The sequence below is a fragment of the Mytilus californianus genome, unplaced genomic scaffold (genome assembly GCF_021869535.1).
Source record: "Mytilus californianus isolate M0D057914Y unplaced genomic scaffold, xbMytCali1.0.p SCAF_2, whole genome shotgun sequence".
Classification (NCBI taxonomy): domain Eukaryota; kingdom Metazoa; phylum Mollusca; class Bivalvia; order Mytilida; family Mytilidae; genus Mytilus; species Mytilus californianus.
In genome coordinates this window covers 37,535,361-37,607,449 of record NW_026262668.1, presented here as the reverse complement: position 1 = coordinate 37,607,449, position 72,089 = coordinate 37,535,361, and the positions used below count along the sequence as shown (strand labels likewise).

The 72,089-nt window shown below is 32.6% G+C and overlaps 3 protein-coding genes and 1 long non-coding RNA gene across 6 annotated transcripts; 2 read left to right on the top strand and 2 right to left on the bottom strand.

Annotated features, from left to right (window-relative positions):
* Window positions 1–3,115: 3,115 nt before the first annotated feature.
* LOC127729812 (monocarboxylate transporter 4-like) lies at window positions 3,116–24,356 on the bottom strand. 3 transcript variants are annotated; one of them, XM_052237724.1, is made up of 8 exons: window positions 19,932–20,158; window positions 18,830–19,198; window positions 17,161–17,277; window positions 11,800–11,943; window positions 10,612–10,876; window positions 5,029–5,684; window positions 4,156–4,231; window positions 3,116–3,270 (listed from the first exon to the last, which is right to left on the bottom strand). In XM_052237724.1, exons 2-7 carry the CDS (start codon window positions 19,140–19,142, stop codon window positions 4,188–4,190), a joined length of 1,539 nt encoding a protein of 512 aa, XP_052093684.1. In that variant the 5' UTR covers window positions 19,143–19,198; window positions 19,932–20,158; the 3' UTR covers window positions 3,116–3,270; window positions 4,156–4,187. The 3 variants fall into 3 exon arrangements, with proteins under 3 accessions (XP_052093684.1, XP_052093683.1, XP_052093682.1); XM_052237723.1 differs by lacking the exons at window positions 4,156–4,231; window positions 19,932–20,158 and adding an exon at window positions 24,275–24,356; XM_052237722.1 differs by lacking the exon at window positions 4,156–4,231 and having other exon boundaries at window positions 19,932–20,157.
* A 5,388-nt stretch (window positions 24,357–29,744) lies between these two features.
* Window positions 29,745–33,949, top strand: LOC127729803 (uncharacterized). The gene is made up of 2 exons (XM_052237709.1): window positions 29,745–29,815; window positions 31,268–33,949. The coding sequence occupies exon 2, from the start codon at window positions 31,283–31,285 to the stop codon at window positions 33,518–33,520; it is 2,238 nt and encodes a 745-aa protein (XP_052093669.1). The 5' UTR covers window positions 29,745–29,815; window positions 31,268–31,282; the 3' UTR covers window positions 33,521–33,949.
* A 3,855-nt stretch (window positions 33,950–37,804) lies between these two features.
* On the bottom strand, window positions 37,805–63,644 carry LOC127729813 (RNA-binding protein RO60-like). Its single transcript, XM_052237725.1, has 8 exons — window positions 62,849–63,644; window positions 56,036–56,555; window positions 53,641–53,852; window positions 51,261–51,412; window positions 48,842–48,983; window positions 45,729–46,007; window positions 43,769–43,941; window positions 37,805–42,863 (listed from the first exon to the last, which is right to left on the bottom strand). Exons 2-8 carry the CDS (start codon window positions 56,553–56,555, stop codon window positions 42,731–42,733), a joined length of 1,611 nt encoding a protein of 536 aa, XP_052093685.1. The 5' UTR covers window positions 62,849–63,644; the 3' UTR covers window positions 37,805–42,730.
* On the top strand, window positions 43,874–58,124 carry LOC127729838 (uncharacterized). Its single transcript, XR_007994843.1, has 3 exons — window positions 43,874–43,957; window positions 45,801–45,980; window positions 57,663–58,124. It is a non-coding gene; the product is annotated as an uncharacterized LOC127729838 (long non-coding RNA).
* Window positions 63,645–72,089: the final 8,445 nt, after the last annotated feature.

Sequence of the window (72,089 nt, the reverse complement as noted above, 5' to 3'; positions counted from 1 at the left end):
TAACGTAAATATTGGCAGGAAAATACGGATATTATTTTATTGAAGTTTGCCGTTATAAAGCTTTGAAACCCATCTTAAATTAAAGAATATATCTCCCTTTTGCACAGCTCTGATTCTTTGTCCGGGTATTGATTGACTTTTGAATATTTTTTTGTTTTTATGTTTTCACAGCTCTCCAACTTTTGGACCTCGAGCATCACTGTAGAGACATGTATTGTCGAAATGTTCATCTGATGTAATACATTTGGTACCTTTAATGTTATCAATAAACATTGTTACTTATAATGGAAACACGGCGGGAAAAAACGAGCGACATAACAATTGTCTATTATTTCCCTTTTTCACGTTAGTGGTCATTCTAGCGGTAGCATGATTGTGCAGTTTTGTTCTGTGTGGTTTACTTTAAAAATAACGATATATGGATAGTCAACGTGGGAGGTGTGCGTGCTTGTGAAACTCACTTCTTTTTGTGTCTGTACAAATATAAAATTTGGAGATGTGGTATGTAAATTTTCAAAGAGAGTCCACTTATGCAACTTTAAGTTACAGTACAGCCTTCAAGAAAAAAAAAACAAAATTGATACCGTATAATGAGCTATAAAAGGTCGCGACATGACAAAATGGGAAATTTAAAAACCAAAAATAAAAAATAAAAATTTATGACAAAACAAAACTAACAGATAGCAACCAACGACAACCACTAAATTAGGAGGCTCATGACTTGGGATATCAACATATAGAATGTGGCGGGATTAAACATGTGTGTGGGCGCTCAACCGTCCTCGCTAACATGGAATAGTGGTATAAAAGCACAAAATATAAATAATTGTAAAAATCAGTTGAAATGGCTGTGGATGTGAAGTTAGCGGCGGGTTCGTTTTTCGTTATTCGATATTCAATATTCAACTGGCTGCTAGCAGTCGGTTCGATATTCAAATTTCTTAGTTGAAAATAATAAAAAAAAATAATATTCGATAACATTAAAAGCATGATAGTCATAGTTAAAAGGAGTAAAAAGATATGTAGGATATCGTTTTAAGACCACTTCAAGCTGTCGTAAATTCTCGTTGTTCTCAAATATAAACCCTTATGTAAATCGCACATTTGTCTTATGAAATATAGAATTGATGTTTATCAATAAAATGCTATCAGAGATGTACTTTTATACATGATATTTCTAGAAACAAGATCAAACGATCACTCTAGTAATATTAAAAAATACAAATAGAAATAATTATGGAAAGCCAAAAAAGAAAAAGATATTGTCACTTCTCAGCTAAAAATCGTCGAAAATTCAGGTAAAGGCCACAGGGCGATGGCTAGACCTCTCTGATCTCTCAATCGTCATAATATTAGTGTCATTTGTATCTTATATTAACTAACTATATGCATAATATTATGAAGATTGAGTATTCCGGAAGATCTAGCAATTGCCCTGGGCCCTTATACCTTAATTTTCGACGATTTTTAATTGAAAAGTGACACTTTATGCCCTCCATACATATCGGAAATGACATTTTTCTGGGAATTCCTTTTTAAAGGATCTGTATATATAAGTTGTCTAAAAGATCATCAAATTTTATGGACATTGAAAGACTAGGGGGTATCACTGTATTTTCAGCGGTCTCCGGAAGGTTTTCACTATATATTTTGAATATCAAAAACCGGCACTTTGGGCCCTCCGTAAACATAGAAGACGAAAACTTTACCTAATTTTCTTTTGATGCCATTTGTATCTATATATTAAGTTAATAACTAACTATATGCATAATATTATGAAGATTGAGATATCAGGAAGATCTAGCCAACGCCCTTGGCCCTTACATGTATATCTGTATATATTTTGAATATGAAGTCAATCGAAAGTATATTTTTTTGGCTTTCCATATGTGTTTTGTATATTTTCAAATCTTACTAAAGTGGCCGTTTGTTTTTGTTTTTTTGAAAAATCATCTTTTAAATGTACATCTTTGATTGCATTTTATTGATAAGAATCTATAGTTTGTTGATGTGGTTTATAAGTGTTTCTCGTTTCTCGTTTTTTATATAGATTAGACCGTTGGTTTTCCTGTTTGAATTGTTTAAAACTAGTCATTTTGGGGCCCTTTATAGCTTGCTATTCGGTGTGAGCCAAGGCTCCGTGTTGAAGGCCGTACTTTGACCTATAATTGTTTACTTTTTACACATTGTGACTTGGATGGAGAGTTGTCTCATTGGCACTCATACCACATCTTTTTTCTATTCATACAAAGAAATTCGATTCACAGAAGGGTTTATATATGAGGACAACGAGAATTTACGGTCTCAAAAAGATTCCCTACATCTCTGTATACTCACTTTAACTATTACTATCAACTTGTAATGTTATCGAATGTTTGAATTTTTATTACTTTCATATAAGAAAATTTGAATATCGAACCGACTGCTAGCAGCCAGTTGGATATTGAATATCGAATAACGAATAACGGACCAGCCGCTAACTTCACATACATGAAATGGCTCGACTCATATATATATTTCAGTCAAGCTATCTTAACATGTGTTGTTCAATGTTGTTTGTCTTTGTGTGTACCTCTTTTAATGGTGTGGGGGGAGGTGGGAGTCGTGCGGGTGGTTGGGGTGGTCTGTTGTACTGTCCACTATCTTTGGTAAATCTTGTTATAATTTTTATGTGCTTATGCTTTCAAAAGGTCTCAAAATATAATAAACTATATTAAAAGCTAATTTTTAGGATTTCATATTTGCATTAATCTTTGTAAACGTTCAAGTTTAAGATACCTATAAGTTTCTTGTAGAATATTTCGGACTGAGTAACCGACATTTCTCTGCATACTATTTAGAAATACCGAAGTACAAGCGAAAAAGACTGTATGGTTGTCACTCAATGAAAATTATCAAACATCTGACAGAAAATCTTGAAGATAAACTAACTTAAAAAAATGCAGATACGAAACATGAAAAATTTCTACAACGAAAACATCAACACAGACTCATATGGTCTGGAACATATCCTCATTACAATAATTATACACACATATAATCACCGTAATTGTTACCTATGTACATAATAAAGTAGTTCAAATATTTCCATTTTATGGTTCAGAAGAATATAAAGTATGTTAAAACTCGTTTATTTGATAGAGAATTCTGGTTTACATTTGTTACATTTTACAGTGTTGCTAAGCAATAAAATAAAAGCACCAATGAATGTCGTTGATCCAATAAAGAAAAATCCGTCAGCATAGGAATTATATTCATCTTTAAATACACCTGAAAAGATAAATTGTATAGTGACAGAAAAAAAAATATCTGGTTAAACTATATAGCTTGTAATGACAGTGGGCTTCTTGACTACTTGAGGTCATGTTCGTTTTTGGAGTTTGAGAGAACCGGTGTATTCATGTTACTGAGGAACTGCAAATTTTATAATGCAATATCTTTGACATTATTTACTTGTATAAACTGACCATAGTTGCATTTTCTCTAAATGGTTTACTATAAGTTATAAAAAAAATCTTATTGTCTTAATACTTTTACTGTGTTCCAAGTGACTGTTTTACATTGAAGTCTTCTGTATGATTTAATTTCAACATTTGTATTACATAAAAATGCCTATTGTACACCACAAGAAACCCGATGTATGTAACTAAGTCGTCTGTGCAATATTAGCTGACAAATAATACCCTTTTCTGTGCGATTTCCAATTTGAAAGAAATATTTTTTTTACAGGAAATGATTAATCATGTTTTTTTAATTGAGCATGTCTGCATATCAATATGATACATTATAATTTAGCAAAAAATAATTCAAGGCTGATTGAAATTATCATCATTAAGAAAGCTATGTTGTTTCTATATCATGTTACAAGAGGGGGTCCATTAACAGGTTGACAATTTTTGATTTTGCTCGAAACAGATAACAGTAAATTTAAAATACTGATAATTGATAACAGCAATTTAAATGATCTTTCAAAGATTAAAACAAAACAGTTTACATGGGTATTTTGTTTCATAATAACAGTTAACAACAATGTCAATTTTAAGAAAATAGATAACAGCTAATAATTCAATAACAGTTAACAGCACATATATTTTCAAAATAACAGTTAACAAAAGTTTAAAAATGCCTAAAACACCTAAACAGAAAAGATCTTGCCTTACAATACTGCTTGATGGGTGTATGCCTAATCAGGCGCTTGTCCTCTCATCTTGGTCTTCGCGTGATGAATGTTCTTGAAAGGTTTCATAACAAGAAATTGAATTCATTATCTTTAGTTTATTAATTGCTCGCCAAGTTTGGTTCATAAATATGTTATGGATATTTATTAATTCAAATGAGTTCCTGATTTCATAAACATGATAAAGAAGTCCATGAGTTACATAATGTACTTAATATTGAGTCCATGAAGTTCATTATTATAAAATCAAAAGTTCCTAAAATGTTTTAGCTCCATATTACACAAACTATTATTACAGACACCACTCCTGTCACCTACCCTTTCCAAATACAATCAACAACTAAATTGTAACATTTTTATTTTTTCAATTCTATAAACGTGTTTCGTGTTTCAACAGCATTAGCTAAAGCTAACTTTAACAGACCAGGAATGATCATTAATTGAAGGATTATACGTCAATTTATGTATAATCCTTTTTCTTATGTTTTCTTCAAATAATTCTATAAATGAAGTTTCAACGGGGGTTTTTTTTATGGCACACATTACCCAGTTCATCATTCTATTTTAATTGTCTTGTAATATTTGTTTTCTTCATTCATTGTATATGTATTATAAAAAAATCAAGCTTTGAAATATTTCACATTTTCTCATGTCGGAACTTTTTATAAATGACTATACGGTATGGGTTTTGCTCATTGTTGAAGGCCATATGATAACCCAATAAATTGCTTGCATCCACGTAATTTGGACTCTGGCTGATAGTTGTCTCATTTACAATCATACCATATCTCCTTATTTTTGATGATCCATAAATAAATCTGACATACTTTTAATAAACTATGTCATCTTACCTGTTATTGGTGGACCTATTAGAGTTCCAACTCCTTGAAAGAAAATCAGTATTCCGAACGAACTATTTAGAGCTTCAGAACCGACAATATCCACTAATATCACGGACTTCTGAGAAGTGTATGTTCCTATAAGCAATCCAAATATGGCGGCAACAACACAAAATTCAACAAACGTCACTGTAAATGGAAGGGAAAAAATCACAAGCGCTAACATGAACATAACAGTATTGTATAATAGTTTTCGGAAATTTCTCAGACGTTTCATTTCTAATATAAAACCGGAAGCTATTCGTCCAATAGTATCGAAAATACCAGCAACTGACATAACATATGCCCCTTCTATACCAGTCAGACCTCTGGATTTTACAAGAGGTGGAATGAATACTAACATAGAGTTAAACGATAAAGCTAGAAAACTTATTCCAACACAGAACATTAGAAAATCCGGTCTTTTGAGAAGTGAAAAATCTAACTTTTTACTGGAAGATTCTTTGTCTTTAACAGTATTACAAGATCTTAGACACCTTCCTATCCATAGTTTGTGATATTTGTTTGGCGCTTTTTTACTTTGTTCTTCTGTTTCCGTTATTTGGCACTCTGTTGAATCACTGCTATTCAAGAGTCTGCTGTCGTGAAAACGTTCACATGAATGTGATCTGCAATGAAAGAAATTGATATGATCAAAATGCACTGGTTGGTATACAATAGTCATTTTATTAAAGTCAACCTTTTGACTTTATCGTGGGGATGCAGGAGGATTTTGAAAAAAAAGGAATAACTTGGCCGGGTAAGAACTGAAAATAAATGACTTTGCACAAGACAGGAGGATAATGAATATGCAACATGAAATGTAGGATAGTTGAGGATACAAATATGTACAAAATAGAAAATAAATTTTCCTGCAGCAATGCCGCGGAAAAAAAATAAGTATGCGTAGCAACAAATGGAAATACATGATTCATTTGGATGCCCTTTTATCCCCAGAATACCAAATGGTCGTTCCTTTATGTCAACGAAAAACTTGATAAAAATTATTATTGTAATATTACTGCAAATATGTGATAATGGGCATTTAGAAGATTAATGTTACGCAAAATTTATTCTCGGTTTTCATGCAAATTTCAAATATTATTCTATGGATCTTAGATTTATTTTTTAAGTAATTCTACAGATACTGTGGATTCATTTATTTTCGTGGGTACCAATTTTCGTTGATAGAGAGAAACTTGCATTTTCGGGGATAATTGATTTTGTGGATTTGCCAAAGTCAGCATACAACCTTATAGAAAATGTGTAATTCGTTGAACATTTAAATTCGTGGTTTACCTGTACCCACGAAATCCACGAAAAATTGGTACCCAACGAATAATAATGAATCCACAGTAATCTGCATTTTGGGTCTGTATAGGAATACGTAGTGAAAACGCTGGCAATGGGCATGATCGGGTATAACGTAAAGACAAATATCCGGTAGCATTGTTCGCTTGTCAACCTCAATCATGAAATTTGTCAAACATGAGAACGTATTTTTTTTTTAATAAATACACGTATGCCACTTTGCATTTTGAAAACCCTCGAGTAATAAACGGTATGGGACAACGAATTTCTCCAAACCAAATTATAATGATAAATCATTAAAATGAGTCAAAGGAGATTTTGGGGTATACGTCCATGAGAGGACATAAATAACCAAAAGAAAACTATAGAGTGCGATGTCATCTTTAACAGTAAACGGGTGTCTACTCAATAATTCAAGCACTAAGTCGTTGCGAGTATCAAAAGAAAATGTGAATGATTTTAACCATTTTTCTAACATAAAAAACAATTAAAAATATGCCATTTTTATTAGTCCTACACCTTCGAGTTCACCGGAAAATTTAAACTTATTCGCCTAAGTTATAAATCTACTCAGAAATGGAGCATCCATAATCGGTATCCTACTTTTATCATTGTACACTCATCATTTTTGTCGTATTTATGCTCAATCTGTCCTATGGGGGCAACTACATGTATAATGTTTTTGACTATTTGGCTAGTTGTCTATTGGAATTGGAATAATTTATCAGTCCTAATAACACCCTCGGATTTTGGTGCGGTTCGTAGACTTATAACTTAGAATCATGTGCAAAACAGTGTAGCCGAGACCATTGATTGGCGCTCTAAAATATCCCATTGACTGGGTCATATTAGGTGAACGTTCGTCTGTAACGCCCACAACTCACGACGTATTTATTATAAACATTTAAACTGTGGGGTTGCCAAAGGGTCTCAGTATATATACGAACTACAGTGCACAGTTTATTATATACATATTTTATTTGCGATCATTTGCAAACTATACATTGTATACTGAACTGCGGCCAAGCTTAGCGAAAGGTCGTGCAACATAATCAGTCAAACAAACTTTATTAGATTAACTCGTTAAGGAACGATCGTTTTCATTGGTCAATTCAAACCTTCGACCTCACACCTGCGAAAATAGAACACGCGTACTATAAAGCTGAATGGACTGATCAGTATTCACGTAGCCGGTCAAGGTCGTTAAAAACTTCCATCGTCGTATTCACGTACATGATTGTGTTCTTGATTATCCCATGGCAATTCTAGCTTTTATACATGTTCATGTAAAATTTTAAACTTTAATCTTAACAGTCACGTCGAAATATTTAATTCAACTGTCTCCTCTCAATTGGTTCTGGATTAAGGGAGCTACCATTTTATTTTGATTGGGGGTGGGGGACTTGGATGAAACATTTTGTCCTGCATTTTTTTTAGTTGTTTTCTCTGTCCTGTCTTTCTATTTTTCAGTCTGTTAGGTCCTGACTATATTTATTAGTTTATCCTGATTTTTTTTACATAAATCGTCATCCTGCCTTTTTTTTCTCAAGTTGCTCACCCTGCTTTATCTTTTATTCAATGGACTTGATGAATTAACGTTGTACTTGAAATGAAACCGTACTTAACTACAAAAATAACCAAATTACATACTAAAGATATTGCTCGATTTTTATAGTAAATGGGTTTGTGTTATAAACTGTCATGTTCATTATTCATATTCTTTCATAAGTTTTAGGATAGTGTGATTTTTTTCTGATTTAGTTTACTTGATTTTGAAAAATAAATCCCGAAATTCTAAGTAAATTCAGAACATGTAACCAGCCATGCTTTGTTTAGAGAAAAAATGGAGATGGCAAACCATGGCACAGTGGAAGGAAATGTACTTTATAAACTCCAGCGATATACTTTCTTAATTTATAATTAACTGTTTTGCTATCCTCGGTTGAAAATTATATATTGTAAATATTTAAATAGTTGCATAGAAAACAATCAGTTTTAAACAGTGTGGTTATTCACTAAATGTATTGATAAAAGGTGACTCCATTTTTGTACATACTTTTACAGTAGTCATCCTTAATTTCTTAATATTTCGTTTATAAGTTTATCATACATGTATGATTTTGTATTTCATTTTAATACGCACGCATGCCACACGTTACTTTGGCGGATAGTTCAACAATATTATGCAAAGCTCTATTCTTACGGTATGAAATTAAAGGATAAATTTTCAACCAATTAAAATCGAAAACAGTACATTTATATAGTTCCTTATAAACTACGACATTTCTCACAAGTATTTATTTATATTTTAGTTCCACACATGCAAAAATAAAATCTTCGCCGATGAAACATTTCAAACCTTTTTACACCAACATGCCTTCACTGAATTCATTTGAATTTCGTGGTGACCATGATAGTACATTGTAAAGTACATCTATATTCACGTGCACACATGATACGATCTTTCGGGGACAATTTGCTCGTTTATGACACGTCATTTCTGAATGACCAAACGCTTAGCTACTTTATTTTCGTTTTATAGCATGAAAACAATAAAAGAGGAATGTGCAACCCATCATAAATTTGAAATGGATCAGTATTATGAGATCCTTATTATAAGTAACTACGACATTGTCAGGATAATAACCTAGCGTCAATATGAAAGAAATTAAAGTGGTTCATACATTCATCCGTATAAAAGCGGCACATGCATTTTATTTAATCCTTAAATTTTTCATAGTGCGATACAAGTGCTGCATGCATAAAGAATATTACTTAACACAAATTATTAGTATAATATTTCGACCCCACTATTTGAAATTCACAAAATACTTATTTAATTATTTTGACCAAAAATCATTGTTTTTTTACGTTCGTAGTAACGTAGTACATTCCATTGTCGGTCACCTGTGTCAATTCACGTGCACACTACAATTGTTGTTGTATTTAAATCTTTCGGCCAATGAAATGAGACGTTACAAGTTGTTTGTTTGTGATACGCCAGAATGTTATCAATGAATTATCAATCGCTAAACTTGACTGTACCTATTCAAAAACGTAAATGCAAATTTCATAAGGCTTGATCCAAATAGCCTTTTTACTGTCAATTGCAATTACGAAAAAGACAGGAAAGAAGTATATTTTGTCTATATGTTTTGTGTTTGCACACTTTTTAAAGTTGATCATGCATTCGTTCTAAAATAAAATTTTGACCAGATAAAAGTTAAAAGATGACATAATTGGACAACCGCAATTGTTAAATCGCTTTGACGTCCGAAAAAAAGATGATAATCAACACATCCATTGTAACTTTTAAAGCCAGTTAAATCCTTCCGATATCATAAAAATTCATTATCAAAACATAACAAAAACACAAGTAAAGAACGTTTAAGTATTCAATATAAATCAAAACACAAAGGTTATTCCTGATTAGTTTTTCGAATTATTTTATTTAGGCGTTGAGACCCTTTGGTGACCCCACAGTTTAAATGTCTATAATAAATACGTCGTGAGTTGTGGGCGTTACAGACGAACGTTCACCTAATCTGACCCAGTCAATGGGATATTTTAGAGCGCCAATCAATGGTCTCGGCTACACTGTTTTGCAAATGATTCTATAACTTATTACTTATAACTTTCTGAGTAGACTTATAACGAATAAATTTAAATTTTCTGGTGAACTCAAAGGTGTAGGACTAATAAAAATGGCATAGTTTTAATTGTGTTTTATGTTAGAAAAAAGGTTAAAATCATTCACATTTTTTTAATACTCGCAACGACTTAGTGCTTGAATTATTGAGTAGTTGCTCAGTCTTTAGTTTTTTATGTAGTATTTTGTAAACTGTGTTTTTGTCGTTTTTCTCTTTTATCCCATTATTTTGTTGGTCTCTCTTCGATTTCTGAGTTTGATTCTCCCTTTGGTATCTTCCGACTCTTTTTTCTATCTATAAAGTACATATGCAATTCACAAAAAGAATGTGTCCATAGTACACGGATGCCCCACTCGCACTAACATTTTCTATGTTCAGTGGACCGTGAAATTGGGGTCAAAACTCTAATTTGGCATTAAAATTAGAAAGATCATATCATAGGGAACATGTGTACTAAGTTTCAAGTCGATTGGACTTCAACTTCATCAAAAACTACCTTGACCAAAAACTTTAACCTGAAGCGGAACAGACGGACGAACGAACGGACGTACAGACCGAAAAACATAATGCCCCTAGGTAGGGCATAAAAACTTACATAAGTGACTGTCTATGTAGCTTTCTCCTTGTTGGTGATTTATATAACATTCCACTGATGCACATATGTAATGCAATGGCAGAAATTATCATGAGTCCACCAGAAAACCCATAGTGATTCATCATTGTCTCAAACAACGGTGGTAAGACCAATGTGCCGATCCCGCCACCAGCTGTTGCCAAACCGACAGCTGCTCCTCTTCTCTTTTTAAAATACTGGCCAACCACCACTAGACCTGGCTGGTAAGCAAGTGATTTGCCAATACCTACAACACATTGTAGTATAAACATACTAGTATTAGGATCGAAGAGGATGTACTGTTCAACTCTTATATTACTAAATCTGATTTTTCGAGTGCGTTCAGATAAAGGTCCTTGGAGCGGCGCTCAGTAACTCTAAGAATTGATGAAAATACGCTTCATACTTGTTTTTAATATTTTTATATATATACTTTATGTCAGAAATATTGAAATAAGTGTTCCATTCTTACTGATTGTACCTCTCGTAGTTACTTTGCTTGATAAAAAAGGGTATACGGACAGCAACCCAACAAAACGATACATGCATGTAATCCAAATAAAACATCTTATGGTCAATATAAGATTTTCAATAACAGACATCATTCCATGACAATTTAATTTTTGTTTTTGTTTATTGTTAGATTGCTCTATTGTTTGTCCTACAACTTTTTTTTTCTTATTAATGGATAGTAAGTAGTTCATCTATTATGTATAATAGTTAATATCACTAGCCTTTCAACACTGAAGTTGTAAGTTCGAACTCCGCTCTCACACTGAGGTTGTGAGTTCGAACCCCGCTCGTGCGGGTGCACTCGACTCCAATCTTAATTGACTAGGATTGTCAGTTTTCCTATCGAAGGTCGGTGGTTTTCTCCGGGCACTCCGGATTCCTCCACCTATAAAAACTGACCGCCATGAAATAGCCGAAATGTGTCGCTTAAAAGTGGCGTTAAAACACCAACAATCAATCAATCATCGAACTCCGCACGTGGCAAGGTGAGTTCGACTTCACTCTCATTTGACTAAAATTGCCAGTTTTTTTTTTAAGACGAAGTTTGATGGTTCTATCCAGGTACTCCAGCTTCCTCCGACAATATGAGATTTCAAGCATGCAGCCATGTGTTCTTACAGTGTCAATCATTTTTTTATACTTAGAGTACTAAATTACCTGTAATAACTCCGAAGGTGATGTACAAAATTACAAAATGGGGAACAAATGCTGAAATCAGTAAACCAATCCCAAACAAAATAGCACCACTCACAACAACACATCTCGGAGTAAACTTCGTACAAAGAATACTGGCTACTGGACCTATCAAAAAGGTTAATGATGTAAATACGATTCATAGGAATAATTTGTTTCTTAGAGAGTACTAAAACGTATAATGTCAAGTACTTCTTTGATAACTACCATTGTTTTGTTTTGCAATGTATGACATGGCATAGCATGCCATTGCGTTAGGTTTATAACATTCTAGTTAATTGTTTTCATAATGACGCACTTAAAAAATAATGACATTGTAATTAAATGTAATATTTTCATACATTAGAATAAAGGTAGTCCTATAACATATGACCTCGGGGGCATTATTTTCTATTTCTATTTATTTCTGATATTTTCTTTTTCATTGCTATTCATTTTTTTATTTTTACTATTTATTTTTCTCTTTCAATGTGCCACGTTAAAAAAAAAATGAAAATATCGGTATAAAAACGTTTAAGAATTGAATAAGAAAGTGAAGTCATATTTTATAGGACTGGAACAAAGGAAGCAGCAAGGTAGCTTACAACAAAACACTGTTATAATCAAATTTCTAACCACGAATATATTACATTAGCTGTATTTGGCAAAAACTTTCGGAATTTTGGGTCTTCAATGCTCTTCAACTTCGTACTTTATTTGGCCGTTTTAACTTTTTTGATTCGAGCCTAACAGATGAGTCTTTTGTAGACGAAACGCTCGTACATGGCGTACCAAATTTTAATCTTTGTAACTATGATGAGTTTATTTACCTACTTTGAATTAAGTCGTGTATTGGTTGTCATTAAAAAGTAAAATAACAAAAATACCGAACTCCAAGGAAAATTCAAAACGGAAAGTCCTGTATCAAATGGCAATATCAAAAGCTCAAAAACATCAAACGAATGGAAAACGAAATGAACTCGAACGTGGTGGTTAAAAGTAATACGGAAAAAAGGGGAAAACAGAATGTGTGTGTCCCTCTTTTCGATGAGTTGTTTCTTTACTGTAATGAATCTCAGTTAATGATCAAACTCCATAAAGACATAAAAGATATTAATACAAAAATACCTGCAAATGTTTGGACGACATATTCTTTCTTAACTAATCTAGAGTTTCTAAATTTAAATTTTTTTCCGCCTGAATTTACTCTTCCTAAATCTTCCGTTGGTAAGAAAAAGTTGCCATTTTGATCCCTTATATTTCCAGAATTGCTCATGGTAAACTTGATGACAAACGGGACATTTTTTTTAATTCTTATTGTTAACTTTCTATTCCTTAATGATAATGTTGCTTTGGATCTTTCTCAAGTAGAATACATTTTGCAGTTCGTTCGATATGCGCATGTATGCAGCGACGTCTCGTGCTTCAATGAATATATATGTTCATCACAGAAAAACAGGAATACAGATCATAATTTGGTACGAACATTTTCCAAAATTTTGACACAAATAAAAGAGTTTGTTAGCTATGATTCCACATACGTAACTTTTATTACGTAACATTGGTATCTTATATCCGGCTTTCTATAGTATAATAAAGATAATTATAAAGCAAAAACGTTTTAGAAATTGTCCTTCAAAAATTTTTTTTTGTAGACCTTGCCTTGCTGGTAATTTTTTCTTTATTTTAGTGTCTCTTTATCTTTAATGGTTTTCAAGATAATACTGTAAGCAAAAACGCAAAAAATTGTAATAAACGTCATTTAAAATCTAATCTTGCTGATCATTTTTGTAAATTAAAGTATTTATCTATCTAGTATTGTTTTCCAAAATAAGTGGTAATAAGCATTGTGTATAAGTTTCGCATATTTGGTTGAGGCAATTTTGGGACGTTCGTACGGACGGAAGGACGGATGAACGTAAGGACAGACAAGGGTAACACGTAAAGCCCCTCCAGTAAAGGCGAGGGAAAAAAATGCAAAAACATGGGTAAAAATCATCATTAATGGGCATTAACTCCTGTAAGGAGTTTCTGACAATTTCAGTAATGTTGATCTATTTGCAGGTGATGTCTTGCTTATTACTTTTGCTGTTTACCGTTTATCTATTATAGTTTTCGTTAAATATGCCCAAAAATATGGTACAAATCGTCAGTTAGGAGCAATAACCCCTAAAGGAAGTCGACCAAAGATTTCAGACATATTAACAATTTTATAAAACTTGTCCTCCTGGTCATTTTCTTTTTTTATAGTGTCTCCTTATCTATTATGGATTGCAAGAGAATAAGCAAAAACGCGAAAAATGGTAATAATCGCCATTGAGGGCAATAACTCATTTAAGAAGTCTACCAACGATTTCCGCCATGTCTAATCATTTGAAGACCTTGTCTTGTTGTTCATTTTTGTCTTTTTAAGTTTCTATTTATCTATCTATTACACTTTTCAAGATGATAAGCAAAAACGCAAAAGAAAAAATATTGGTAAATTCGTCAATTAAGAGCAATTACTCATATAAGGAGTTGCCTGGCAATTTCGGCCTTGTAGGGCTTGTCTTTCTGATCATTTATGAAAATTGAAGTTTCTCTCTATCTATTATAGTTTTCAAGAAATAAGGCAAATATTCAAAAATGGGGAAAATCGTCATTCAAAGGCAATAACTCCGATAAAAAGTCGTCTGAAGCTTTGGTGTACAAAGACAGTAGGTAGATCTCAACATACTGAACATTTCTGTCCGTCGTCAACAAATCGGACAATAACTCAAAAACACTTTCAATTATTTTCATAAAACTTTGGTGAATTGTTAATATCTATTCACGTAAGCTCCTTTTCGATTTTTGTAAATTTTAGATTTTACGTTTCAGAGTTATGGGATTTTATTCATAAAAAAAGAGGTGATTTTCCAGTTTTCTGACTATAACTCAAATATGCTTTGAACAATTTTCATGAAACTTTGGTGAATTGTTTATATATATTGACATAATTTCCCTTTCGAATTTTAAAACTTACTTATTTCCAGCTTTTTATTAGCCATGCCGGCCATGTTGGTTGGAAGGCAGGATTATCGTACAATTAAGGTTTTAAAATAGATACCGCAATGATGGTGGAAAAGTTTTCTTAAATTTTGCCCAGTAGTTTCAGAGGAGAAGATGTTTGTAAAAGTAACGGACGACAGACGACGGACGCTAAGTGGTGATAATAGCTCACGTGGCCTTTTGGATCAGGTGAGCTAGAAAGGGGGGTTCATGACCAAAGGGCCTGTAAACATATTTAAAAGACTGTCACACTTTCTTCGTCTTAATTTGTTGAAGATAGTATGTGTTAACCTCAAAAGATTTTTTTTTTAGGTTTCGTTGGTTTTCACCGCAATATCCTTTTATTAATATTTTTGTGGTTTTAAAATAACTATAAATCTATAGTTACTGAAGTTAACAATCTATTGACTTAATATCTGAAACACAAGGAGATTTTACTTTGTTTTGCTATCAAATTTCCGGTTTCTTCGACCGTTAGTACAAAATAATATAATATAAAATGTCAAAACAAAAGTTTCAGAGTCATTCCGTACATAAACATTTATTATCTTGTTGCATAATTCACTGACATTTAATGTAAACATAGTAAACATGTGTTTGTGTACATATAATCTCGATGTTGAATATTTACACTCGTTTTATATACATGTTTTTTTGTAAATGTTGGCGGACTTGTATAAAGGCAGTGGCGGATCCAGAAATTTTCATAAGGGGGGCCCACTTGACTGCCAAAGAGGGGGGCCCGTTCCAGTCATGCTTCAGTGATTCCCTAAATAATCAACCAAATTTTTCCCACAAAAGGCGGGCCCGGGCCCCCTGCCCCCTCCCCTAAACCCGCCTCTGATTAAGGATGGCGCGTCTATAATTTTCAAATCGTAAACAATAATTTTAAAAGTATTGTATGGGGACGACCATTTTTTTTTCTGGGTGAAGGGGAGGAATTAGGATTTTGAAAATGAGTTTCCTGGCCCGGTAAGAGCTAAAAATAAATAATCTTGCCAAATGAATATTCTGCCACACAAAAATGCAATAAACCTTAGTGTACAAAAGTGAAAATAAATAAGCATGCATAACAGTTGATGAAAATGAATATACTGAGTATTCAATCCGTAAAGAAATCCTTCCACCAGAATATCAAATAATTGGTCGTCCCCTAACCAAAATCAATATTTTTTCAGTAAAAAAACATAACACAGACGTTATCCATATACTGATCTCCATGCTCATAACACGTATTTCTCTGAAAGTCTCCAGAACATTGAAAAAACAAAAAAAAATAAGGTTAATACCGAACTCAAAAGTAAATTAAAAAGGGGGAAGTCCATATTACCTGACCACAATGTCAACAGGCTAGAAACAAAAACTTTGGAAAAACAAAAACATAAAACGAGCGAGAGCATAAAAAACAAAAGTGTATCGAATTCCCAGTATAATGTAAAACCCTACTATAACTACCAAATAACTGATTGCTTAACTTCCTCGGATCTCACTATGCATGTTATATTTGTAGCTTGTTGTTAAGCTACTTACAATTTTGAAATCAAAATAACTTTAATTCTAGGTGAATATGAATATAGAAAATTAAAGGGTTGACTTAAAGGGGATTTTTGTGATTGGTCCTATCTTTGAGAAGAACTCGACCTGAAAGCCTCACATTTTGTATGTTTAGAATGTAAAAATTCGTAGTTAGTGTCCAAATGAAACGATGCCCCTGACTTCGAAGAAAAAGCCTTAAACCAATAAAAATGATGAATAATTCACCTTTCCCGAAGCGATCTCGTTCTGAATATAGCTGCATTTAACAGGAAATGAAATACGTTAATCGAAATACATAAAATGAAAAAATCTGTGCAATAATCACACTTTTGAATACAGTCATATCAATTTAAATTAAAATATAGATCTCTGATTTCGTTATCTTAATAGCTTATATATCCTTATATAAATAATATACGAGCACGCGAGTCAAGATTTGGTCTGAATTTTAATCAGATTGCAGGCCTACCGAATATTAGGTATTTCCTAGGATTATTGCATTTATATTTGTATTTGCTCCGATCGCGAGAGAGTAGAATATCATATTGCACGATACTACAACAAGATAACTACAATATCGATCTTTTTTTTGCAAAAACCCTTTGTGTGGAAAAAAAACCTTTTAAACAAGAATATCATGTGGTACTGCCGTAAACTCCTCATTTTGATTTGTACCAGTGCAATACCGGGGACTACACGCTAAATTGTAGCTGTTAACTACAGGGAATGTAAAGATGCTATATAAAAATCTTAATTTGTTCTAATCATCTTAATACATACCAAATAACAGCTTCAGGGTAACACTAAGAGATATCACCCAGGCAATATCACTCGCACCATTTCCAAACTTCTTTTCAATGTGTAGATACAGCACTCCGCTCGATCTTTCAAATCCTCCTTAAATAGTCAATTTGAAAGGTGCACTGTACATTTTGTTGTTTTATATTTTTATCTTAGTGTTTTTTGTTGGGCTTTTTTTTATGGGGGGTAAAAGAAAGAAAAGGTTCATTTTGTGTCCCATTTCGCGAGACGCTTCTAATACGATTACATGAAATACACATTAAGAATATGTATTGCTATCGTGAAATGCTTATCCCTTTATTTTTTTGTATTGATTTAGAAAACATGAAAAACATGATTGCTGTATGTGGGAGGTAACTTCAGATTAAAAGAAATATTTTGTAATGGAAATCAAAGTGAAAAAACGGACCAAATTCCGTATTTTGGTGTGTTTTCTTAGGATGAAACTTAATCAGGGACGTTCAGTCAACAGAACTTTGTTTGAAATCTTATTTGTGGCTTATTTCCTTCTCTTTTTTTTTTTAAAGATAACCAATCATCATGTAGATATTCAATAGACAAGACCATTCTAATAAATACGTGGAATACTTGAAATAACTCCTAAAAAACTTCAACACATGTAACAGAGATTATGCTGTTTGCTGTTTGTTTTCGTAAATGAACGACTTAAAAAATACTGTAATTTATTGTCGTTGTACGAAAACAAACACATCGACCAAAATCATCCATTCATAATTATCCTCTCATAAACGTCTCAGTTCAAACACATGAAAAAAGAACAGAGTTCCAATGTATCCAGCGTTGCAATACTTTATCTGTCTAAGGGCAATAACTAAAAAAAAAATGTTCTTTAAGACTTTTTAAAATTATCTTAGAGAGTTGAAGACTTGAGAGCAATTTCCGATATATTTAATATTAAAAAGGGGCATTACTCATTAAAAATATTTAATCGGCACTTATTTTTGAAATTGTCCGAGACATTGCTGTTATAAACCTTTGATATGAATTTGATAAAAATCTGGAAAAAAATGTACATGTGAGAGCGCTTATATACAATGCATATCGGCATATAATTTATATTACTACAGGTCATAACTCTTTAAAAATAATTAATCGGCACTAATTTTCGACTTTGTCCGAGACATTGCTAATATAAACCTATAATATAAGTTTCATAACAATCTGGCAAGAATTGTACACATGAGAGTGCTTACAATGCAATTTTCCATATAATTAATATTTCTAAGGGCCATAACTCTTTTAAAAATTACTGATCGGCACAGATTTTCGAACTCGTCCAAGACATTGCTGGTATAAACCTACAATATTAGTTTCATAAAAATCTGGCAAGAATTGTACACATGAGAGCGCTAACGATGCAATTTCCCATATAATAAATGTTTCCAAGGAGCATAACTTTAAAAAATACTGGCCAGACATTAATGATTAAAATATATGATACAAGTTTTATAAAAATCTGGCACGATTTGTACATGTGAGAGCGCTAACAAAACCGGACGGAAGGACGCACAGACGGACTGACGGACGGACGGACGGACTCCTTGTATTTCTATGCGCGGGGCACAATAACCACATAAAGTCTGTGATGTCAATAAGTTAGATTTACAAAAAAAATATACTTTCATACCCAAGACGAAATGTGCAATTGCACAACCGATGACACAGAACCATTTTCGTTTTCCATGACTTTCATGTCGTTGATTCGCAGCGTCCTCATCGTCGCCATCTAGACTACTTCTTATGTGAGGCGAAGAAACTTTATTTTCGTCATCAACCTTTATGTCATCGTATAAATTTGCCTCCTCCTTTCTCTTGTCATTCGTTGCTGCTAAGTCCTGGAGACTTTTTTCTTCGTGCAACCTGTCGTCCCCTTTACTTTCTTCGGTAACCTTGTCAACAAGTCTTATCTTCTCGTGCAAAGTGACGTCTGTCGTTGACATTATCTATCTGATTGTCACTGCCTGCATAATTCCTTAAAGATTAGTCGTCAACAGGCCTACAAAATAAACAGTTAAAATAAAATATATATTGATATAGTGACGAGTAAACATTTTGTTAAATTACATAATACATATTTTTAACAGGTAAATGAAAATGTTCTGTTTAATATACAGTCCGACAACTAGCTCTAAAAAAGCCTGAAGCATATTGTAAAGACAAAATTCAGTTGTGAAAATTTGAAGTTAACGAAAACCGTACTTCGTGATTTTCCTATCAAGCGGTTGAAAAATTTGCACCAATACCTTCCTATTTTCGTAATCTTCTGCATTCATTTTGCCAGATATATGGGATTTCAAAATACTTTAACATAGTTTGATAATGTTCAAGATGGGTAAATCTGGCCGCAGTCATCTTATACATTTCTCAATGTTAATCCTCATATAAAAGTTTTACAGTTGTATACATTAACATAAATTGGCTTTGTTTGTCAGTTTGAAAACGGACAGACGAACGAACGGACGCACATGCAGACCGAAAAACATAATGACCCTCAGTGGGAGTTTGTAGAGCTACAATCTTAATAGAACAAGTAAACTAAGTGTACAAGTCATGTGTATAATGAAGGAAAACATCAACACCTGCATTTTAATATGAAATATATATTGCACGTCTTTTTTAATAGCTTTTGAAAGTGGATATTCCGATAACATCAGTTTATAGATTAACATATATGCACAATAAATAAATTCAATATATAAATATATATGTGTGTGTAGTAAAACACTTACTCTTTCACATGAAAATAAATCAAATAAAACTAAACGCTATACGTTTTACAATCACATATATATCGTTGAACGCACAAATCAATACACGATCATATATTTTCAGCTCATACAACTATAATTTTCAGGCCTTGTATTTTGAACTCTAAATTCTATCTAACTCTACGCCGATCTTTAATAATACAGTTACTGCCTATAAATGTGTGTATTTATACATGTAAATGTGATATATGTGTAGCTAGTAAACCGGATAATGCTACTTCTTATGCAAGTCGAAGTAGTCAGGTATGACTTGTAATACATTATAAACAAGTGTTGAAGAAATTTAAATGAGAAGAAAAAGACGGTCAAAAGATAGGTCGAATTTAAAGTGCGTTTCAAATTTCATATACAGTTTATGAACTCCAGTATTCTAATGTTTCATGCGATGTCTGCATACATGTAATTATAAGATCATGCCATTCAGTCATGTTTTTAAATATAGGCTGCAATCAAACAGGAGAGACAAGTCGGAGGACGGATTATCAATGGTAGAAGGAACAGGATCAAGAATTTGATTTTGGGGAGTTCCATTATTTTTAACTCTCTTTTACAAAAAAAGGGAATTTGTTTTGCGTAAAACGGACCACATGCATGCTTCATAAACATGCAATACCACACTGGATACTTGCTATTCAATTGCCTTACTTCATGCATATATCGAATAACAATGGTAGGATGAAAATTTTGTCCTGCGTTTTTTTTTTTTTAGTTGTAATCTCGGTCCTGCCTTTTTATTTTTCACTTTATTCGGTCCTGCCTTTTTTTTTTTTATTAGTTTATCCTGACTTTTTATACATAATTTGTCATCCTGCCTTTTTTTTTGCCAAGTTGCTCATCCTGCCTATTTTTTTACTCAAAAATTCTGTCCTGCCTTTTTTTTTAAATTTCATCCAAGCACCCCCCCCCCCCCCATCAGTAGGCCATTACAACAGGTCATATATGGACCACTCTGGAGAGAGTTCAATCGGGTTGTCAAAAAAGTGGTACCACAGTATTCTGGCAACACACGTCTTCAACTCGCCTTGTTTGCAAAATTAAAACGATTTTTCATTTCCATTCTTTTAAACCGTTACTGTTTTTCAACTCATTATATTTGGGTCGACATACACATACTTATTGATTTTTTTTAGATGCAGACGATCAGTTCTATTTATGTAGTAATATAGGGTCATTTAAAATTAGATATTGAACTACATTAGGAATTTACTGATTTATAAGTAGAACTACTGTAAAAAGTATTTGAAGAATAATACATGAAAATGGATAACATGAATAACTGCAAATATTAGAAAGTACAATAAACTACTATAACCAAAATATTGGACAGTACAACAAACTACACTAACCAAAATCTTGGACAGTACAACAAACAACACCAACCAAAATCTTGGACAGTACAACAAACAACACCAACCAAAATCTTGGACAGTACAACAAACTACACCAACCAAAATCTTGGACAGTACAACAAACAACACCAACCAAAATCTTGGACAGTACAACAAACAACACCAACCAAAATATTGGACAGTACAACAAACTACACCAACCAAAATCTTGGACAGTACAACAAACTACACCAACCCAAATATTGGACAGTACAACAAACTACACTAACCCAAATCTTGGACAGTACAACAAACTACACCAACCAAAATCTTGGACAGTACAACAAACTACACCAACCAAAATCTTGGACAGTACAACAAACTACACCAACCAAAATCTTGGACAGTACAACAAACTACACCAACCAAAATCTTGGACAGTACAACAAACTACACTAACAAAATCTTGGATACACTAACCAAAATCTTGAAATAATTGCATTATTATAAAATCATACAATATAGTCGGGCTTACTTAACTTTTTTCTTAATCCGTGCTGGCTTGCAATATAATAACAGCAATGACACAAGTAAAGAAATCTGAAATAAGTGAGAGCCAAGTTTTTACCAAAAGCAATGAGATTGTTTTTTTTTCTGCAGATAATATGGACTGTAAAACATTTTAAAAGTCGTAAACCTGCAATACCACACAGATGGTTTGCTGCTCAACGTCCATAGTTTATGTATTTTATGCAATTTATACATTCAACAGAACAAAACGGACACTCTTCTGTCGTACAGCCGAACGCGAAATCAAAATAACTATGTAGCTCTGTGTCGCATCTATTTTCAATGTGTTCTTGAACTTGCAGTGAGACATTACAACAGGTCACTTATGCACCACTCGGACTGAGAGCTTTCCTCGTATTGCCGTCAGACAGAGAACGGTAGCATGACATTCTGGCGCTACATGTCTTTAATTTAACCTTGATAGAAAGCAATTATTTATAAAATTAAGGCGCAATGTAAACTGTTGTTCTGTTCGATTGATTAAATCCGTTACTGTTTCTCAACTCCTAGTATTTGGGTCATATTTTGATTCAGAATATACTTGATATATTCTATGTATGTAGATAGGGTTGTTTAAAATTAGATTGTGTAGTAATGTGTACTACATAATGCATTTACCGATTTATATACTGAACTTGAGCACAAATAGACCTAGCATTTGGAATGTCTATCAATGTGTTTAGTATTACATTTAATAATATAATTTGTTCCGTTCTGACCGGCCGTGGATATGCATGTATACATTCTGCACAACATATACGGACTCCTCCCCGCCACAGCATAAGTCTAATGCTTGATGCGGAGCCGTTCCTGTTACCATATATCCATAAAATTTATTTTTATTTTTCAAATTTCTATACCATTGGTATCCTTAACGTACAGCGGCAAATATTGCTTTCATATTCAAGATGAGAACAAATTCAACAATGAAATTTATTATATAATACTTAGGAGATGGGGGTATGATGGCCAATAAGACAATTATCCACAAGAGACCAAATGACAATGATGTTAGGAAATATGTCCGTTTTGCAAAATTAACAATGAGATTTCTTATGTCTACAAAATCAGTCGCCCTAAATGTAGGGATTGAGATAACTGCAATTGGAAAGATAGGGTTTGTTGGATAGGACAGAATTGTTGCCTTGTAACAAGAACATCAACAAGTCCTCTCAGAGTTGTTGTTATGAATCTTGAAAAAGCTTCACAATACTAACCTCGCATTTGATGTCCCCATTCTGACCGGCCGTGGATGTGTATTTATACATCCAGCATAGCCTACGGACTCCCCTCCCACCACAGCATAGCCTACGGACTCCCCTCCCACCACAGCATGAGTCTAACTTTCGAAGGGGAGAGGTGCCTGTTACCATATTTTCATAAATTGTAATTTATATTTTGAAAATTTCTATACCATAGGTACCTTTGGATTTTTTCTTAAATAAATTATTACGAGATTGACGCTCATATTCCTAAATTTTTTTTTCTTTCAATATAAATACTCCAGATTGAGAAGGACACTGGAGCCTTGGAATAAACTGGCTTGTCAGTCCGTCTTCAGTTGCCTCCTACACTTGCAAATTAATACCATCTAGAAGTCCTTATAAAGAAAGAATCTACGATATTTTTTTCTGTTTTTCTGGTCGAATATTTCTACACGAATGGCATTTTGAAAAAAATTGAATTAGAAAAGTTTGGTCCAACTAGAACATATAAGTGGTGGTGGTGCATCTCTTTCTCTTTCTTCTCTCTTATCTTAGTCCTCTGCTCGAGATTTTAATGAAGGAAAGTTGCTTCAAGACAAAACATCAACGAACCTCCTCTCAGGTAGCATCAAGACTGTATACTAAGCCTCTAGGGATGTCATTTGGTTATGCGTGTGTTTGGACTGTTGTCTTATTGATGTATACCCCTTATTTCGTTGTATTCGTATATTCTCCATCAGCTTTACACCAATTCCTGTTAATTCTTTAATTGTTTGCCTACTTTGAAAAAAAATTAAGTACAAGCAAAATCTAAGTAGAAACATAATAATTAAAGAAAATTGCGCCTGCAATTAAATTTTGGGTTCCACATATAATAGTGCGTAGAATATTTAATCCAGAAATCGGAAGTGTTGATTTTCATACATAAAGTATATTAACGAGTTGCATGTAGGTATAGTACCTTTACTTACTTTTGTATAATATATCGGTTTTCAATTATTAAAACAAAAATATGTTTCATTGTCGATTAATGTACTTTATTTGTTGTATTCCACTTTTAATTCTACCGTCTGAAATGTAAAGCTTTATAAAATTGGTTTTCGGCGTCAAGGCTGCTGTATCAGCATTAATTTGTCTGGCATCTTGCAACAAATGTGTTGCAGAAAATGAAAAATGTTGACAATTTCAGTTAAATACAGACCTACTGCGCTAAATCTCATTTCGTTCTTCTTCTTCACATTGCCTGTTTTATAAATAGCTGTACATTTTATTGTATTTAGTGATCGATCTGAATATAGAATATCTCTGAATACAAGACATGTGTTCCTATAATCTAAAAATATTGATATGGCGTCATACAATGATTCAGCTATTCATCCTTCATTGACCAAATGACGTCAAACATTTTTATTAATTTTAAATATTGACTTTTAAAACTAAATTTGAAACTTTATTTAAAACAAAATATATATTGCTTTATCAGTTATATTTTAATGGCCAGTAGGTGTTTTGAAGCAGTCCATTATCTTTTATTAAGAAACGTTGCACTCGAATCCAACAGATATTTTTTCATAAGTATGCTACTTGGGAAACGACAGAATAACAACGCTATACAGGAAAGGTGTTAATTCTTTCATTAAGTTTGTCATAATGATACTATTAACAGGATATCTAAAAATTATAAGTTTTCCTTTTGTCATTTCGATTTGTAATACAAAGTTACATCAACTTAACAGCCAGATGATAATGTATTAGATAGATTTATTTGCGAAAACGTGCAATTATGACAAAATTTCTTCTGTGTATAATACACATATGACACATCGCATTCCCTCAAAAACTCTTAGCGTATACTTTAATCTGTAACAACGAAAAATTATGCGTTTACAATCCTCGAAATATTAGAAGTACCTAGTGAGTTCGTGCCGTTTCGTGCAAATTTTCGGATCCAACAACAAAATAAACGCCTTTTTTAGTTTCAAATTTTGCAGAAATTTAGGCAATAAAAGCAATTATTTTGCAATGTTCGAATGAAATATACACAGTGACAATAGCTCCAACATTCGTTGATCTCCGTTCGTCTTTTTCCCTTTGTTTAGTGCATATAGTAGTTACCGATCGATCTTTATTTATTAAATGAATATAATAATAAGGAGATGTGGTATGATTGCCAATGAGACAACTATCCACCAAAGTTCAAATGAAGTGGATGTTAGCATTTATAGGCAACCGTACGGCCTTCAACAACGAGAAAAACCCATACCGTATAGTCGGCTATAAAAGGCCCCGACATGAAAAATATGAAACAATTCAATTGAGGAAAACAACAGCCTAATTTTAACAAAACAATTTACGAAAAACAAATATAACAGACATGAACCAACGACAACCACTTAACAACAGGTTCCTGACCTGGGACAGGCACATAAAGAATGTGGCGGGGTTAAACATGCTTGTGAGCGCTCAACCCTCCCCCTAACCTGGACAGTGATGTAACAGCACAACATAAGAACAAACTATGAAAATCATTTGAAAAAGGCTAACCTCATCAGATCGATACAAAGAAAAATATCAAACAAAAACACAGACAGGACGTGGCAGGGTATATATCCATCCCTCATCCCTAACAACAAAAAACACACTAAGTACAGATCTGAGAGTACTCGCAGTTACTGACATCTAGTTCAAAGCCAATAACAACAAATAAAAAAATCATGTATCTAAGACTAAAATATCAATCAGTACACATCCAACATCCAATAGATTTACTGTAAAGTCGTCTTTAACATGACCTTGTGCAATGCCAAACTATAGGTATCGACAGATTGTAGTACCGTGAAAGTACATATGTGTTAGTATTTAGCTGATAACAAAAGCAATATTTATACCAACTAGAGGCTCTAAAGAGCCTGTGTCGCTCACCTTGGTCTATGTGCATATTAAGCAAAGGACACAGATGGATTCTTGACAAAATTGTGTTTTGGTGATGGTGATGTGTTTGTAGATCTTACTTTACTGAACATTCTTGCTGCTTACAATTATCTCTATCTATAATGAACTTGGCCCAGTAGTTACAGTGGAAAATATTTTGTAAAAATTTACAAAAATTTACAAAATTTATGAAAATTGTAAAAAATTGACTACAAAGGGCAATAACTCCTTAAGGGGTCAATTGACAATTTTGGTCATTTGACTTATTTGTAGATCTTACTTTGCTGTACATTATTGCTGTTTACAGTTTATCTCTATCTATAATGATATTCAAGATAATAACCAAAAGCTGCAAAATTTTCTTAAAATTACCAGTTCAGGGGCAGCAACCCAACAACGTGTTGCCTGATTGGTCTGAAAATTTCAGGGCAGATAGATCTTGACCTAATGAACAATTTTATCCTCGTCAGATTTGCTCTTAATGCTTTGGTTTCAGAGATATGAGCCAAAAACTGCATTTTACCCTATGTACTATTTTTTAGCCATGTCGGCTATCTTGGTTCGCGGGCGGGGTCATCGGACACATTTTTTAAACTAGATACCCTAATGATGATTGTGGACAAGTTTGGTTAAATTTGTCTTAGTAGTTTCAGAGGAGAAGATTTTTGTAAAAGATTACAAAAAATTACGAAAAATGGTTAAAAATTGTCTATAAAGGGCAATAACTCCTTAAGGGGTCAATTGACAATTTTGGTCATTTGACTTATTTGTAGATCTTACTTTGCTGTACATTATTGCTGTTTACAGTTTATCTCTATCTATAATAATATTCAAGATAATAACCAAAAGCTGCAAAATTTTCTTAAAATTACCAATTCAGGGGCAGCAACCCAACAACGTGTTGCCTGATTGGTCTGAAAATTTCAGGGCAGATAGATCTTGACCTAATGAAGAATTTTATCCTCGTCAGATTTGCTCTAAATGCTTTGGTTTCAGAGATATGAGCCAAAAACTGCATTTTACCCTATGTACTATTTTTTAGCCATGTCGGCCATCTTGGTTCGCGGGCGAGGTCATCGGACACATTTTTTAAACTAGATACCCTAATGATGATTGTAGACAAGTTTGGTTAAATTTGTCTTTGTAGTTTCAGAGGAGAAGATTTTTATAAAGGATTACAAAAATTTACGAAAAATGGTTAAAAATTGACTATAAAGGGCAATAAATCCTTAAGGGGTCAATTGACAATTTTGGTCATTTGACTTATTCGTAGATCTTACTTTGCTGTACAGTATTGCTGTTTACAGTTTATCTCTATCTATAATAATATTCAAGATAATAACCAAAAGCTGCAAAATTTTCTTAAAATTACCAATTCAGGGGCAGCAACCCAACAACGTGTTGCCTGATTGGTCTGAAAATTTCAGGGCAGATAGATCTTGACCTAATGAAGAATTTTATCCTCGTCAGATTTGCTCTAAATGCTTTGGTTTCAGAGATATGAGCCAAAAACTGCATTTTACCCTATGTACTATTTTTTAGCCATGACGGCCATCTTGGTTCGCGGGCGGGGTCATCGGACACATTTTTTAAACTAGATACCCTAATGATGATTGTGGACAAGTTTGGTTAAATTTGTCTTAGTAGTTTCAGAGGAGAAGATTTTTGTAAAAGATAACAAAAATTTACGAAAAATGGTTAAAAATTGACTATAAAGGGCAATAACTCCTTAAGGGGTCAACTGACAATTTTCGTCATTTGACTTATTTGTAGATCTTACTTTGCTGAACATTATTGCTGTTTACATTTTATCTCTATCTATAATAATATTCAAGATAATAACCAAAAACGGCAAAATTTCCTTAAAATTACCAATTCAGGGGCAGCAATCCAACAACGGGTTGTCTGATTCATCTGAAAATTTCAGGGCAGATAGATCTTGACCTGATGAACATTTTTACCCCATGTCAGATATGCTCTAAATGCTTTGGTTTCAGAGATATAAGCCAAAAACTGCATTTTACCCCTATGTTCTATTTTTAGCCATGTTGGTTGGCAGGCGGGGTCATCGGACACATTTTTTAAACTAGACGACGGACGACGGACGACAGACGCCAAGTGATGAGAAAAGCTCACTTGGCCCTTTGGGCCAGGTGAGCTATTAAAAACAATATTCAAAGATTTAATTACAGTGTTGAATTGGTAAACATTTAGATAATAGTTAGTTAATTGATAGATAAGTTTACTCGGATTGTATCTAAATTTCCGTGATCGGTTAACAACATCACCGTAAAATAAAGGATGTGCTGATCCGTTTGAAATAAGTTTTCTACAATAGGGTATGATTTACAGTCTGTCAACTAATCTCGATAAAAAAACTCTAGAAAAACGCTTATAATATTTTCATTTTTTCTAATATTAAAGCTATGGTATAAGTATTCAAAGATATATTTCAATCACTACGTTGAAGCAGAATTGTTGGAGTACAATCGACTAAATTATAATTTAAGAGAAATGTTTAAACCATTTGAAAAAAAATAGTATTTTGTTCGAATAAAATAAAACAGTTAGGCAGAACGTAACCTATAATGTTAATAGAGTCTCTCTGAGCAGAAGCATAATTTTTGTTTGATTTGATTTTTTGTGAGGGGAAAATCTTTTTTAAATATTATTGAGAAATCTCATTCATTTTTATAATTAGAAAAGTAGCTATTGTAGAAATGACGAGCTGGCATGAAAGCTCCAGACAGTATTTTAGCATGCATTGCCCAATTTGCTTGTAAATCTTTCAAATAATATACATTCTTTGGAATATTTTTTTTCAGGTGCTAGATATTTAACGGTATTGCGTTGGTTGGGGTCAAGGTACCGGAATCCTTTTCTTCGGAAAAATGTTTAAAATCAAGTATACATTTATGAAGATTAGACTGAACCCTCCCCTTTTCCAGATGGAAGTCCTAGGTTGCCCTTTATTTAAAGATGTAGGCCCGGTTTGACCCCTTTTTGGGCCCAAAATATAGCGTTTTTAGAAAGTTGATGAAAATGTCAACTTTTAGCTATTTATAGGAAAGTAAATACTTTTGTTACATAAATATGGGCTGCTTTTGACAATACAATGGTCATGCATCAGGTACTAGCATCATCATTTCATGCAAAAATACTGAAATCTTCACAATTTTAGCATTTGTGCTAATTGTAAGACTGGTTTTGTCTAAAATGGAAGAGGCTGCACTTGTGTTCAGTCTTAATATTTGAATATATGTTGTATTTAATGATAATACATGACATATATAAATGTTGAGACTGAAGACGAATGCGTCCACTTCCATTTTAGACCAAAACCATCTGAAAAGTGACGTTTTATTACCTATTTGATAGAGTTTTCATATTTAAGCTTGAATTTGAGCGTCTTTAATGACAAAATCAGTTCAAATCTTTTACATAAACTAATTAAATCAACTGAAGTAAACACTTAAGTGTTTAAAAAATGTCAGAAATCTTTCCGGACCTTCTCCTTTATGTATCTGAGTCTGTACTAGATTTTTGCGAATAAATCTAAATAATATTGAGAAAGATTCAAAATATGTTCTTACTTTACGTAAGATATCATTCGATCATGCATTATTAGTCATAAGTGTATTCCATGCAGCAGCCTATCAAATAATACGAAATTTAGTTTTGTCTTGTATGAAAATAGAGATATTTTATATATGAAGTGCTCTCCCTTTGAGAGGTGTGGCTTCACATAGATCCTTTCAAGCATAAATTGATATACTCCAGATTTAAGACGCATTTCATATTTTTGAAAAAGGTAATTTTATCATCTTTTTGTAGATTTCTATTTCTATTGTTCATTTGATGATAGAACGTCTTGACCACAGTGCTAACATGCAAGTGGACCAAATTCAAAGACCAGGAAGTACTGTTAAAAATAACTTCCTATTACTTAGGTAATGTTTAATATCACGGATATTGATACGGGTTTTTACTGCGCTTCACATTAGAATGATAATATTAAGCAATTATTATTAAATAAGTTATTTTAGATATAAGAAGACGTGGTATGATTGCCAATGAGATAACCCTCCACAGTAGACCAAATGACATACAAGTTAACAACTATAGGTCATCATACGACCTTCAACAATGAGCCAAACCATGAACCGCAAAGTAAGCTATAAAAGGCCACGAAATGGCAAATGTAAAACAATTAAAACGAGAATTCGTTCGATTAGTGATTTAGTTGTTTGTTTGTTTAGTTACTTAGTTGAATATCTACTTGTATGATTAGTTTTTTTTTACTTGTTTATTTCACATGTTTTTTTGTTTTGTTATTGCTATCTTAACGTAAATTAAAACATGTCGATTTCAATTGAAATAATACAACTTTTGTTCCATTTAATTTGATTATAACCATTAAACTTATGTACTCGATAACAATTAAAGTCCTGTTTAAAAGTTTCTATTGGAACCTCCTGTAAACAGAGAGATATTAATATGTTTATTGATACAAAATTTAGTCTGAAAAACATTGTTTGTTTATAAGTTGAAATTCGGCTTCTAAATAGCTTGCAGCAACTGCTTGTATGTTGTGTTATGACACCACTGTCCCATGTTTTGGGGAGGGATATTATCTGAATATGATATCCCCAGTCACTTTCTATATCTGTCTGTCCAAACCCTGGAGTCCGTGGTTAAGTTGTTGTTGTTGGTTGTCGCATGTCATAAATGTTTTTCTTTTAATGTTCTCAACTTAAATCAGACCGCTAGTTTTCTCTGTTATATATATATATATACACACATTTTGTCATCAGGGGCCTTTTATAACTTACTATATGGTATGGTTTTGCTCTGTGTAGAAGGCCGTAATGTGACCTGAAGTTGTTTGCATCCAATCTTATCCTTTTTGTGGACAGTTGTTCTATTGGCAATCATACCATATCTTATTCTTATATGGTTACCAAACGTAGAGCAAGACAATTTTATGTTTGTACAGCAGTTTTAATTCTGTTTTCAAAATAGTATAAATGAAGCTCAGTGTTTCTTTGAGCATTGAAACTAATCTTCAGGTTTTGATATTTTCTTTTCTTTTTGGGTTATTGCGTCAAGACTTCGAGCTGCATTGTGGTGTCACAGTTTTCCAGAGAAATGTTTCGTATTCAATCATATTTAAAGAATCGATTTTTATCTTATTTAAAAAAGGTGTGCTTGGTCGTTCCTACAAAATGAAGCAAGCACTCACTTTCTATTTTTTATTTTCAAGTTTGCGTATCCGGACATGGCCGATCAACATGATAATTTCAGTAAAACAGAAGAACTGTCAAGGTATATTTGGAAGTCATATCTGTGTCATGGAAAGGCAAACTTAATAACAAAAATAGCTAAGAATATGGCATTAGTTTACGACTGCATTAGTACTAACAGATTAAACTGGGACCAATATTCAGGTGGCAGCACATTTGACGGGACGTCTGATTATGGGAAGAGCGATGTCGATGATATGATTGTGTTTAGGGGTGTAGTTGTTAAACATAGCGAAAGTATCGATTCAAATGTAGAAAAGAAAAAGGGTTCTGATGAGCAAGAACATCGTGCTGTACTGGTTACCGAATCATCAAACTGTAGTCCTGGATATTATAGGTTGATTCCAGCATCCGACGTTGAGACACTTGCGTTAATGTTTGGTTGTCAGCATGAGGATTTAGTGGAAGAAAGATCGGGCAAAAATTATTTATCAAGCGAAAAATTTCTTAAGTGTATGATGAAAAGATTTGAGCATACAATACCACTGAACACATCTTCACACACTGTGCACGGACCATCTATGAAATTTGCCCACGATAACATATATGGTTATCACATAAATAGACCAGACCTTCCGTTGGATCATGACACTGCTCACGCAATTATTTACGGTCAATCGCCAGTATGTATGAAAGAGTGGGCCCAAAGAGAAAGAAGATTTAACTGGCCAAGTCAAAACATTGTAGAGAAAATTCAAAAACTGTCTTGGCACTTCATTCCTGTAGGTGATAGATCGTCCCACAATTTCTCGCTCGAGTGGCGCTTATCTTTTCTCCTTGGTGAGAGACAGCTTGCTTGGGATTTTAATGATACACAAACACAGTGCCTTGTTATTTTGAAGAAATTACGAAATACTCTCCTCGAGCCTGTTATTCCAGACCTTATCACCTCTTACCACTTGAAGAATACTGTGTGTTGGTTGTCAGAGGAAACTGATATTGACCAATGGGTTCCAGAAAAACTACTTACAAGAATTGAAGATTGTTTGACGTACCTACTTAATGCTGTTGAAAAGGAAAAATTGTCTCATTATTTTCACAGACAACGAAATTTATTTCATAATAGATTTACTGAGAATAAAATGAAAAAACAAGTTATTTCCAAACTTAATACTATAAGGAACAATTTATTACAATGTGCAATGACTTATGGTCTACCATCAGACAGCCATTTATATAAGTATTGGAAAACACATGAAGGAAACATAGATGGAGTTCTAGAATCTTCCAAACGAAACAAGGAACTCAATGAATTATTTTACCTGAAGAAAAAGGTCAGTGTTCAGTCAAGATTTAACCAAGGAATCTCATATGCATTTGCGAACATTGCAGATGCTTGTGAATCTCTTCATAAACTTTTACATACTTCCCAAGCAATTGATGCGCTCTTAGATGTCGATACTAACTTTAAAACGAAAATTCTAAAATGTTTAGCTATTCAAATGGGTTTTAGATATTACGAGCAATATATCAATGAAGAAAATATACAAAGGAAAGAAGAATTACTGAGAAGTACAAGAAAGCACTTTGAAGATGGTGCATTGATAGATGATTTCACTGGAGCTCTCTATTCTTTATCTTTACATTTTTGCTTAAAAGAATACAATACCGTCATTAGTAAAATAAATGAAATGCTGGGGCACAAGAAATACCTTTTATACACTGGGAAATGTTCCCTTTTACATGGAATCGAATTAGGGATGCCCAATGGAAACATATTTCAAACATCCGAAGCTCCGGTGACCGCAGATGAAGATGACGAAATCGAAAGTGCATTTGATTTTATCTTTTCGCGTGACCAAATTGCTTGCTTACCTTATCCGTTACAAGTAGAATGCGCCATGGCTATGATTCATGACTACGGAGAGAGATTTATTCTTATTCACCCGGCCGTCTATATATTCTTCTTACTGCATATGTCATGTCTAAAAATAGAAAATTTTCTAGCAGCAGAGGAAGCATTAAAACATCTTGAAGAAGCAGTCAATGATATTGGGGGCAATCTGCATAGATATCGATCACTTAACATTTTAGGATACAGCTATTCTGCCCACAAAAGGACAAACGAGGCTCTGGAATGCTACAGATTATCTCTTTATCATTCATGCAGTAAATTACCACGTGTGAAGAATGCTGCCATTTATCATGTTGCTATTTTAGCTTATTATACATATAAATTTTACGAATTCTATTGTATTCCAATGAATTCATGATGTAGCTTTGGTCCATCAACCCATGAAGAAATCGTTGATAGAGACTGTGGTGAGGAAGATATTATCTATAGCAGGAATTAGGTTGGAATTGTCATCATACTGAAACAAATACGAGACATTTGAACTTTTGCAGAAGGGAATACGAAATAACGGCAGGATGGGGAAATATCACATTTTAGAAAATACATATACAATGAAAATATCAGGATATTTTGAGTCCATTCATGATTACTGATGGTTGTGTTATTCTACCTAATTTGGCAATGGAATCATAAGAAGAAGTACTAACAGAAGTCACATTGTAAATCTTGCCAAAGTTTTGTCAGAAGTCAGTTAATCTGAGAATGTTGCCATTTAAAATTTCCACAAAATATTCTTTGTGTACTAGTTTCATGATCGTCGCTTATTTGTAATACAAATATCATTTTTCTTTTGATGTTTTAATTGCAATTTTTTGTTGTACCATACTGTGATAACTAAACATGAAACCCATCTAGAATCTAAGAGGAAAGTTGGCGGATCATGTTGATTTTAATCCGTGGCTGAAGCTCCATCCCATTTTTGAAATTTATCCGCCTCTCAACTATTTAGGAAACTGAACAAAGATTAACTGAGAGAGAAAAATCCGTTTCTCATATTTTGTTGTCTTTAGTGTTTTTGAAATAATCCCTAAAATTGTGTTTTATCCCCGCTCAAGACTTTGTATAAATATGATTTTATATGAGAACCATTAACCAACCCTACAAAAAATATGTTGTTTTTTCTTCATTAATACATACATGGATTCGTTTAAATATTTAAACTCGTAAGGACCATGGTATATATAGTACTTAATCCTGGAATAGAGTCGTCCTTGTTATCCAGTATTACATAAAAAGGATATATCATAGCTAACAACATTAGAAAGCATTAAAGACATCACCATCCACCAATGCCGGACTATTTCGCAAAAAATAGACATAAAACGAACACAAGATGCAACAGGTCATTTGACATGGTACAGCGACAAAATGTTTGGGGTTTAACCCAGTTTTACCAAAAAACTTATTAGTTGTATAGTTATTACTAATTATAGAAAGTTCTCTTAATGAATCTTGTGTAGAGAAAATACGCGTTTGGCGTACTGAAATATTACCAATGAGTTTAACCCGACCAAAAAGGGAGAGAAGACAGCAAGGTTAACAGGAAATCATGTATAAGAGAGAAAGATAACAACATGGTTAAATAGGACGACAAGACAAAAAGGAAAGACGATACCAAGGGGATACATAAATAGAAAAGGAATGATTGGCTTCTTAAAATCCATTTAGCGAATATTAAATGGATATTCTGGATGATGACATTTTTCATGTAAGATACCTTGCTCTGGCCTAGACCAACAACCTTGGGCAGATTTTTGCCATGCTATCGCAATTGGTCACATGAAAACATTTTACTATTTTTTAAAAGTGTTGTCGGCTAATGAGACGCACATACGCGGCGTCGCCTTTTGAGTTTTTGTGCATGATGATGGAATCACTAGACTATAATTTTCTATTTTTCTTTTTAAACTTTAATGGGATTTGATATTTATGACATTTCTTTGATAGTTTCAGTCTGTAAAATTCATTTACAATTTTCCTGTTTTATGTAATGAAAAATCTTACTTTGTGAGAAACCACAGCGATTCCAACGACAAATACATCGAAGATGATATCATCAAAATGCTTTTTTTATCGACAACATAATTGCGCTTCGGACACATGCAATTTAATACAGTTTTTTGCATTGTTGATTTTGAGAGATTAATTTTTCGACAGACAATATGTATTCCAATGAGTCCTAGTTGTGCAACCCTATTGGTCGACTTGTTTTTGTACTGATATGAAGCAGAGCACACACAAAACCTTCTCAAAGACAAAAAGAAAAAAACATTTTCCAAAGTTTGTTAATTTCTCTTTCAGAAATATTGATTTCCTGTCGCTCAATAACCCACATTTAAACGAGTGTTGAGAATAAGCACTCTTCCGCAACTAGACAGTCTAATTCATATCTTGATCATTTCCTCGACATTGACACAGATTGACGATTTTAAATTACAATTATGACGAACGTGATGATTTCAACTTCCCATTTCACAGGAGTATCATAATCTGCCTCATCGTAAGGCCTTTATATATCTCAATTATTACGTTACAGTCGTGCAAAGTCATACCATACGGACTTCATTAAATGGGATATGCTCCTTTCACAAAAACTGCTTCAGCAGTGTTATGAGGAAGAACGACTGAAATTGACAGTCCATTGTTTCGATCTACTGAATCAAGCCTTTCTCAACTTATTTTTATAGTTGTCTCATTGACAATCCTACCGCGTCTTCTTATTTTATACTACATAGAGTTACCAGCATCATCACGAATTGGTTGACCGATGTGCCTTTGTCTCAACTTACTAGCGACATGATTCTATAGTCTTAGATCTTTAAATACCACAAGAGTTGTCTGATCTTTAATATTTCAGATTGTGTCCTATTCTCGATTGCGATATTTTGAATGAGTGTTGGTCACATGGCAGGTGATGCATGCATGTCAGGAGACACTTAACCTGTCGATGCACCCGCTTTCCACTCCTTTTGGAGTTCATGCGATTCCAAAAGTTTTTGTGTGTTAGCTTCATATGGATTTTTTAAATCTATTTATGAGATTTGACCATCGGTAAACTGCTGTTGTCTAAATTTTACCCTGTAGATGCATCCGATTTAGTTTCTTTTTTGAGTTCATGTGATTTCGTAATTTTTTTATCTTTTTTTACCTCTTTTGTGTCATTTTAACGGCTTTTTAAGATTTGAATATCGGTAAACTACTGTTGCCTCGTATTACACAGGGTGATTACAGGCTCGACAAACTATTGGCATTAAGGCTTTACATACTGTAAAGGCATTGTCCCCAGTGGTATAAAAATAGACTGAAGAGTGGCATGCAAAACACCTTTCCTAGTCTAATAGCCTAGAATTTAGTCATTGTCATTTTTTTAGTTCAATAATTTTTTTGTTGCCAAAAAAGTGGGGAAACAAAAACATCGTTTCTCCCTCATCCTCTCCGATTTCCAGCTTCCATGTCGATCCGGCCCATGTCGATCCAGCCCAAGTCGATCCCTCACATATTTAAAGTCGATCTGGCCCAATTTGAAAAGTGTTTAAGAGGAATAAAAATGATATATATTTGACTTGTAGTTCATAAATATGAATGAATTTTATGTATAACTCTTGTCAATGAAGAACAATATGGCACAATTTTAGCTTAGTTTTTTAGGTGTTATTTAGGTATTCACAAATCAACGAGATTTTAAAGATATAATTTTAACACAGGCACTATTCTGTCTAAGAAAATTACTTTTAAACTTTTTATAACATTTAAGTATATAGGTATTTTTTTACAGAGACAAGTGCCTGTGAATTTTAACTCTGCTTTAAAAATGACAAGGTCTTCAATTAACTTTAAAGAACTAGGAAGCATGTTCCAGTCCTTGGTTGCATCAAAACAGAATGATAAAGAATATATCCCTTTGATTTTTGTAACAACAAAGTTCAAAGGGATGGATCTTGTGTTGTACCTTTCATGTTCATTGACTTTTCAAGCATTGTTGTTCAGATATTGTGGACATTTGTCTTTGTAGATTGTGTGCATATGCAAATGAATGTGCCAATCAAGATTGATTAACTCTGTTTTCAATTTTCAGAAAACCGAATCTGGATAGTTCTGGTTTGTCAAAATTTGGAGAATATCTGTTAATGAATCTTACAGTTTTGCTTCGGCCAATTTGAAGTATTTTTTTTTAATTTCTGGGATAGTCTGGTATTCCAAGAAAAGCAGGAATAATCAAAGTGACAATGAAGAAGAGCCTTTTTAGCATTATTTGAGGTTTCAGTGGACAGGCAATTTGCCTTTTGGTACATAAATGTTAGTTTTAGAACAATTACATCAAGTTAATCAAGAATAGCTCTCACAACTCCACAAATTTTAGAAACTAAAAACATTGATAATATCAATCTATTGAGGAAAAATGGATTGATTCATTGAGTGATTGTTATCAGCTTAACCTCTAGAGCAATTTATGTCATATTCATGATGAGAACAAAGTTTTTAGTGGTGCAAAGTGGTTTCCCTGGAATGAAGGGCGGTAAATTTAGCCTGCCACTGGAAAAAATGGTATGTAAGATATCAGAAAATGTACTTACAATATAAAACACCTTAATCCATATAATAAATATTTACTATATAGACTTAAATATAACAAGCAAAGTAATAAAAGTGTACTACAGTATACTTTATTAACAGAATATGCAATGCCCATAGCAAAATCAAAATTACATTACAAGTACCACAAAAATATATCTATCTGATCAATTTAATGATCACAACAACTTTTTGACCATAACATTCATAATTTCTGAATACATTTCTAAATTTACTCAGAACAGACTTCATAATAAATAAGTGATAATTTGTAAATGAAAATAATACTCTAACAATTTACTTTGAAAGAAATTGTTAACTGAGATTCTAATGCAATACTATGTGCAGACAGACTCTGGTTCAGTGTTCATGTATGAATGGGCAAACTTAAAATTCCTTCTGTACAAATCTGTTTTTTTTGCTACATGTCTTAAGGTTAAAATATTAAATATAAACCAATTAAAGATCTCAGGTGCTAATACATATAAATATATATATATCAAGATACGGGAGAGTTTCTTCAATTCTTTGATGGTCTATTAAAAAACTCATCGAAGATACAAGGCTATATTTGTGTATGTCAGATGTGTTCTGTCTACAAACGACTCATTAGGGAAACTCAAATAAAAATAGTTTAAAGGCCAGATAAGTACGAAGTTGAAAGGCATTAAGGACCCAAATTTTATAAGATAGAAATCTAAAATATAATGCTGCCTACTTCAAAGACAGCTGCGGAAGCTACTGGGTTGCATAAAAAAACATTTCCTAATAGCCACAAGAAAAAACAAACACTTGGTTTTAATTTGGAAACCAGTATTGCATACCTTCCTTCATAACAGCTGTTCCTAGCATTCACTGAATTTGCTTTATTTTAAAATAGAAAATATTCCAAGAATATTATATGCTTTATAAATTTTCAGCACAACAATGAATTCAGTAGCATTATATTAAATACTTGTTAGTTATTGCTGCCTCTGGATTATTTCATCTTATTTGTACATGTATAATCATATACAAGAAAAAATCATCTTAATACTAACATAGGAAATATCATACTTATAATTTATCTGAACTATTTGATCTTACATTGAAAACATTTTATATTCATTAATATAAATTTAAATTTCTTAAAATTTAACACTGAATCATACTTTATGTTGATTACTTTGCAGAAAATCAAATGGTTAATTTTCTAATAGTTTTAATTAGATCATGCAATGAAAGTATAGAAATATCATTAATCTTGCAAAAAGGTATATCTTTTTGAATCTTACTGTTAAAGTATAATATTCTTATGCATTCAAATTTTAAATATATCTTGTATGTACAGTGCAATGTATAAACAATGGTGGCATGTGTTTTATATAACTGAACAAATGACAAATATGTTTACTGTATGATCTTCAAAATAGTTATGAATGATCAACTTTGTTTACAATATGACAATGTTTGACTAGTGTAAATCCTGGAGTAAAAAAAAACACAACTCACAAAAAGAAAGTGAGATTCTTTATAAATATTGGCAATAATTCAAATGGTAAATATTAATACAAAATATTGTGGAATCATTAATAATGAACAGGATATCAATTTTTAGAGGATTTCTTGGATAAGAGAAAACAACAAATTTAAATACTCACTGAAATACATATTTTTAGTGAAAGGAGCAAATGATGATTCAACAAAATTCAGTACTTGCACTTTCAAAATAGCAAATTTTTATCCAACTCTAAAAATTAAATCAACATAAATAAATGAATCCACAATTAGTAAAAAGTTAACAACCTTTGTTTTAACATTTACTGTTAAAGCACCAATATTATGATATGGTAGGGAATTAATCTGTAAGAGACGATATATTGCACTTCACCACAAGGTTTAGAGAAAGGTGACAAATGTCACTTTCAAAATTCAACCTGATATGGTCTGAATGAACTATTAACTACTGTTAACAAAGGATGCAGTAAATGTAAGGCAAAACATTTTCCTGAGGATTTGAATTCTATGTTTTATGAGCTTTTAGTGTCGGTCAACTACAGTAAGTTTCACCATCTGGAAAATCATAAATTCTCCAAATGTGTACACAAAATTAGGTGCACTTCTTTAATCTATATGAAACCATTCTAGAAAGACTGAACGTGCGGTGTTGAAAACTGTAGCAAAAACTGACAACACAAAATGCGTACCCTTTATTTTTTGCACAAATGAAATTCACTATACTACTGTTATTTGCTGTGTTTGCACTTCATACAACCTGGCCAAAAACACCTATTAAGACTTAAAAGAACTTACAGATTTTGCAACTCTGCTTCAATGCATAGTTAAGTTTGGTAATTTCTATCATCCTGTAAGTCTGCAGTTCAATGGCTAAAAATTATATATATATACTTTTAGAATAATTGTTGTCACCATGGTTACAACAGGATTTAAAATCAAAATAACACTTCATAAATTGTGTGTGTCCAAAGTGCTTTTCTGAAATTAATTGATTATTTCCATGTTTAAAGAAGATTTGATATATACAATTGTCCCTAAAATTTATATCAGTACATCAAAGTACTTTTAATTTCAAAACTGATTTAATCAAATGTTAAAAAATATTTTTCATTCAATGACTTTTGATTACTGTCCCATTAGGTCAAATATATTTAGATCAAAATTTTGTCTGGCTTCAATAAAAATGCTTAATAGTTATGAATTCGTCCTTTACTATTGCCAGTTATGCATGGTGTAAATACAATTTCAATAAACAACAAACATAATAACAAAAATATGCATATTTAAATAAATATATAAAATGGACATCCTTCTCAATACAAAAAATAGGAAGTTTTCATACATAATTCGTTTTAAGACATAATGAGTATTTCTATCCAACATTTAAGAGACAATATAAGTTTGGCCCTATATATAGATATATATATATACAATTCAAAATAACATAGAAATTTTTACAATGCATGCTGACCCTTTAAATATGATATGTAGTCTAACGTTTGATTATCGTCAGATTTTATGGACTTCCACCTTGTTAAATTTACTTTTGAGTTGGTATTTTTGTAAGACTTTTTTATGCTACTGATAACATTATTATTCAATTTAAATGCAGGGCTTTTCAATCTGAAGGCCTGGGAAAGGATGAAAATATACTGGTGAACCATCAGAAGTGTCAAGAATTGTATTTTATATGTTTAAAGATAAAATTTCCATTACTATCCATAGTCATGAAACAGAATTCATTACAGGCAAAAACAGCATGAAAATTTCATTTGTATTTCTAGAACAATAAAAGATAAACCAATCATATTGAGATAATAATGTCAGAAATAAATTCAGTTACATACAGAAAAAGTTACAGTTTTCTCAAAAGAAAATTTATAACCCAATATACAATACTGAAAATTTTGCAAACATGTGATATGGTCTTTATCTTTTCCCAACTACCAAGTTCCAAAATTGATCATACATAGAAAGTCTTGTAAAGTTTATTGAAGTCAGTAAGACTGATCTTTCAATTGAATGGGTATCCTCAACTTCTTTAAAGAGAAAAATGTAGTAGTTTTACTTTATAACTTTATTTTTCAAAAGTTGTTTGGATTGCATCACTTATAACACAGCTCTGATTAGTATCCACCACAAGCTTAAAAGCGTCAACATCCACAATAAAATTTCAAACCAAACACCAGATCATAAATAATATATTTATATATTAATATTATTTCATTATATTTTTATTTTCTTGCCTGTACAATAAATAGGCTGTCTTATTATTTTTTTTACCTTTTAAGGTTGTTTTATTGTCAGAGCATAACATTCAGTTGACCTCAATCAAATGAATAAATAGTACATATGATGAATTAATATGTAAATAATTTTTCTGCAAATCATATGGATTTCCTGAAAAACCCCAAGCTTAACAAACATGTATAAAGATAAAAACAACACATTGAAATGATATTTTGGGGGGTTTTCTCTTCTGTGTTAAACCAGATGTTTGGTATACATTAATGAGGCAGCAACTATTTAACTATTGGACCATTTTTGGAATGGACATGAATTGGAAGTTGGCTGATTGATGACACGGTCTCAGATCAATCCTGATAATAATATGAAACTACAAAAGCAAGTTAACTTTGTACTTTTAATAAAAGCAAACCCAAGCATTGCTTCTGGGAAAAGGAAACAAATTAAGTTTCATAACACCAAGGCAAGTTATAGAAAATATAATAGCAAAATATAGCTCACATTTATTTCGTCGTTTTAGTCATTTTATTTGGGTTTTTTTTTCAACGCTTTTAAACTTATATAGTATGAACATAATTGGAAGCTGTTGAGTTTTTTTTTAGCTATATATAATTTTTTTTTTTTTTTTGTATGCATGCATTTCTTAAAAATAAAGTATTCTTAACATAAACTTCTTTCTTAAATACCTAATCCATATAAAACAAAAGAAAATTGACAAATAACAAAAACAAAAATTGCTAACATCTTGACCTTTGCACTTACAACATTGTTAAATATGATATATAAATAAATAAAAACAAAATATTCAAATATCAAAAAGGCATAAAATATTTCCAATTTACAAATCATATGTTCATTGCATTAATCAATAAAATATTTGCTTTGGAATTGTCTCAGTCATAAATTCCACAAAAAATGTTGGAACTTCACCTCTTAAAAAAAAGGACTCTGAAAACATAAATAAACAAAAAATGTTCGAAATATATGAAATAACAACTGAAGTTTTAAATTCCTTGTGTAGTTCACAGTTCACTTGGTCTAAGAGACGGGTTATATTTTTCATCACAGAACTTTTGCCGGAATTATATGTGTTCCTCCTGCCTTGAAACAAAAACAATAGGCAAGCAACTGACAACCTTAGGAAGCACTATAATTGTGCCAAAAAAAGCTATATGTTGTCCACAAATCCTTCTTGGACTAGAATTATGTGGCAAGTTTGCTGGACCTTGCTGTTTTAACACAGTGGACGGTGTCAACATTCATCCAATATAAACTTGTTAATGACAGAAGGAACTGTTGCATCAAATCCAGCAATGTCAATCATTCTGGGGTCATTAGGGTCAGCTGTCTTCATGTTGGCATTACAAAGTCCACATGACACTAACCTGAAATGTAAGTAAAAAAAAGGTAAAAGTTAATTGTTGCTGATGGTCATATCTATGATAATTCATAAAAGTACTGCATTTGAAAAGATGCTTCTGTTAATTTGGGATGTGACCATTGAAAATATCTGGGTTTTCTTTTATAAATGCCAATTTACCAAATACATCAAATCCCCACTGATATTGGCTACTCCTTAAATACAGTACTGTGTTATTTCTATTCTACTGTTCAAAGAAAATAACTTAAGTGAACAGTAAAAACATTTATACTATGCATGTGTAAAAGCTTTCTATGAAGTCTTAGGGATCTTTGTTGAAAACTGTAAAAGAAGTTGAAAACTTGAACCCTCTCTCATAATTTTTTTCTGAAAAATGACTAAGTTCCCAAGTCTGGAAAAATGAGAAAGAAATCCTCAAACAATTCCACGATAGCAGGTGCACAACTTTAACAATCTACATATGAAGTTTCAGGGATCACACTTGAAAATTATAGGAGCTGATTACACAAAGTGTGTATACACAAAGTGTGTATCTCCAATCATAAACTTTGCTGAAAAATTACTAAGTTCCCAAGTCTGGAAAAATGAGGAAAAAATTCCTCAAAACATTCCATTTTAGCAGGTGCACAATTTCAATATGTGCAATTTTCCTGTGAAGTTTCAAGGATCTGGGTTGAAAACTGTAGGAGGAGTTGATTACACAAATAAGTTATTTGCTTTTCTCAGCCTGCCTGCCCATCCCTATCCCTCCCCAACATCACCATACTATAAAGCCAGTTTTGGACTTCCTCCAACCTGGCCAATTACAAAGGATTGATTGTAAGACTAAATTAAGGAAGTACATTTTTATATGGTAAGAAGATACCAAATCAAAATTTCACATGTACATTTTTAAAAATTATTTATTACTTGGCTTTTGGCATATTCATCTCCTTTCTGTATTGCATGAGTGCCTTTGATGGAGTTATGTCCCCTGTTCTATCAAGTGAATCTGTTATATTGATAAATACATCAATTTGTTTGCTGTTTTCAGTTGCCCATCTGATTGGTGCAGTTAGGTCACATGGTTGCTTTGGCGTATCCTGTAAAAATATTAAAGTAAGATGTATACAATTATTTACTTTATTGCAGTATAGGTTTTCTAAAAATATAAAAGTTATCAATATCAGCCATTTTGTCCTTAGCTGGCACATAATTGGTGGTCAATTTTCATTATGAGTTATTCACTCTGAAATATCTCCTTGTATATTTCATAGCTATTACATATATGCTATGTATAAGGCAGGATTGTAATTGAATTATTTAGAGTGTTTTCACCTCATATCACTCCTTTTCAGGGAATTACTCATATTCAACATGTAGGATTTTATCACAATCACCTTGTGTGTTCAGTTTTTACCAGAAACAAATTTGAATGAGGATGAATGGACTGATCACCAAGTTTCAACCATTTGCCGGACAAGAACATGTCATGAAATGAATGTGAACATTGATTTATTCTTCAATTTCAAGTATTTGGTTTCTAGCATCACTGACATAAAATAAATCTATTAAAAAATGCATTTAGGGCAAGGCTTCCAAAACGGTCATATATTCCGGACATTTGTATAATGTCCGGTAAAAGTCCGGCTGGGCAAAGCATGAAACGGTCATCTACTTTTTAGTTTTCAAGGCTTTCTTAAGAGACGGTCATTTTAACATAATTTCGCGATCTTTTTGACCCAACCTGTTGCCTTTAACAGCCACACATTTCCGGTCATGAAAGTGACATGATCATTAAGTACTATCAAAACAAACCCTACTTTAATACCTTCTCGTTTTAATCAAGGCTAATTAGTTGACGAACAGCTGAAATTTACCTGTTCAGGTGACAGGTAAACTATTTTGAACCGGACATTGATCGGTCTATTCAAAGTTATTTTCTTACATTTCAGCGGTTTGCATCTAATTAATTTAGTCAAAAAGATTTAAATAATCAGAAATACGTTAACAAATATGATTTGATGAAAAAATTAAAAAGGTGAAAATGAATAATAACCACGTTGTTTGAACCAGAGACATGTCTCTGTTTAAACTAGTACACGTGTGCGCATGTGCGCAGGTGTAAAATTTAATTATGCATCCTAATTTCTTCAAAAAATGCTTAAATTGTCATTGATACCTTTATCTCACGTTTATTTTGATTATTTTCTTGAAGAAATAACGTAGAAAGAGCTACGTACACTCATTCATGCTTTGCAAACGTACACGGAATTTACGTATCCGTCTCTGGTCCATGTTTTACCATTGTCAAGATAACATCCCGTATAAGATTTTAACGAATGTAAAGTTTTTGACAACGTTATTTTGCACAAATAAAGAGTATAAGGCAGATATAAATAAGCTGATGTTGCACACTTCGAATGATGCACTACCAATTTAACAGTTTACGTCAGAACTTCGAATTTGAATCAAAGAAAGTTTAATATCGGTTTTTTTTTAATGTCAATCATTGGGATGGCCAACTCAGCAACTGAATACCATAATTGCCTTTTGTTTATTTAGTCTTAAGGGATTAAAATCGGGATAATATATAAAATGTCCGGCTGGCTAAAAGTAATTTTGGAAGCCTTGATTTAGGGTACATCAAATTAGCTTCTGTGTTTTGAAATTTTACTAGGTAGAAAGGGTGGGATATATTTTGAACATGCCATAAGATATTAATGTTTATATTACAATAATTTTTGAAGCTGGTAAATTGAAATGATTTTAGGAAAACAGTCAAAATTGTCTCCAAACAATCTATTCTCATGGCATATTGACCTTTGACTTAATAAAACTGTAAAAATTCTTGCTAGGGAGAAACTTATGATATCAATATGTAACTTACACCAGTCCCTACTGGAGGAAGTGCTGCCGAAACTAAAATCTGTTTTGATATTTCTTCAGTAATTTCTTTCAGGGATGATTCTGAAGTCAAGGTCAACTCTGTGGCCTTGTCTGCGAAATAAACTAGCTGGACCTTGTCTTCTTTCCTAGCAGTAACCATGGCAATAGCAGAAGCAGCAACCAGGGAAGGAAGTGACTGTGTACCCCGAACAGTGGATTTTTTCGTGTTTGATCCAACTCGGACTCCAATAAGGTAACGCTTGTTTGTAGACTTGGCGTTCTGAAAAACAGTTTCAATAATAAATATAGCAGTGCTTGAAAAAGTTAATTTCTCTAATGTTCATGCTATTTTCACATGTCTCGATCGGTGTGAGAAAAATATTTCTCATCTCTAGAGAAAACTTTGTTCTTGGCAAATGATTGGTTGAAATTTCAATTATGAAGTCAAATTTTCTTGATTTCTTCTGAATTTCCTATTGCGACATCATGAAAAAAAAGCCCATGCCTGATGACGTCACATATAAATTAAAGTACACAACTTTCTTCAAATCTTTGAAGAGGAAGGATAAACTTGTTTAGATATCACCTTTAAATCGATTCCACCACTATATCTTGTGTATTACGATATTTCTCAACTCTCAACAGTTAAATTTTAAATATTTAAAATTTAACTGTGTTGATTGGAGAAATATCATAATACACTAGATGCAGTGATAGAATCTATGTATGTATTCAAGCACTAAATGATATTGAAATAACAATACCTTGCTTTATTTGTTATCTTGTGGTGAAGCAAAATTAATAAACAATCATGTGCTGTCAATAATGACATAGGTCTTAATTATAAGTTTTGGAGAATAAACAAGTAACTTTCTTAAAGAAAGTTTTGAAAAATTAAAATACTATTTTAACTTTTAAATTTTTACTGGTGTTAAAAAGTTTAAAAATACATGTGTAATTTGCAAAATTTTTCGTTTAAATTTTTTTAAAAACAGCAACTTTAGAAGTTGACATTTTGAAAGCCTATTGTTCAAGATCATATCTTCAGCTCTGGATGTCTTTTTTTTTGTGACAATGGGTTGTTGTCTCATTGGTGTATACTCCCAACTCATATATAAACTATAATTGCACATTGAAAATACAAAAATGTACATACATCTATTTCTCTAATTCTTAGCCAATTTATCCTTTTCCAGACCTGTGAATTATTCTTATTTAATCAACATGTGGTTCATTTGTTCTCAGTTCTTCATCATGTTCATGGGTCAAAATTGAATTATGACCTCAAACTTTCTTGCTTTCCTCTGAATTTCCTATTGTGACATCACGAAATTAATTGCTTCGCCGAGCGCAGCTGGATACGACCTGCAGAGGTCCAACTCTGAACAGTTGGGGCAAAAATGGACACAATATTCAAGCTTGATACAGGTCTGAATTTGGATTGTAATTAAATATTTGACACATTATAGGTTTCTGACACAGAATAAATGTGTCAAAGAACTTGAAATTGGTTGTATGATTTGAATTTATATTCAATTGAAGATTTCTTGCTGTTGTGCAATACACTGTGCTGTAGCGCAATACTTAGTAAATCTGTTTTCAGACTATATACAAAGATTTAGCAAAATTAAATTGTGACCCCCAATTTTTTTCTTTGGAAAATTGACAATTTCTTGAGGAAAAAAAATTGACCCCCCTAAAAAAAAATTTTTTTTACCCCCCCTAAAAAAATTGTTTACCCCCTATTTGAAGAGTAATTTCTTTTGTGAAAAAAAAATTGCCCCCCCCCCCCCTAATACAAAAAAAAAAAAATTTACACTCCCCTCCAAAAAATTTTATTTTGAAATTTTCTTTTTGTAAAATGTGGTACAAATTAAGAGACATCCATACACTTAAACACAAGTTATTGTCTGAAAACTAGAAAAATTCTTGTTTTAGACCCTTTTTGGCCCCTAATTCCTGAACGGTTTGGTCAATTACCCCCAAAATGAATCCTAACCTGTTACTTGTGGAATTGAACCTTGTGGTACAATTTGAGAGCAATCAAAATACTAATACACATGTTATTGTCCTGAAACTAGAAACATGCTTGTTTTGGCCCCTTTTTGGCCCCTAATTCCTAAACGGTTGGGACCATCACTCCCATAAACAATCTCAACCTTCCTTTTGTGGTATTGAACCTTTTGATTAAATTTCATAGAGATCCATACACTTAAACTAAAGTTATTGTCCAGGAACCAAATGTCTTTGCACGACGCTGACGACGTGATATCAATATACAATGATATACGACCACAAAATTTTTTTCGGTCGTATAAAAAGGTAACCATGCCTGATGACGTAACATAGAAAGAACACATCTTTTTGCAGATCATCGGAAAAGAAGGATTAATTTTGTCTGCATATCGTCTAAAAGTCATTAAAAAAACTGATTATACTACTACCAAATCTCCTGCAATACAATATTTCTCAACTCTCCACAGTTAAATTTTGAATATTTAAATGCTCGGCAAGCCTCCCTTCTTCAATTTGAAAATTTAACGGTCTCAAGTGGAGAAATATGGTATTACGCTTGATGTAATGGTAGAATCTATATTCATACTTGTAAAAACAACAAGAGCATTCTGATAATAAGTCAAAAAGTAAAAGAAAACCGAAGTACTTGTGAGCATTGAAAGGTAAAGGTTGCATTCACCAAAACATTGCACAATGCTATCAATGAGAGGCATATTTTTAATTGGAGAAATCTTCCTTTGTTCATAATTCCAATACAATTTATGAACAAAGGGAGATCATGAACTCCAATCTTTATAAATTAGCTTTAAATAAATTTTAGAAGAAATACATGTAGATGTAATTTTGATTAAAATAGTTTTCTTGAAAGAATAATTATACACATAGCATTATTTAATTACTTGAATATATCTGAGTATACATTTCACTGATAAATTGCTTGAAATTGTAAAGAAAAATCACCTCAATGCACTATGATTTTGTTCTCCAAAAGTAGTAATAAGATTTCAAGCAAGTCCCTATCAGGTTTTTGATTGCATGAATGCAATATCTACCCCAAAAACCCTCAACCCTTAACATGGTTTATCAACTACTACATACGTTAGATTCATTAACCTTCATGGTGGATTCAAGGGCAAAGTTGAGTGCATCAATGACTGCCTCGTTCCTCATCCAGGTCACCTTCCCTGCTTTACCATGTTCATATGCTGATAAGGCCATTACCACATCTATTGGTTGTATGCTGCAATAAAGACTTAAGCTTTAAGATGCCTCATCTTCATATATATTTATGTCTACCAGAAGTAATTTTTAAATATCTTCTTCTGCAAATCATTCAGAGAGGAAAGAAATATCTTTAAAATCTTAAAATTCGAATCTGGTTTCTAAAAGTTCAAAGGAAGCTTTTTCACTCCCAACATTATGTTTGTAAATAGGTAAAAGCAAAATTTAGCTATTGTGAAACACAGAAATACCACACCAATAGGTAGAGTGAAAGTCAGCAGGATATTAAAAAAAAAATTTTCTAATATCTATAAAAATTCAGGGATCTTAGAAAATGGACTATCAAATATACATCAGCTGTTGATTAAAATTTTAAGTTTAGACACATTAAGATTCTTACATTGATATCAGTGCATTATTGGACTTTATCGAATCAAAATAGTTAAATTATCGAATTTTAAAGTCCAAACCCCAGCAATACTTTAAATTCAATAATTTTAAAACTATAGAGATTCGATAAATCCAATAATCCACGAGTAACTATGTAAGATAAAAATAAGAAGATGTGGTATGATTGCCAATGAGACAACTTTCCACCAGAGACCAAATCACATAGAAGTTTACAACTGAATTCTGTTTCTCTAATGATAATAAAATAAATTTTCATATTTGATAAATCAAAATCCCTTGAGTGCCTCCACATTCCTGATTACTTAATACACTTTAATAAGAAGTTGATGCGCAAATACTTCATTTATGAAACTTAGGATCAAACTTTTAACCCAGAATATTGAATTTAATGAAATATATATTCATAGGAAATAGTAAACAACTTAAACAACTATTTCTGTAGGTGCTCTGTAGGAATAAAAATAATACACAGTAGTTGAACTTTAACATGTAGTTTAATATGACAAATGAATTTTTAAAATGTAAATTAACTTTTAAAATATTCATATATCGTGTTAGTTTATTTTCATTTAATATTGGTTACAACGTAATTAACAGTATTGGTACACAAAACCCAACTTTATCATTACAAACAAAAGTGAGTGTAATTTTCAGTTAAAACTATTACTAGACACTAGGTCCAACAAACATACATTAGCTGGACCCTAATCATTCATATACTGCAAATTCAGAAATTATTGGGTGCATTCATTATTGCCATTTCTGAAAAATGGACAAAAATGCGAGATTAATTATTGCAATTTCAGGACAATCTGAATACAGATAAATGAATCATATATCAGAATGCAAGTTCTGATTATTGCAATACTTGCCCAGTGTTCTCCCCAGGGCCTTAAAGCACTGTGGTACCCTGGTGCTATCTTGGATGATTTTATAATAGAATGTATAGGGGCCATGGTGCTATATTTTTTTAAAAACCAGTGCTATGTTAATTTCCATGGTGCTATTTGAAAATTCTGGGGAGAACACTGCTCGCCATGTCGCATTATTGGCATTTATAAAAATCTTGCAATAATTTCTAAATTTACAGTATGCAAGTTAGACAACTAACTATACGGTATGGGTTTTTCTCATTGTTAAAGGCTGTATGGTTGCCTATAATTGCTTACATCCACTTCATTTGAACATGGGTGGACATTGGCAATCATACCACATCTCCTTATTTTTATAAGAAAACTTGATTCCTTGGATTTACAGGTCTAATACACAGGGTTCTCACCATGATATATTTTCTACATAAGAAAAAGCCTGAACCAAGTCAGGAATATGACAGTTGTTATCCATTCGTTTGATGTGTTTGAGCTTTTGATTTTGCCATTTGATTAGGGACTTTCCTTTTTTGAAAGGATGAGTCCATTGTACTGTAACTAAAACATGTCAAATATTTTCGATTTAAAGTGTCTTATTTGGCTAAGTGGACAACCTCGAATAGAGTGATCTTTTATGACACTTGATTAGTCAGAATGATATAGCATATATTTATAAATACAAACAACCAAATCTTTTTATTCCCCCCTACACCCCACTCCAAACACATACAGTATGGGTTTTTCTCATTGTTGAAGGCCATATTATGACCCATTGTTGTATACATCCTTGCCCTTAAGTGTTTACATGGCAAACCCCTCAAGATGCATCCCACGAATGCACAGGATTCTGATATTGTGAGTCCAGACGGAAAAAAATGTGAGAACCTTGTAATAAATTGACTATCTCTATTCTTTTATAAATTTATTATGATTATCCATAGAGCATTAGTTTCAGTTATGTCTTTTTTTCATTTTTAGAGTATCAAGTGATTCTTTAACCTTATATTCTAACTTACTTGGACTTCTGGAGGACTTCCTCGCTGCGTAACATTTCTACAATTTTCTTACTGCCATCATGAGCAATCTCTAGGAACCCAACACTGGCAAGTTTGTTAAAGTTCTCTAAAACTTCTCCAGCTGTCATCTCAGATACCAAAGCTCCCCAAATCTTCAAATAAATATTTCGAATACTTTATACATGAGGGTCTGGGGGGGGGGGGGGGGGGTCCTTCATTTCTGTAATTTTTTTTAATGTAATTTTTATCTATTCTATATATATTTCCCCATTATTCTCTATTCTATGATCTTTATAACATCTAAGCACCTGATTAATGACATTATTTTTCATTTTTTGGTCAATTTTTCTGTAGATTTGACCAACTATTCTCTATTCTGTAAACCCCATTCAGACTCTCATACATATATACTGTGCTCTACAGCTTTAGTACTTTACAGTTTCTGTCTCATACATATATACTGTGCTCTACAGCTTTAGTACTTTACAGTTTCTGTCTCATACATATATACTGTGCTCTACAGCTTTAGTACTTTACAGTTTCTGTCTCATACATATATACTGTGCTCTACAGCTTTAGTACTTTACAGTTTCTGTAACTTTGTCACCAAGCAGATTCACTTATTGAGTGTTTCACATATATACATCATAAAAAGTTTCTAATGAAAATTACAAGTAAATTCTTATTTTAACATGTCCAAAATGCCCAATCAAATATTGTATGTAACACCACTTTTTCCCAGTTTGACATTTCTTGGGTATTTCAAATGTTTTATTTGGAACGTTTACAAGTATTAAATACAAAATTCGTAAGGGTTCCGCGGAACCCAGTGTCTCGCCTACTTTTTCTGTTAATCGCAGGCTCAACAAAAGTGAGGAAGTAAATCAATAAAAATATTCCTCTTGATACTATCTTTTGATTGTAAGAAGCTTCTGTCCAAGTTTGGTAAAAATCCAGGATAGTTTATGAATCTAATAAATGTTTAAAAACTTTAACTGCAGACTGAATGTAATGTTAACTGGAAGAAAACAAAATTTCCTTCTAGATACTAGCATTAAATCATAAACAAGCTTCTGTCCAAGTTTGGTACAAATCCAAAATAGTATAAGAAAGTTATTAAAATTTTAAAAACTTTAACCACAGAGTGAATGTGTTGTTTCCTGGCAGAAAATCTAAGTCCATTTAAAAGTAAAATACGGAAAAAATGGAATTTTATTTTTACAAAATTTACTTCTAGATTCTAGCTTTTGATCATAAACAAGCTTCTGTCCAAGTTTGGTACAAATCCAAAATAGTATAAGAAAGTAATTAAAATTTTAAAAACTTTAACCACAGAGTGAATGTGTTGTTTCCTGGCAGAAAATCTAAGTCCATTTAAAAGTAAAATAAGGAAAAAATGGATTTTTTTTTTTTTACAAAATTTACTTCTGGATACTATCTTATGGTCATAAACAAGCTTCTATCCAAGTTTGGTAGAAACCCAGGATAGTTTAAGAAAGTTATTAAAATTTTAAAAACTTTAACCACAGAGTGAATGTAATATTTCCCGGCAGAAAAACTAAGTCCATTTATAAGTAAAATACGGAAAAAATGGAATTTTATTTTTACAAAATTTACTTCTGGATACTATCTTATGATCATAAACAAGCTTCTGTCCAAGTTTGGTAGAAATCCAGGATAGTTTAAGAAAGTTACTGAAATTTCAAAAACTTTAACCACAGCTAGAGTGAATATTTGTGGGACGCCGCCGCGGCCTCCGCCACCGACGGAATGTAGGATCGCTATGTCTCGCTTTTTCGACTAAAGTCGAAGGCTCGACAAAAATCAACCTGACATGTCTGAATAGCAGTGTATATAATTCTACATTTTTGATACCCTCATTTTCGAATGGGAGTTCAAATTTTCCCGACCTTCATCCTGGAAGGCCTCTATTACAGGACCTACCTATTGTATTTATTGTTAACTTGTTCTCATCCTGAACATGCATGAAATACTTGCCACTGGACATTACAATCAACAATCAAACAATCTATACCGGTAGTTTTATTGGTTACAATGGGCAATGTTGTTCATTGAAATTTACGGTTCTAAAATTTTGGAAACTATCTTACATCAAGGATTACATTTACTTCATGCAAAGCTCTGATTCCTTGTTCTGATTTGGCTATACTTTGGATCCGTTTTGATTTGATCAGCTCTTCAATGTATGTATAAGTTTTGGATTTTTAAATATTTTGGCCTAAAAGATCACTGTAGAGATATCAATTGTTGAAATGCACTTACAACATGTATATTAATTAGGTGCAGTAAACATGGTAAAATACTGTTATAAATTATTATGAATGTCTTATTCAACTGAGAGTTAAATTTAACTTTTTACCTCTTTTGAGTTAAGAAGAGCAGGAAGCACTTGTTGTTTTCCTAAGTGATGTTGTTCGATGAGTCTGGCCACTTGGTGCTCGTCAGTCGAGGTACGTACAGAATGGATGGTTTTGAGGTAGTCTACAACTTTCTGAACATTCTCAGGTTGTTCGCCTAATTTCTTTAACTCTTCTATTCCTTTAACTAAGTATGTTAATATTATGGCTGTTCCTGAAGAAGAAGAAAAATGATGTAAAGATACTGCTAGCAAAGTTATGAGTAATTATACAATGGGGATGCATTGTAACTTTTAAAAAAACACAGTATCATAATTATGCCAGAGAACTGATGATACATTTATTTGTAGGTCTAATGTATAATGAAAGGGAGATGTAATGTCAAGAAAAAAAATGTCTTTTGTCTTTTTGATCATTTTGTTATAAAACCTCCTACTGCAAAATGAAATAATACATACATGTACATACCAATGCCCTGGATTTCATCTGACCCTGTTGCATGGTTACTTTATTGGTTTTTAAATTCACAAAAGTCAAAGATTTCCGTTGAAAATATTTTGATGGCTTATATTTTTCCCAAAGAGTTATTTGGAAAAAAATGTTAAGCATTGTATGGATTCTAAGCAGAGCCCATATCATTTGCTATTTTCTCAGGAATCGTATTCAAAATAAAAAAATTTATGGTTCAATACCTGGCCTCATGGTCATAAAAAATTCAAGCACGATTATTGTACTCAGACTCAGAAATTAATCAATCAAAATACAGGAGGACAAATTATTAAAGTTTTATGACCAAGGCCCCTGTTGGAGTCAATGATTAACAATTTGGGATGATGAAACTAGCCAGTCTTTGTAAGACTCAGGCAATTTAGAAGAATTTCATAACATGACAAAAAAAACCCGCAGACCTAACCATCCTATTTTGAAGTTACCCTCATCCTAAGTTAGAAATGGTAGGTTTTTTGTTTCTGAGTGTCTGGTAAATCGAGAAATCTCTAGATAACTTTTAGTTAGAATGATAGCAAATTACGGAGTTAGCTCCCCTTAATTGATAATTTCTAGTGCAATTCAACCAATTTATATATCTTGAAATACCAGAACAGGAAAAGGAAACAGAATGTTATATTCGTCCACCATTATACATTTTAAACATAAATTTATGTGAACTTGAGTGGGTTTTTGTTTGTCATGTTTTCATACCCGATTCTTAGGCTGAGATTTGCACTTTAATATATATATTTCTGGTTTGTATTGTCCTAATGTTCATTATTATTACGTTATGTTTGTTGTTTAAAAACATCCTATATCAATTACATAAACCAAGTGAAATGATTAGCTATACTAAAACAGTATATTATCACTACCCTATGGAGCCCCATAATTGAATGACAAGCACATGCATGTGTTCAGTACAGTTTATTATCCCTATGATTACACAAGAGGCTTTCAATGGGATGTTAAATTGTTTGGTGTATGCTGATCACATCTGTTACAGAAATACCGCCTAAATTACCTCACTTTGAAACTTGGTTAATTATCAACTTTCAGTTCATTACAATTCATTATTTTCAAACAAAACATGCTTTTTTATGATTTATTTTTGTTTTCATAAAGCAAAGGAATTTAGATTACACTACATAGAAATGTTATAAACAGAGAGTCAAATTGATTTATTTAACAGGAAAATAAAGAATTTCTGGCTTTTCTAATTTTAGAAGAATAAACTACATGTATGATTTCAAACAACATGTTACATTTGCACATGTATACATTTGTAAATAATTATGCATTAAATATTCCAAAAAAAAAAATGTACCACAAATGTATGATGTCAAAAATGGGGAGAAGATACATGTATATGTACCAAAGTGATAAAAAAATCTTTTGAACATGTTTAATCAATCATGAACATGATGAATTACACTTTGTAAACAACTTGCTGGGTCTTCAATTTATTAATGCATTAAATTTAATGAGTTAAATTAAAACACAATTAAACAAGATGGGGTTCTTATATAATTAAAAGAATGTAGGATTAGAACAGACACTTTCAATTAATTAAAATCTTATTTTTGTAAAATAACAATGCTAACAGTCTTGTTAACCTTGGGAAAATCATGCTAGATCTCCAATATTTATCCAGACACAATGGTTGTGACAACCCCTGGAACACAACACCATGGGACAGGGTTATATCCTTTTTTATTATTTATCTATGGTCTTTCTGTTTTGCTTTTGTTTTTTTGGCTTCATTTATTGTATTTGCTCTTGACATAAAGATATAAAGGAGATGTGGAATGATTGCCAATGAAACAATTATGCACCAAAAACCTGTGACGTTGTTAAAGTAAGCCTGGCAACATGACACTAACTTAGTAACTACATGTACATCCTTACCTTCAGATTTTCCCTTGATATGTGCTAAGCGAAGAACATTTGAGTGTGACCATCCACCACATGCGGATTCCTTCATAACTAAAATAGCAAGGTCCATGGGATCTTGTCTGTTATACCATTCATTCAATGTACGTCGTAATGAACGTCCATATCCTCGTGAATTTGTATCACCTGACAATTTTTTATGAAATTGTATAAATGTGAATAGTTCCTTGGCAGTTTTACAAAGTAATAAGAAAGTTTTGTTAGCATGCTGTTTTAATTCAATGTCCTTTGACTTCATACACAGTGCTACAGTGAAAAGAAGCATGTCTTTCTGTAAAGGGGTACAATTGTCGTTATATTTTTCTACTTCTGCTAGTATTTCCTTGCCACGTTTTTCTTCTAGCATATGAACGAGACATGCAGTGTTTTCTTTACTGTAAGTACGACCCAATACCTTGTACACACTGCCTTCTGTGTAGTAATTCAACAACCTACGACATCTTTTCAGATCTTTGTCGTCTCCAGCTGAAGCCATCTAAAATAAACATTTATCATGTTTATTCATATGATTCAGGTACTGTAACTGTCATGACTGAGGATTCAATATTATATTCATGGGATATCAATTATCATGGATATAAGAATGAGTTTTTTGGTGCAGAATCAGTAAACGTAATGGATCTTGCAAGTTTTGCTAGTTTTGCTTTCCAATGTTGACATTCTTTTCTTTTTAATAACTGAACATGCATAACCCTTCTCAAGCTAAGGGATAAATTGAAGGTTACATGAATACAGATTCAAATGAGATGAACTATTGACTTATAAGCCAATAATATGTTACAGGGCTCACACTACTTCAGAAACATACATGTAGTTAGGGAGAAGTGGTGAGAATTAAAACAGAAGTGCTTGTTTGCTCGCGGCTCTACAGTGTACAATGTTTGGTTTTTACTATAATATAAACATGATAAAGGGCCATGATGTATCCTATCTATCTAATTCTTTTTATATTGTTCAAATCATACCTGAGAATACAAGTAATGTAGCAGTTGTCTCAGTGTATGTCTTATATTTAGTTATTTTTCATAATTATCATGATTATATTTTTCCCACTTATCAGAAACTACCAACTAAATATCTACCACTTTCTTTTTTTTAAATCAACAAGGAAAAGAGATTATCATTTTTCAATTAAAATTCAATGAGGAAAATTGTTCTGATTATAAAATTCATAGCTTCGATACTGTAAATCAAGAAATTATTGCAAGGTTTTTATTAATGTGAATAATGCGACTGGGTGAGTATCCCAATAATAAGAACTCGCATTCTGATACATGTAACTGATTCATATATATATATATATATATATATATGTGTCGTATCTTAACATGCTAAAATACATGTTTTTCTGAAATCACAATAATTAATCTTGCATTTTTGTCCCTTCTTAAAAATTCACAATAACACACATGAATAATATATGCATGCAATAATTTCTGAATTTACAATATACAAATTTAAGCAACTTTCATCAATAAATTGAAACAATGCATTTACATGTACATGGAAATATATACATTTAACAAAGGAGATCTAACTCAATGTTTGTTAATGCACATGGAACGCATATTTTTCATTTTAGGGATCATTATTCTTCTGTCAGCTGTACCATAATATTTGTGCATCTGTAGTTATTATCATAAGTAAACAGATTCTGGTCATAGTTGGTCAGCCTCCAATCTGTGGTTAGTATAAATATCTCATGGTCATATGGTGGTGGGTGATCAAAATTAAACAATGTTTGGCAAGCGATTTCATGGATTTGGAAAGGAATATATGACTGTTACATTGTTAAAATGCAATAAATGGATGTAAAATTAACTAAAGGCAATTTTCATAACATTCTAATGAAGCTGCAAATTTATTATGCCGAAAATCAGAATATTTTAGTGTACAAAAATGTACACTCTCTAGTAACATGAGTAACAAGAACCGGAATGAGAGAAAAAAATTCATAAAAGTTACCTCTTTGAAATAACATACAATCAATCTGTAAAATCAATGCATTCACCTTGTTTCTAAAGAAATAAATATTATACATTTGTATCATCTTTAAATTTCTTCACTTGTATGTTATATATGAAATATTGCCAATGCGTCTGTTGTGAACATCTGGGTGAGTGGATATTGCTTTTGACCACTAGAAAAGTGAGCCCTGCATTAACAATGTTTTTTTTAATTTTATTTTGACAAAATTGAATCAAACTGATGACTGCTAATACATGTAATAGTGAAATAATTCAAATATTATTATTTCACAGTTCTGCTTGTAGAAATGTTTGAATCAAATATAGCATAGTTTAATACATGTTGTATTTTGTCTAGATCGTAGCTAATGCCCCTTTAAGAATCATACAAGTACATATAATATGTAAGTATTTCATACAAACTTTCATTGAAACCATTCATTTTCTCTCAATGTCATGATCTAATAAAGTTAGAATACAGTATATGGTATTTTACTGTTTTCATTTATTGCAGTTGAATAAACATGATAAACTTTCCAGAGACTATAAAAAAAAAAGTGTACATTTGAATGTCAAAGATTTTACAACAATTCAATAGAAATGACAGATATCGATGGTTAATTATTAATCTAAATAATTGGCTTCAATTTTACATTTCCTATAAACATGGTCAAGCTTTTTAAGTCTGGTATTTGTTATAAAATTTAATTTCTTTTATTTACCATGTTTAACAATAAAAGTGCCATATAACATGTATAACTTTTAAAAAAGAGAAAATAATTGAAATACTATTACATCAGGTTGGGAACAACCCCCCAAATTAGGGATAGCCCTTAAACGAGGGACTGTCCCTCAGACAAGATTTTGCTGTTGTGGAAAAGAAAAAAGAAAAACTTAGCCTTTTTAACTTAAAAGGGGAAAAATTTATTATATTTGGAATAATTTTTCTAAAAGAGGGGTCCTCTTCTTTTCAGTAATAAAGAAGATTGAAGTCCATGAATCTTCCAAAATTCATGGACATGTTCCGCAGATATAATACCAGATAATAAACATATTGTTCTTTGGGAAAAGTTTCTGCAAATATGTAAATATTTGCCCTTTTGTACTTAAAAGTTGTTTAAAAAAAAAAATGTTTATCACTTGAAATTTACCACTCATAAAAGGGATACATTGTTCCTTATGTCGTAACTACAATACCCTTCCCTTCTCACGAATGTGACTTACCAAATTATACTATTTACCGGATTTGTAATAACATAAGCAACACGACGGGTGCCACATGTGGAGCAGGATCTGCTTACCCTTCCGGAGCACCTGAGATCACCCCCAGTTTTTGGTGGGGTTAAGTTGCTTAGTCTTTAGTTTTCTATGTTGTGTCATCTGTACTATTATTTGTCTGTTTGTCTTTTTATTTTTGGCCATGGCCTTTGTCAGTTTGTTTTCGATCTATGAGTTTGACTGTCCCTCTGGTATCTTTCGTCCCTCTTTTGTTACAGTAGTCATTACTTTAAGGGGTTATCCCTCATTTTGAGGGGTTGGTCCAAAACTGTTACATATCCATTAACGTTTTTATGAACTCCAAGGAATTGTATATTTAAAAGGAATGGAAACATGGCTCGAGATCAATCGGAACTCCCCCGGTGTGATAATTCATGTCTGTTTCTGTCGGAAGTATGATAAATAATATACAGAATCATAACGTAGGTCCATTTCCTGTTATATTTAAAGGTCATCTAACTTAACAGGGTCATCTTCCTTGAGAAAATATAATTGGGGATAAAAACCAAGACAAGTAGAAACTACTCTTCTGTGTAAAATGGAACCCCTTAGGCATGTTAGATATCATTTTAATGCCTTTTCGACCTATGTTTGCCATCAACTTTTAATAAAAAGTCATATTGAAATAGACCTTGTTTGTCAAATTTGCGAGTTTCATCCGGATTACAAAACAAATAAAATGCTTCGCTGAGCGCAGCTGGATACAACCACAGAGGTCCAACCCTGAACAGTTGGGGCGAAAATGGACACAATATTCGTGCTTGATACAGGTCTGAATTTGGATTGCAATTAAATATTTGACACATAATAGGTTTCTGACACCGCATAACTGTCAAAGAACTTAGAATTGGTTATATGATTTGAATTTACATTCAATTTTTTGCTTTTGTGCAATACACTAAGCTGTTGCAATTGATCCCCCCCCCCCCCCCCCCAAAAAAAAAATATTTACCCCCCCCCCTTTTTTTTTGCTTTTGTGAAATACACTATGCTGTTGCGTATTCATACCCCCCCCCCCCCAAAAAAAAATTTTTTTTTTACTCCCCCCCTTTTTTTGCTAATGGTTAATGGACAATTTAAAAGCAGTGTAAGGGAGGTAATCCAACATCGTACAACATTGTACAATTTTGTTTTTGGATTACCTCCCTTACACAGCTTTTAAATTGTCCATTAACCAGGAAACCCTTTTTTTCCCCCTTTTTTGCCCCTAATTCCTAAACGGTTTGAGCCATAACCCATCCCAAAGCCTATCCTAACCATCCCTTTGTGGTATGGAAACTTGCGGTATAATTTCAGAGAGATCCATACACTTAAACACAAGTTATTGTCTTGAAGTTACAAAAATGCTTATTTTTGGCCCCTTTTAGCTTAACTGTTGGTACCATAACCCCCAAAATCAATCCCAACCTTCCTTTTGTGGTATTGAACCTTATGGTAAAATTTCATAGAGATCCATTCACTTAAACTAAAGTTATTGTGCTAACCAATGTGTCTTCGGACGACGACGACGATGCCAACGTCATACCAACATACGATCACAAATTTTTTTTTGCAGTCGTATAAAAAAACAGGGTTTTGATTTTTTTTAAAGGATCTACCACCATGACATCTTCGCTAGCTAAGGGTTATGATCCACTTCCCTCCTCTCCACCCTTAGTGGATTGAGATAGAATTTCTGAGACACAAGGTAATGATTTTCATTGGTTGCAGTCAAAACTCACTGCATCCAATCAAAAAGCGCCTATAACATGATCACGTGTAAATGTAGAAATTGTATGTAAACAATTGCCACGTGCTTATTGTGCAACAAGTCTTTACATCCCTAAACATACGACTATATTAAGTGACAATTTGAATGTTTTTATTCAACTAATAGAAGTTCCTATGTATGTTTCTTGCACAAATGCATTAATGTCAACGTATATTTTCGTTTCCTGCTTTACCAAATGTGTAGAATCTAGACGCTACCGTGTTTTTACCTCCAAATTGAAGAGTTCAAGTGCTACCATTGGTCAAGAATGATGTATTAGGAATGGGCGTGACTTTAATCTACCGATAGATGGCGCAACATTGTTATCACAAATGTTGGCTTAATCTGCCAAGGGTGGAGAGGATGGAAGTGGATCGTAACCTTTGGCTAGCGAAGATGCCACCACGAAAGGCAAACAACCATAGTTAATATCATTATGAAGCTGAAACCTTATTCTAGAACTTAGACTCTTTTTTGTGTTTCTGTTATAATTTCTAAATTTTCTATGATTTTCCAAAATTTCAGTTTGGCATTTCATTATTCTGTCAAAACGTGTCCACATGGTGTCTTTCAATATGGCAGTGTAGTACTATCAAATTTTCAAAATGTTGAAAAGTAGAAAAGAACAACGAGTCAAAAACAGATATCATTTTAAAGAAGGAATATTTTGCTACAATTACATGTGTAAATTACGAATGTTAAATGTTATATATTGGTATATTGTAAATGATTTTCTTTCGAAACATGCTGAAAATTTTAAGTAGTAAAAAAATACACCCACACGCTATATTCTAGTAAATGTTAAATAAATACTTGAACTAGACATGTAAATGAAAAACAATTCAAAAGCTTAACCTTTATTCTTTAACATTGTGCTGGTTTTATCATGTTTATCGAAATGGTAATTAAAATGATTTTTCAAAAAAACATGTGTATAGTTTACATTGACGCCAGTTTCATGATTTAGTTCAGTCAAGTTCCATACCACGAAGTATGAAATCACAGACAAAATATAAAAATATAATAGATTTTCCCTTTGGAATTTGTGGTTATATTTTATACATGATTTAATTAATTATTTGTATTTCTAAATACTTTTTTTAGAACTTCATCATTATTTGATATTGCAGTTTATGTCACAGTTAAGCGTTTCTGTAAAATTATCACATGACAGCATAGTCCAGAGGTCAGAATTAGCATACATGTATCAATGATACCTTTGTCCCGTTAAGTTTTTTGTATATATATAAATGTTAAGATTATACATGAACCTGCAAATTGTAATAACCCATACCGGTGTTTATTATAACATCTCTGTACTCTGGCATTATTATACACTATTGTGACGATTTCCTGTGACTTTTGTTTTTGGCTTTTCGTCTTATTTCCTACATTCCTGCCTCATATAGTACATTTTTGCACTTCAGTAGATAACAAATTATTGGAATTTATGGGGTAAACTTAGCTGCCAGAGCAATAGCCTTCTAAACAGACCTGTTGTTTTCTGATATGTGCATTGGATCTGAATTGGTTTTGTTTAATTAACACAAGCATCATAAAAGCTACAGCTGTGCCGATAAAACGCATAATAATTAATAAATACTGAAATCGTGAACACCTTTGTGCATCATAATCTCTCTGTAATTGTATGCTCCAAAATTACAAATTGTAATTTTGGAGCATACAATTACAGAGAGTATGCTTCCATGTTTAACAAATATAACAGATCATTAAATTACTCTCGCAGCATAAAAATCGTTTGAAAGATTTTACCTTGGTTCCAGCTGCTAAAATAGAGGAACTATTCAAAGAATGCGAGGATGCTCTCAGCCAGGCCAGACAAACCCTTTATTGACGTGAAAAACGTCATCAATTTATGTATAGATGTTAAAATGGGTACAATATTTTGCAGCTAAGATTTTGCTTGACTACTCGAAAATAAATCATCTAGAATAAGCACGGAGATAGTTACGTCGGTTTCTTCAGAAATTTTTCATTTGGCCTTGGGATGTCCAAAACATTTTCACAAACAAATTTTAACTCGTGTATTTTGTTAGGATTATACAGGTAAAGATGAGCTATATGTGACTTTAATCATGTTTTTATCTTAAATTAAAAATAAAAATAAAAAATGAAATATTAGAAAAACTACATAAAAACGAAAAATCTAAAAACAAAGAAAAATTGTAAAAATGAATAATAATATAACAAATATACAAAAATATGGAATACAAAAAAATTGACAATCTATGTTTAACTACATTTATAAATACACAAATTTGAAAAAATTTTACCAGGTATGCGCCGGAAAGTAAACATCAGTATGTTGATGGTTTTCTGAAACTGAAGAAGAAGAAAAACAGAAACATTGCGAATTTTGAAAGAATTACAAGGAGATATACAATGTATTAGCCTACTTATTACATAATTTCAATAAAAGAAGTTGACAAATATGGGTCAAACAAGCTCGTTTTGTTGCTACATTACAACTGAGACTACTATAACACATGTGTTATAGTAGTCTCAGATTACAAATTCATTGGACCATAAACTCTTGGACTATTATACTAAGTGTTATAATAGTCCCAGGTATACTCAAATGGCCGTGTTGCCGCGACAGAATATTTATTAAACAATGGATTCACTGACTGGCAGTACAATGAGTACTGAAATCATAAAGTACACAGGTAAAGTAGCCGCTACGGACGTTATGAAATACGTCCTAAACTTAAGGATGTACTTAGGTGAAATTAAAAAAAATCTAGAATTTAAAATTGATATTATAAGTCAGAAGAACATTAGTTATCAGTGGTGGATCCAGAATTTTTCATAAGTGGGGACCCACTGACTGCTTAAGAGGGGCCCGCTCCAGTCATGCTTCAGTGATTCCCTATATAATCAACCACATTTTTCCCAAAAAAGGGGGGGCCCGGGCCCCTGAAAAACCCTCTAAATCCGCCTCTGGTTATGAAACAAAATAAGCAAAAAATATTGATAGGTAATGGAGCTCCTTTTCGAGATATTTAAGTTTTAAAAGATAGCGGGAAATGGCTGACTCGGACGATTACCTTATATTTGCATTGGTATTATTTGGGTCTCAAATCGAAAGAAAAGAAATATAGAAGCTACTTAAATTTTGGTACTTGATCTTTTGTGAGCTATTGAAGTCTTATATGAAAAGAAAATGGGTGTTATGGGGGCAAAATATTTTATCCTGTATTGAAGGAAAAAAAACCAAGGCCTGAGTCCGAACATCAAAAATTAAGTTTTATAGTACTTTTACCTACCAATTAACAAAGAAATATTTTGCGTTGTAAATTTTGATTTATTGTAACTAATATTGTATATTTAATTAAATGTCACCCCCTTCAATGGATAAAAAAAATAACTTTGACATTGGGAAACAATTTTGAATAGCATATGAAATCTATATATCAACTTTTTTAAATGAAATTCTAGCACAAGAAAATGCTTCTGAAAGATTTTTTCATCAAAAACTAACTTTTTATCACAAATATACTCTAAATTTCGAAAACAATAAGGTTCTTTCCTTTAATAGATATTAACGCTGTGCTTACAGATTTTAAAAATCTGTAAAGACAATCTTGACCGGTATTAATTGTACGATGGACATAGTAGTGTTGACGGACAGACAAACAGTGTGACAGAATATATACTGTTTATGGGTGGGTATATGAATCATTTTAAAATATTTCACGTTGTATTACCTGCGGGAAAGAGGGTAAACCCTTAGTTACACTGAAAAGGTCTTTTCATGCAAGAATATAGGATTGGAAAGTTATGTCACGTAGTACGGACAGATAATGTAAAAAAAATCAATTATTTTTACATTAAGGTCAAAGGTAGATGAAGATCATGGTGATATGTACAGCACTGTCTTGTAGTAATATACCTTCACATCAAATATTACAAACTATGGTCAAATGATGAAACATTATTCACCCGGGTAAGGTTGTAGTAGAACAACCAGAGCAGTAAGAAACACAACTAAAACATATTTTATGGCTCCCTCTTTGCGTAAAGGGAGAAAGAATTACAGAAATTTAAATACTATGTGTATATTATATTTTTGTTTCATACAGTGGTTATACTGTGCTATGTATTAAAAGACCGTAAAAAGACGAAATTTAACAATCTGTATGATGGACGTGTTACGGTTGAATACGGACATAATACGGATGGCCATGTTTACGTCCGTAGCTATTTTACCTGTGTTCTTAATATATAGATGGGAATATAAAATGGGAAAATGTGGGAAAAAAATTTAACAACTCCATAATGGAAAGTTCACTGCACAACCTCTTGAACTACCTTGCAAACTTTCTGTGAAGTTTAAAGATCTGTGTTAAATACAAAAATACTTACTATCTTTTAAATTTTTGCAGGATTAATGACCAAGTTCCGAAGTCATGGAAAATGGGGGAAAATTCACAGGCACCATGTCTCTGAAGTTTTTTTTCTCCTATATATAAAGGTATTATATATGACTTTTTTTTCTTCAGACAAGTGCCTGTGGGAAAATTGCTAAAACAGTTCCATGATAGAAGGTGCAGAACTGAAATATATGTGCAATCATTATGTATAAAGGGTCTGGATTGACAACTTAGCTGTAGTCTGTTCATGTTCTAACAACTACCAGGGGCGGATTCAGGCGGGGGGGGGGGCGTGGCGGGCGTGCGCTCCCCCCTAAAATTTGAAAAGCATGGGTTTTCCTCAGACTAATATAGAATATTTCGATAATTTTATCTAAAAAAAATTTAAGTTTGCGCTCCTCCCCCAAACCTAAAATCCTGGATCCGCCCCTGACTACAGCAAATGCCTATAGCAATCTTTATCTTAGACTATGATCGTATCCGAAGAGAAATTCTCTAATTATTTCACTTTAACTGTTTGGTTTTTTAATAACTTATATATAGCCATTCATCTAAAACTTTTTGTATTTTTTTTCAAGTATGTTGCGTTTTAATATGGCTGGGTGTATCGTAAGCCTACTTGGATGGCTGTAATGTAATATTGGTCTAATATTTATTTGTTGTGTATATACAGGTTGCACTATAATAAACCATTCATTCATCCCACAAATAACTCTATAGTAGCAAGTGCACAATTTCAATACGTGTGCAATCTTTCGGTGAAGTTTCAGAGATCTGGATTGAAAGCTGGAGGAGTTGATAACACAAAACTGGTACCATTTTTTGTAAATTTTGCTGAAGGAAGAAATGACTATTAGACACTCGTTTCTGAAAAAAAAATCTCTATTATACTTTAATATAATATTGCACTGTACATGCGGTGTTACCTTTGGATAAACGGACGGAAAGTCATATGATAAAAAGTCATAAGTATATAGTTTACAATTATTTGAATGTATAAGAAAAATATAAATGTGAAAATCTAGCTAAAACATGCATTCCATTTTTATCGGCAAAAACAGTGAAATATAATGCCCCATTTCCGTTTGTCATGTAAGGCCATACTCAAGAATCAAAAATTCTTAATTGAATAGCCCTAAAATGGAAATGTGAAAAATTTACATGCTTTACATTTTAAAAGATACTGGGTTAGATTTTGATTCAATCTAATTAAAATTCAAATCTGTATAAACTCGCGTGCTCGTATATATAAAAATAACGAAACCAGAGATCTATGTAAAAAATATATTTTAATTATATTGGTTTTGATCTTGTTTCTTTTTTTATCAAGTTTTGCACTTTTTGTTAGTAAAAAAAATGGTTTTTTATCTAATTAAAATCAATAGTGTATATACTACACGAATTTACCTGATTGTAGTTTCACAACACAAGTCAATACACACCACATTTCACAACTAAAGGTAAATTCATATATGATTAAATCGACTAAATATAGAATGGATCATAAAACAGTATATAAACATAGACGGTGTACAGTTTTAAACAGAGCAGAGTCTCGGAGAAAAAATCAAAATGACAGAAATCTCTAGTTTGCCAGTAAACGAAGCAATGAGGCTGTGTAGAGATACTACTACCATAGAAACCATTATAGAACTGACTAAGCATTCTCATCCTCAGGTCAGACAGAGAGCTCTCAAAGTAAGTTGATTAATAAACAACTTCGTTAGCTATTTTAAGAATTGAATGCTCCTTTTTGTAATTTTACTTGGGTGCATACGCGTTGACCGAAACACATTTTGTATTCATGAAGCGCTTCTAAAAATGTGCGCGCGATCATGGCAACGCTTTTACAACCCTATAAAATTACAAAAGAAGGATTCTTAATAATTCTTATAATCGCATTTTTATGCTTCAATCTTGAAATTACGAGTTATATCAAAATTTTCGTTTGTTTTCCTGTGCATTGTTGTGACGTTGTCACAGTAAGCACGTGCTGTCGTGAATGTTACATTTTATTGTGAAATAAAATCTAATTTTGGAATGCCTCTCGATTGTCAGTGACGGATCCAGAGTTGGGGGGGGGGGGGGGGGTTCCGGGGGTTGGAACCCCCCTTTGTTTTGACGATCAATGCATTTGAATGGGGACATATAGTTGGAACCCCCCCCCCCCTTTTTAAAAATGGCTGGATCCGCCCCTGATTGTTCACGGTCAGCCAAACAAAAGTACGGATTCATATGAAACCTACATGTAATGTAATTATTATATTATAATCATGAAAAAATACGCTCAGACAACTTTGATTAACATATTTGGACTTAAAAATCATTTTCTAAGATATAAGTTATGATATGGATATGCGATATTTTGATCTGTATACATAATAAACATTTAAAATGGTATTATGCTTTAAGACAGAACACATGCATTTTTGAGTAAATGAAATACTAAGTATACAAAAATTCATATGTATACTAGCGACAGAATTTAACCTCAAATAACATCAATATTAGTAGGCCATAAAAAAAATTACAAATATACTCAAAGAACCGCTCTTTGCTATCAACAACATGGGTATAATAAGACAATTCAAATGTTTCAGCAATATTTTTGGGGGTAAATACCTTAGGACCCTGCCTTCAGTCGAGTAGGATCTTTTGTATATATTTGAACTCGGGTTTATTCTACAAAGCTTGGTATGTTGTTTATAGATGCCTGTCTATTTTTGAAAATATCAAGAATCATTTCTATCACAGGAAATGTGTCCATGTCGAGTAAAAAAGGATCATGACGACTTCTGGAAACGTGTCCTAGAAATGGTTGACGATGAGGCTGTAAACGTTCGACAGCAGGTTTTACATACTCTGTGTGATGGATCGCCCGCTCATCTAGAGTTCGATGTTGCTGAAGCTTTGGATGGATTTAACAGAGACTCAGACTCAAAAATCAGAAGGACTGCTCACAAGTGTCTTACAACATACAACAGGACTGGGAAATGGAATATACTCTGACCTTATAAGGTCAATTGATTATGTTTTAAAACAATCTGATTAAAATTCTGATCTATATTTAGATTGGTTTTAAAATTGATGTCTAAATCACCAAATGAGTGCAATAAGAGAAGGAGACTCTTTTACACAAACGGCCTTGGGCGGATTATGGCAAGAATTTGTGCACTGTGAAGAGAGTACACATGAATCTCAAACATTAAGAAATCGATCAATAATAAAATGACAAAAAAAATTGATGTTTTATTCACTGACAAAGAAATGAAAAAATACAGAAGCCAATCTAATTAAAATATAGAACTCGGATTTCGTTATACTGCAGCCATTTTCTTCTTCGTCATTTGGTCTCTGGTGGAGAGTTGTCTCAATAGCACTCATACCACATCTTCTTACATTCAATAAGAATAAATATGAATAATGACCTTACAGACAGTTATTAAATTGTATATTCGGAAGAGTTTCACTTACGCAGGGCAATTTCAAAATATCTAAAAGGAAAAGCAATTTGTCACATCTTCAGTAATGACTAAATGTCCCAAGAAATGTCGCTAGTCTCTAGTTATTAAGTTCAATTTGCAATTTTATCAGTAAAACTGTACATCTTTTAAAAGAATATTCCTAAACATCTCATTTGTTGTCGGAGTCAATCACACAAAAGACAACTTTAAGGGTATTTAGTTCGTATTGTCCAAACAGTGTGAACAGTATACTAGAAATGCCTTTGTAAAATGTGATGAAGTGTATTGCTTTCAAAAAAGATTGTGCAATTTCCTTAGATTCTTTTCGAAAGAAAAAAATACACAATGCCCGAATAGCATCTTATTATACGACCGCAAAAAAATTTTGCGGTCGTATATTGGTATGACGTTGGCGTCGTCGTCGTCGTCGTCCGAAGACCCATTGGTTTTCGCACAATAACAGTTTAAGTGAATTGATCTCTATGAAATTTTACCATAAGGTTCAATACCACAAAAGGAAGGTTTGGGATTGATTTGGGGGGTTATGGTACCAACAGTTAAGGAATTAGGGGCCAAAAATAAGCATTTTTCTAGTTTCCAGACAATAACTTGTGGAACGGTGTATGGATCTCTCTGAAATTATACCACAAGTTTCCATACCACAAAGGGATGGTTAGGGTTTGCTTTGGGGGGTTGTGGCTCAAACTGTTTAGGAATTAGGGGCAAAAAGGGGGAAAACAAGGGTGTCCTGGTTAATGGACAACTACTTAAGTACAAAACATAATTTAAAGCAGTGAAAGGGAGGTAATTCAAATACATCATTTGAATTACCTCCTTTACACTGCTTTTAAACTATGTATAAAGTAATGGTTAATGAACAATTAAGACAATTTAAAAGCAGTGTAAGGGAGGTAATCCAAACACAACGTTTTGATTACCTCCCTTACAATGCTTTTAAATTATGTCTAAAGAAATGAATATTTATAAAGGAAGATCAGTAAAAATATCTGCAAATGTTGCATCTTTTTTTTTTACAAAAAAATCCATATAAAAGATTTGACATCATATTTTAAATTCTATTATAAAATAGATTAAGTTAGCACTATGGTAAATTTAAATGGGTAATAATGGTTGCATACTCCATTGGTAATTTGAATTGAGATTGTGACCATATCTTGAGGGAAAGATTTTTTTTTGTGGAAAAAGGCGAGGGGGGGGGGGGGTAAAAAGAAATTGAGGGGGGTCAATTTTTTCTCATTTCAGATTTCAGAAATTAAAAAGAAAAATTCTTCAAATATTATTTTTTTTGCAAAAAAAAGTGTGTATGTAGGGGGGGATTAATACGCAACAGCATAGTGTATTGCACAAAAAAGCATAAAAAAAGGGGGGTAAATTTTTTATTTTTTTTTTGTGGGAGGAGGGGGGGGGGTCAATTCGCAACAGGAGAGTGTATTGCACAAAAGCAAAAACTTGAATATAAATTCAAATCATATAACCAATTCTAATTTCTTTGACTACTGTCAGTTATTCTGTGTCAGAAACCTTTTATGTTTTATGTGTCAAATATTTAATAACAATCCAAATTCAGACCTGTATCAAGCGCGAATATTGTGTCCATTTTTGCCCAAACTGTTCAGGGTTGGACCTCTGCGGTCGTATCCAGCTGCGCTCGGCGAAGCAAATTATTTTATTTTTTAACACTGCCAGGCAAATTGACCTCGATCATTGATGGCCCTAAAAAGTCCAATTTTGAGTATAAGTACAACAGCTTTTTTGGTCTACATACTTAGAAAGACGTGTCTTTTTTTATCTCCCCGCCGTAGCGGAGGGGGCATTAAGTTTTACCCTTGTCCGTCTGTACGTCTGTACGGCCGTACGTCCGTCCGAACGTCCCAAAATTGGTTTCCGTTCTCTAACTTTAGTTTGCCTCAACCAAATGTTATGAAACTTATAAACAATGCTTATTACCACAAAACACAGATCCAATTTGAATTTTGGTGGCATCACTTTTACCGTTCGAGAGTTATGCTCCTTTACAAATGCAAACATTGCTAAATTTTTCGTTTCCGTTCTCTAACTTTAGTTTGTCTCAACCAAATGTTATGAAACTTATCCACAATGTTTATTACCACAAAACACAGATCAAGTTTGAATTTTGGTGGTGTCACTTTCACCGTTCTAGAGTTAAGCCCCTTTACAAATGAAAAAATGCTGATTTTTTTTGTATCCATTTTCTAACTTGAGTTTGCCTTAACCAAATGTTATGAAACTTATAAACAATGCTTATTACCACAAAACACAGATCCAATTTGAATTTTGGTGGCATCACTTTTACCGTTCGAGAGTTATGCTCCTTTACAAATGCAAACATTGCTAAATTTTTCGTTTCCGTTCTCTTACTTAATTTTGTCTCAACCAAATGTTATGAAACTTATCCACAATGTTTATTACCACAAAACACAGATCAAGTTTGAATTTTGGTGGTGTCACTTCCAACGTTCTAGAGTTATGCCCCTTTACAAATGAAAAAAATGCTGATTTTTTTTGTTTCCATTTTCTAACTTGAGTTTGCCTAAACCAAATGTTATGAAACTTATCCACAATGTTTATTACCACAAAACACAGATCAAGTTTAAATTTTGGTGGTGTCTACATTTGAAAATGCCTGTACCAAGTCAGGAATATGACAGTTGTTGTCCATTCGTTTGATGTGTTTTGTCATTTGATTTTGCCATGTGATTAGGGACTTTCCGATTGAATTTTCCTCGGAGTTCAGTATTTTTGTGATTTTACTTTTCACTTTCACCGTTCTAAAGTTATGCCCCTTTACAAATGGAAAACTTGCTTAAATATTTGTTTCTGTTCTCTGACTTTAGTTTGCCTCAACCAAATGTTATGAAACTTATGCACAATGCTAATTACCACAAAACACAGAAAAAGATAAAATTTTTGTGGCGTCACTTCTACTGTTCTAGAGCTATGCCCCTTTAAAAATGGAAAAAATTGCTGAATTTTTCGTTTCTGTTCTCTAATTTAAGTTTACGTCAACAAAATGTTATGAAACTTAAAAACAATGCTTATTACCACAAAACTCGGATCAAGTTCAAATTTGGGTAGTGTCACTTTTACAGTTCTTGAGTTATGGCCCTTTATAAT

Bases quoted from the DNA above. Each gene is read 5' to 3' on its own strand.
- LOC127729812 (XM_052237723.1), bottom strand. From the start codon at position 19,142: ATGTCAACGACAGACGTCACTTTGCACGAGAAGATAAGACTTGTTGAC. The intron at 11,944-17,160 runs GTATGTATTAAG...CCTTTTTGATAG, and splicing joins TACCCTGAAGCTGTTATTTG to GTCCAGTAGCCAGTATTCTT. The intron at 5,685-10,611 runs GTAAGTTTTTAT...CTTTCATTGCAG, and splicing joins CTACATAGACAGTCACTTAT to ATCACATTCATGTGAACGTT.
- LOC127729803 (XM_052237709.1), top strand. From the start codon at position 31,283: ATGGCCGATCAACATGATAATTTCAGTAAAACAGAAGAACTGTCAAGG.
- LOC127729813 (XM_052237725.1), bottom strand. From the start codon at position 56,555: ATGGCTTCAGCTGGAGACGACAAAGATCTGAAAAGATGTCGTAGGTTG. The intron at 51,413-53,640 runs GTAAAAAGTTAA...ATTTATTTGAAG, and splicing joins CTCTTCTTAACTCAAAAGAG to ATTTGGGGAGCTTTGGTATC. The intron at 46,008-48,841 runs GTATGTAGTAGT...ACTGTTTTTCAG, and splicing joins TGAAGGTTAATGAATCTAAC to AACGCCAAGTCTACAAACAA.